The following is a 72,089-nucleotide window of genomic DNA, read 5'->3' on the forward strand; positions in this document are numbered from 1 at the left end:
AGTATGAAAAAAAAAATGCTATCGAAAACCTTCTTGAAAGGCATCAGGTTGATGGAAATTAATCCACAAATATTAATATATAATTTTACATATATCTTCAATGAACACGTTTTCCTGAATTTGATTATACTGTATTAGCTTGAAGCCCATTCAAAAACAGTAACCAGGAAGTAGTCAGGACTTTCATAGCATATTAGCAAATTCCGGTGTGTGATTTTGGGAACAACAGGTCAGGTAAGGGATATCGGAGAGTGCTTGATGACGAAATGTCCAACCTTATCGCTGCAGTGCAATAGATTACTCTTCTTTCTCTGGCTTAGAAGTGCAGCATTCAGTTGTTCGATCAATGAACAATAGATTGATAGATTGACGATTGTAGCTATAAGTAAGAGATTAATTTCTACTTTAAGGGATGTGTCAAATTTTGTATTTTGTATTGTGGAGTAGAAAGATAGTATTATATGCCTTCACTTTTTCAAATCAGAAATGAAAATAAGCTTGTGTAATTGATTCTACTACTGGCCCTCATCTTCACTGCTTAAGTGCAGCAGATCAGCTGCAATTCAACTCTAGACTTGTCTTGTATATGTGCTCTTTTGTTCATTTTTAGTTCCAAGTGTCCTAAATCTGATGAAGTTTGCTACTTTCAGTTTTATTTAAAACTTTTTGTCATTTGAAGGTTCTCCTGCAGTCATGGACCAGATGCTTGAACAGATGTCTCTCATTTGCTCATGTCCCTCTTGAGTCGGTAGCTTGTACCACTCTGTTGCTGTCACGAATTCAGCCGAGGCTGCCCCTCCTCTCCTTGCTCGGGCAGGTTTCGGCGTTCGTCGTCACCGGCTTACTAGGCACTACCGCACCATTTATCATCACTCTATTTGACTTGTCTTGTCTTGTCTTGTCTTGTCAATCACACACACCTGGTACTCATTCCCTCATTAGTCTGTGTATAAGTGTTCCCTCTGCCCCCTTGTCCTTTGTGAGTGATTGTTCATTGTGAGAGTGTGTAGCTCGGTTGTCAGGGATTCCTTCTCCAACTGGAGCTGTACTGCTCCAGTGTCAAGCCGGCGCCATCAGATCGAGAGCAGGTGTCCGTCCTCATTTCCTGCCTCTCAGGGAAAGCCCTGGAGTGGGCCAACGCGGTTTGGAGAGAAGGAGAAGCCGCGTTGGAGGATTACAGGGAGTTTGTCCGCCTATTTCAGGTGGTTTCCGATCACCCGCCCGAGGGTCGAGAGGCGGGTGAGCAGCTGGTCCACTTGAGGCAGGGGACGAGGACAGTACAGGAGTTCGCGCTGGAGTTCCGGATTCTGGCAGCAGGATCCGGGTGGAACGAGCGGGCCCTGGTCAACCAGGTCCAGTGCCATCTACGGGAGGACGTCCGACGGGAGCTAGCCTGCCGTGACACCAGGTTTCCTTTTACCGAACTGGTGGACATGGCCATTCGTCTGGATAACCTGCTGGCAACCAAGGACGTCCTGAAGGAGGTCTGCCCGTTCCCGCACCGACCAACGCGGATCCAGAGCTCATGGAGCTGGGTGGTACCGCACACCGAGAGAGCAAAAGATGACAGTGCCAGTGCCAATCGGATGGCATGAAGGGACATTCCACCACACGTTGTCGTCAGCGCTCTTTTGGGTCAGGAGGCGGCCGGCAGGGCACTCTCGCATCACCCCAGGTATTGAGCACCCACACTTGTTCAGAGCCCTCTGCTGCGCACTGTACCATACCCATATACTTCCCTGATTACATGAGAGTTCCCAAGTGTAAGGTGCTAGTAGATTCAGGCGCAGCTGGGAACTTTATGGATAATACTTTTGCACGCCGCCAGGGCATTTCATTAGTTCCCCTATCCATTCCACGCCCCATCAGAGCATTTGATAGTCGACCATTAGGGTCCGGGTTGATAAAGGAAGTCACGGTACCAGTCACCATGATCACACAGGAGACGCATTGTGAGCAGGTCACTTTTTCTATCATTGAGTCTCCTGCTTTCCATGTGGTGTTAGGTATTCCGTGGCTAGCACTCCACAACCCCACTTTCTCATGGCCGCAGAGGGTTCCCACGGGGTGGTCGCAAGAGTGTCAGGGTAGGTGTCTGGGTGTTTCCGTTGGTGCAACCACGGTGGAAAGTCCAGACGGTGTCTCCACCGTGCGCATTCCCCCCGAATACCATGATCTGGCACAAGTTTTCTCCAAGAATAAAGCAACTAAATTGCCACCTCATCGGGTGGGGGATTGCGCAATAAACATTCGGGTAGACGCTGTACTTCCCAGGAGTCATGTGTATCCCCTGTCGCAGGCTGAGACGGAGGCTATGGAGACATATGTCACCGAGTCCCTGCGCCAGGGGTACATACGTCCCTCCACTTCACCCGCCTCCTCAAGTTAATTTTTTTGTGAAGAAGAAAGACGGCGGTCTGCACCCGTGCATTGACTATTGACCACTGAACAAGGAGACGATTATATTTAGTTATCCTCTCCCTCTCATTCCGTCAGTGGTTGAGTCATTGCATGGAGCGCGCTTCTTCACTAAATTAGATCTCAGGAGTGCATACAACTTGGTGCGTATCCGAGAGGGAGATGAGTGGAAAACAGCATTCAGCACAACCACGGGGCATTATGAATACCTGGTGTTGCCCTATGTTTTGATGAATGCTCCCTCAGTCTTCCAGTCATTTGTAAATGAGGTGTTTCGGGACATGCTTGGTCGCGGTGTAGTGGTCTACATCGATGACATGTTGGTGTATTCAACTACGCGCGCTGAGCATGTGTCCCTGGTTCGCAAAGTACTGGCCCGACTGTTAGAAAATGACCTTTATGCTAAGGCAGAAAAGTGTATGTTTTTCCAGCAGTCCGTCTCCTTCCTTGGATACCGCATTTCTACCACAGGTGTGGAGATGGAGGGCGACCGCATTGCAGCCGTGCGTAATTGGCCGACTCCAACCACGGTAAAGGAGGTGCAGCGCTTCCTTGGCTTCGCCAACTATTATCTGAGGTTTATCCGGGGCTTTGGCAAGGTCGCAGCTCCCATTACATCTCTGTTGAAGGGTTGGCGGTCCCAGCTCCACTGGTCTGCTGAGGATGACAGGGCCTTCAGTAACCTGAGGGAACTGTTCACCTCGGCCCCGATACTGGCCCACCCCGATCCATCACTACTGTTCGTAGTGGAGCTGGATGCGTCCGAGGTTGGGATGGGAGCAGTCCTGTCTCAACGCTCGGGCACGCCACCCAAGCTCCGCCCCTGTGCGTTCTTCTCAAAGAAGCTCAGCCCGGCGGAGCAGAACTACGCCGTTGGTGATCGGGAGCTGTTGGCTGTTGTCCGAGCTCTGACCGCGTGGAGACATTTGCTCGAGGGGGCGAAACACCCATTCCTCGTCTGGACGGACCACCATAACCTGGAGTACATCTGAGCAGCGAGGAGGCTGAACCCTCGCCAGGCCAGGTGGGCCCTATTCTTCACCCGGTTTGATTTCACACTGTCATACATTCCGGGTACGAAGAACGTGAAGGCAGACACACTGTCCTGGCTGTATGATACAGAGGAGAGACCCAGAGACAATACCCCCATACTGCCAGACTCATGCATTGTGGCGCCGGTAGTATGGGCGATGGACGCGGATATAGCGCAGGCATTACGCACAGATCCATCTCCACAGCAGTGTCCAGCTGGGCAGCAGTACGTGCCTGCGCTTATCCGTGATCGTCTGATCTACTGGGCACACACGTCAACCAGGTATTGGTCGTACAGTGCGCTGCCTGACCGAGAAGAACTGGTGGCATACCTTTGCTAAGGACGTAAGGGTGTATGTTTCCTCCTGCACAGTGTGCACCCAGAGTAAGGCACCTAGGCACCTCCCAGTGGGTAAGTTAAAACCTTTACCAGTTCCACAACAACCATGGTCTCATTTGAGTGTTGATTTTTTAACTGATCTGCCTCTCTCTCAAGGTAACACCACCATCCTGGTCGTTGTGGACCGCTTTTCAAAGACCTGCCACCTCCTTCCTCTGCCCGGTCTCCCCACGGCTCTGCAAACTGCGGAGGCCCTGTTTACACACATCTTCTGGCACTACGGGGTACCAGAGGACATAGTGTCTGACCGAGGTCCCCAGTTCACGTCAAAAGTCTGGAAGGCGTTCATGGAACGTCTGGGAGTCTCGGTCAGCCTGACCTCTGGGTTCCACCCTGAGAGTAATGGGCAGGTGGAACGGGTAAATCAGGATGTGGGTAGGTTCCTGAGGTCCTAATGCCAGGACCGGCCGGGGGAGTGGTCGGTGTTCCTGCCATGGGCAGAATATGCCCAGAACTCTCTCCGCCACTCCTCTATGAACCTAACGCCATTTCAGTGTGTTTTCGGTTATCAACCGGTTCTGGCACCGTGGCACCAGAGCCAGACCGAAGCTCCTGCGGTGGAGGACTGGTTTTGGTGCGCGGAGGAGGCGTGGAATGCTGCCCATGTTCACCTCCAACGCGCCATGCTTCGTCAGAAGGCCAACGCTGACCGTCACCGCAGTGAGGCCCCCATCTTTGTACCGGGGGATCGGGTCTGGCTCTCGACCTGGAATCTGCCCCTCCGCCTGCCCTGCCGGAAGCTGAGCCCACGGTTTGTAGGGCCGTTCAAAGTCCTGAGGAGAATCAACGAGGTCACATATAGGTTATTACTCCTCCCTGATTACCGTATTAACCCCTCGTTTCATGTGTCTCTCCTCAGGCCGGTGGTGGCTGGTCCGCTCCAGGAGTCTGAGGTGCGGGAGGTCCCTCCACCTCCTTTGGACATCAAGGGGGCGCCGGCGTACTCTGTTCGTTCCATACTGGATTCGAGGCGGCGGGTGGGGGGCCTTCAGTACCTCGTTGAGTGGGAAGGGTACGGTCCGGAGGAACGGTGCTGTGTCCCGGTGAGGGATATCCTCGATCTTTCTCTGTTGAGGGACTTCCATCGTCGCCATCCGACTCGCCCTGCTCCGCGTCCTCCTGGCCGTCCCCGAGGCCGGTGTCGGCGCGCTGCTGGAGCTGCGGGGGGGTACTATCACGAATTCAGCCGAGGCTGCCCCTCCTCCTTGCTCGGGCAGGTTTCGGCGTTCGTCGTCACTGGCTTACTAGCCACTACCGCTCCATTTATCATCACTCTATTTGTCTTGTCTTGTCTTGTCAATCACACACACCTGGTACTCATTCCCTCATTAGTCTGTGCAAGTGTTCCCTCTGCCCCCTTGTCCTTTGTGAGTGATTGTTCATTGTGAGAGTGAGTAGCTCGGTTGAGCTACTCTTTCCTTGTATGTAGCCAAGGTGGATTTTTCCCTTGTGCTAGTTTCGTTTTGACGCTTGCTGCGCTTTATTCATGTACACTGAATAAACTCTAGATTTCTGTGTTTTACCTCATGCGCCTGACTCCGTCATTCACACCTCATTACAGTTGCTTGATGTGACTATTACACAGAAAGGAATGTCGGCCCCTATGATGGGAGCCAAATCGCAGGAGCTAGTGAGATGGGCTAGGCTGGGGCTAGGGTCTTTGGCAGGGGTCTGCAACGTGTGGCTCTGGAGCAGCATGTGGCTCTTTAACTGCTCGTTTGGGTTCCCAACCCCTGGACTAGTGGCTAGGAAACTGATGCTTACAATGCACAGCATCTCTCATCGTCACGCACTTTATCTCTGCAGTGAAAGCCTCTTTGTCTTGGTTTACCCAGCATTTTACCCTTCCAGCACTTTGTTAAGTCTTTTAGTGGCCCAATAATGGATTGATTATATTAACAAACTAAGTCTAAATACAGATGATTGAATGTGAAATAGATTAATCCAGTCTAGGCCCAGTGATGTGGAGAGAGCCATGTGTCTCTCACACTTTGGTGATGCAAAATTAATGCGGGAAATGTCTGGTCTGCTGGTGGCTGCCCATTTCACCTCCTCTGTGCCCATTTCACAGTTCCCAAAACCAGTGGAGCCATCACCACCACAGACATCAGCCATCTGTTTTGGATCTGCTCTCTGCCACACAAAATGGCAGCCTGGTATCAGCACAAAAGGTTAAATCTGGTACATTTTCCCAAAATATATACTTCAAGGAACATGAAGCTTATGTGAATACATGGCATTCAATGGGGGGAAGATTAGTGTCACAATATTGAGGCCTAGAGATAAGCCTCAGAGACATGATGACTAGGTGAATACATCACATTCAATGAGATTGAAGCATAGTTGTTGACACATAAGTCAAATGCATTCATGTCTGTCGATTTTTCTCTCTATCTCTCTATTCTCTAATCCAGGAATCAACAATTACATTCTGATGGTCCTGTTGGTCAATGCTAAATTTGGTCAATATCATTGCACTGCTTACCAAAGTTGTCCACCAAATTAGTAATCTAACCATCTAGAAAATATAATACATTATTAGAGTTACTATTAGAGATACTAGCTATATTATATAATATCAAAATGCAAATAGTCTGGGTAGCCATTTGATTAGATGTTCAGGAGTCTTATGAAATGGGGGGTAGAAGCTGTTTAGAAGCCTTTTAGACCTAGACTTGGCACTCCGGTACCGCTTGCCGTGCGGTAGCAAGAGAACAGACTATGACTAGGGTGTCTGGAGTCTTTGACAATTTTTAGGGCCTTCCTCTGACACCGCCTGGTATAGAGGTCCTGGATGGCAGGAAGCTTGACCCAAGTGATGTACTGGGCCGTACGCTCTACCCTCTGTAGTGCCTTGCGGTCGGAGGCCGAACAGTTGCCATACCAGGCAGTGATGCAACCAGTCAGGATGCTCTTGATGGTGCAGCTGTAGAACCTTTTGAGGATCTGAGATCCCATACCAAATCTTTTCAGTCTCCTTCGGGGGAATAGGTTTTGTCGTCCCCTCTTCACGACTGTCTTGGTGTGCTTGGACCATGTTAGTTTGTTGGTGATGTGGACACAAAGGAACTTGAAGCTCTCAACCTGCTCCACCACAGCCCCGTCAATGAGAATGGCTTGTATGATGTGATAAATGATAGCTAGTATTTATAAATACATTACGCATTAGGCTGATGAGATAATATATGCTTTAAAAAATGGCCTAAGCCTAAATAAAAACATTCACATGAACAATTATAGAACACAAATAGTATAGTAAAGTAATAAATCATTGACGTGAAAATAGGCAGTGAATGGATGTTGATTGATAATTAGATCTACAGTGCATTCGGAAAGTATTCAGACCCCTTCCCTTTATCCACATTTTGTAACATTATACCCTTATTCTAAAATGGATTAAATAAATACAAATCCTCATCAATATACACACAATACCCCATAAAGACTAAGTGAAAACAGGTTTTTAGAAATGTTTGCTAATTTGTTAAATATAAAAAACAGAAATACCTTATTTACATAAGTATTCAGACCCTTTCCTATGAGACTGGAAATTGAGCTCAGCTGCATTCTGTTTCCATTGATCATCCTTGAGATGTTTCTACAACTTAATTGGAGTCACCTGTGGTAAATCCAATTGATTGGACATGATTTGGAAAGGCACACACCTATCTATATAAGGTCCCACAGTTGACAGTGCATGTCAGAGCAAAAACCAAGCCATGAGGTTGAAGGAATTGTCCGTAGAGCTCCGAGACAGGATTGTGTCGAGGCACAAAAATGTCTGCAGCATTGAACGTCCCCCAGAACACAGTGGACTCCATCATTCTTAAATGGAAGAAGTTTGGCACCATCAACACTTTTCCTAGAGCTGGCCCCCGGCCAAACTGAGCAATCGGGGGAGAAGGGCCTTGGTCAGGGAGGTGACCAAGAACCCAATTGTCACTCTGACAGAGCTCCAGAGTTCCTATGTGGAGATGGGAGAACCTTCCAGAAGGACAACCATCTCTGCAGCACTCCACCAATCAGGCCATTATGGTAGAGTGGCCAGACAGAAGACACTCCTCAGCAAAAGGTACATGACAGCCTGCTTAGAGTTTGCCAAAAGGCACCTAAAGGACTCTCAGACCATGAGAAACAAGATTCTCTGGTCTGATGAAACCAAGATGTAACTTTTTCGCTTGAATGCCAAGCATCACATCTGGAGGAAACCTGGCACCATCCCTACAGTGAAGCATGGTGGTGGCAGCATCATGCTGTGGGGATGTTTTTCAGCGGCAGGGACTGGGAGACTAGTCAGGATCGAGGCAAAGATGAAAGGAGCAAAGTACAGAGAGATCCTTGATGAAAACCTGTTCCAGAGTGCTCAGGACCTCAGACTGGGGCGAAGGTTCACCTTCCAACAGGACAATAACCCTAAGCACACAGCCAAGACAACGCAGGAGTGGCTTCGGGACAACTCTCTCAATGTCCTTGAGTGGCCCAGCCAGAGCCCGGACTTGAACCAGATCGAACATCTCTGGAGAGACCTGAAAATAGCTGGGCAGCGACGCTCCCCATCCAACCTGACAAAGCTTGAGAGGATCTGCAGAGAAGAATGGGAGAAACTCCCCAAGTACAGGTGTGCCAAGCTTGAGGCGTCATACCCAAGAAGACTCGAGGCTGGAATCGCTGCCAAAGGTGCTTCATCAAAGTACTGAGTAAAGGGTCTGAATACTAATGTAAAGTGAGGGAAAAAAGTATTTGATCCCCTGCTGATTTTGTACATTTGCCCGCTGACAAAGAAATGATCAGTCTATAATTTTAATGGTATGTTTATTTGAACAGTGAGAGACAGAATAACAACAAAATAATCCAGAAAAACACATGTCAAAAATGTTATAAATTGATTTGCATTTTCATGAGGGAAATAAGTACTTGACCCCCTCTCAATCAGAAAGATTTCTGGCTCCCAGGTGTCTTTTATACAGGTAACGAGCTGAGATTAGGAGCACACTCTTAAAGGGAGTGCTCCTAATCTCAGTTTGTTACCTGTATAAAAGACACCTGTCCACAGAAGCAATCAATCAATCAGATTCCAAACTCTCCACCATGGCCAAGACCAAAGAGCTCTCCAAGGATGTCAGGGACAAGATTGTAGACCTACACAAAGCTGGAATGGGCTACAAGACCATCGCCAAGCAGCTTGGTGAGAAGGTGACAACAGTTGGTGCGATTATTCGCAAATGGAAGAAACACAAAATAACTGTCAATCTCCCTCGGCCTGGGGCTCCATGGAAGATCACAGCTCGTGGAGTTGCAATGATCATGAGAATGGTGAGGAATCAGCCCAGAACTACACGGGAGGATATTGTCAATGATCTCAAGGCAGCTGGGACCATAGTCTCCATGAAAACAATTGGTAACACACTACGCCGTGAAGGACTGAAATCCTGTAGCGCCCGCAAGGTCCCCCTGCTCAAGAAAGCACATATACAGGCCTGTCTAAAGTTTGCCAATGAACATCTGAATGATTCAGAGGATAACTAGGTGAAAGTGTTGTGGTCAGATGAGACCAAAATGGAGCTCTTTGGCATCAACTCAACTCGCCGTGTTTGGTGGAGGAGGAATGCTGCCTATGACCCCAAGAACACCATCCCCACCGTCAAACATGTAGGTGGAAACATTATGCTTTGGGGGTGTTTTTCTGCTAAGGGGACAGGACAACTTCACCACATCCAAGGGACGATGGACGGGGCCATGTACCGTCAAATCTTGGGTGAGAACCTTCTGCCCTCAGCCAGGGCATTGAAAATGGGTCGTGGATGGGTATTCCAGCATGACAATGACCCAAAACACACGGCCAAGGCAACAAAGGAGTGGCTCAAGAAGAAACACATTAAGGTCCTTGAGTGGCCTAGCCAGTCTCCAGACCTTAATCCCATAGAAAATCTGTGAAGGGAGCTGAAGGTTCGAGTTGCCAAACGTCAGCCTCGAAACCTTAATGACTTGGAGAAGATCCCTCCTGAGATGTGTGCAAACCTGGTGGCCAACTACAAGAAACGTCTGACCTCTGTGATTGCCAACAAGGGTTTTGCCACCAAGTACTAAGTCATGTTTTGCAGAGGGGTCAAATACTTATTTCCCTCATTAAAATGCAAATCAATTTATAACATTTTTGACATGCGTTTTTCTGGATTTTTGTTTTGTTATTCTGTATCTCACTGTCCAAATAAACCTACCATTAAAATTATAGACTGATCATGTCTTTATCAGTGGGCAAACGTACAAAATCAGCAGGGGATCAAATACTTTTTTCCCTCACTGTAAATGTGATATCTCTGTTTTTTATATTTTTATGAATTAGCTAACATTTGTATAAACCTGTTTTGCTTTGTCATTATGGGGTATTGTGTGTACATTGATGAGGGGGAAAAACGATTTAAATAAATTTTAGAATAAGGCTTTTAGAATAAAGCCTCCAAAACCAGCACCAAGTCTCATGTGGGCGCAATAGGTTTAGAGACCGGTCTGAGAATACATATACTTTTCAGGAACCGAATCTCCCTGTGATGTTCCGTCAATTCCCACATGACACGCTGAGACAGTGGCCATGTACACTTTTAATGTGGAGAATGCTTGAAAAGGAACAAGTCCTTTATCTTGGCACCAGAGCTCAAACGCTTGCCACTTATACGCATACAGCCATCTCATGGAGGGCGCCCTTGCAGACTGAAGCGTAGCAATAACATTCAGAGGTAAACCTCTAGCCATCAGATTGGCCCTCTTAGTGGCCAGGCCCATAGGAACCAAATCTCTGGCCTCGCTTGCCAAACCTGCCCGTGCGCCTGGGACAACAGGTCCCTGCTCAACGAGACCCCAACTAAAAGATGAATGATCTCTGCGAACGAAGGCTGCCTGGTCCAACGGGGAGCTACAAGAATCCATGGTATGCCCTCCCGGCGCACCCACTCCAATGTGGGCTGAATCAGAACCACTGGCGGAAACGCGTAAAGGAGGGCTGACAGGGAGACCGAAAGCAATCGGCTAATGCTGCGAGATGCGTCCAGGTGAGTGGCTAGCACTCAGCGCTGGAAGGGCCGCATCAACAATAGCCCCACGGGAACGATTTCCATCACAGAAGCTATCATCTCCAGTAGGCGTAGGCACTGGCGAAAACGCACTGTGTGACCCAGCCAATATTTGGTTAAACAGAGCCGGAACCCGGACACCCTCCCCATGGGGATAGGAAAGCGTGATACGTGAGTGAGTCTAGCTCGAGACCCAGAAACGGAATGCGTTGAGATGTATTCAGACATCTCTTTTTCTGGTTTCTTATGAAGCCTAGAGACTGAAAATGGGACAGTAGCGCATGGATGTGTGTAACACTGCTTGCCCCCTTGACTCCGCCGCCACCAGCCAATCACTGTAATAGCCGGCGGCTAATGAGCATTCGGAATTTGTAGACTCTGAGGTGCTTGCTGAGGGCACGTATGTCTAGAATGGGACGCAAATTCCCGTCCCTTTTCGTAACCAGTAATACCGGGCTGTACCAGCGGTCCCGGAGGGCACTAGGCCTCGGGAACAGTCGACATGATGACACTGCAGAAGCGTGGGGGATGCACAACAAATTGTAGCCTGTACCCTGACATCACTGGTGTAAAGTACTTAAATAGTACTTTAAAGTATTTTTACTTAAGTCGTTTTTGGGGAGTATCTGTACTTTACTATTTATATTTCGGACAACTTTTACTTCACTACATTCCTAAAGAAAATGATGTACTTTTAATCAATACATTTTCCCTGACACCCAAAAGTACTCATTACATTTTGAATGCTTAGCAGGACAGGAAAATAGTCAAATTCACACAATTATCAAGAGAACATCCCTGGTCAGCCCTACTGCCTCTGACCAATTTTGATACTTAAGTATATTTTACTTTTGATACTAAAACCAAATACTTTTAGACTTTTACTCAAGTAGTATTTTACTGGGTGACTTTCACTTTTACTTGAGGTCATTTTCTATTAAGGTATCTTTCCTTTTACTCAAGTATGACATTTGGGTACTTTTTCCACCACTGCTGTTTGCATGATCCAGGGCTATACTGAGCATGCGCGCCACCGAGACTCCCTTGAAATGCCATCTGAAGGGGCGGGATGCCACCTTGTGGACTGGGAGATTGGTTCTTCTTCCATTTTCACCACTCTTGAAAACCTTGTGTCTGAACATGGAGAAGGAACACTTTTTTAATCGAACTCATATGGGAGACAACACTTTTATCACCCATGAACACTGTGGAACTCGGTTGAAAAAACTGTGTTTATGTGCCAAGGTTTGCCTAAAGTCCGGCCCACTCTGGGAACACGGGATCCAGCGATCAGTGACGTACCCTGATTGGCCATGCCACTTGGGGGTGCTGTCATCACAACAAGCCTCACTGGGTTTAGGCGGTAAGATGATTTCCGGTAACCGGCTGGCACCCAGCGCTGGATCACACGCAATAAAAATAGACCCAGCGAAAAAACGTTATCATGGAGGTTACCCTACTGACCAGTCAAAGGTACTGGCGACAAAGCGCCTTGTAACCTAGCTAGGAATGGGACAGACAGCTCTGGAAAATGTTGTAACAGACAGGGTCAATTCGTAGTTGAAACTAATTCCCAGGAATGAAAAGAGTTGAGCTGGAGCCAGACAGCTCATTTGGGGGCCCATATGAACCACAGAGGCTGCGTGTAGGATAATGGCGTGATCGTGTCCAACCCTGCTCGTTCCCTTGACTACGCAACCAACAACTAATTGCCTATAGAGCCCATAACCTGTATCACTATACACCTCATAGGGACTAGTGAGCTACAGGCAGGAATTAGCAATGATTCCCATTAATGAGCCACCTATGGGGGAGGGGCGCCCCCTTGTGGACAGTGACCCAACTTGTCACTCTCACCCCGGGGAGATTGATATACCCATTGAACCCTGTGAACACCGTGGAACGCAGGGTAAACAGCCCCCGCTCCTCTCTGATTCAAAGGGGTTGGGTTAAATGTGGAAGACACGTTTGGGTTGAATGCATTCAGTTGTGCTACTGACTAGGTATCCCCTTTCCCTAAACATGGACAAGCTTCCAACAAACGTTGTGCTTCTGTGAGACTGTATAGCCTGCATGAAGCCCGGCCCCTTTACGGGCACAGGAGGCTCTGGCAATGGCTGACGTAGTACCACGTTTGTGAAAAATGTGGGGGCACTGTTGTCATAGTAACATTTTTGTGGAGAGGCGCACTGGTCACTCAGACCCGTGCCAAAGCCCTTCGCTCCGGGGGTTACCCCAGCCAAGTGCTCGGGGAGCTGTTTCTTCATCAGAGGTGCACACAAACCCAGTTTTCTTCACTCCCTCCAACTCCAGGAACTGAAAATAGAAATTAGGTTGTCATAACGCCGGGGGAAAGCTAGTAAGTTTCACTCGCCGGAAGTTAAGCATGCTAGCCGATGTTAGCCAGGAGGCTTTTTAGCATAAGCTAGGCTAGCTAGCCTTTTCGACCGCAGCACGGTGTGTTTAGAATAACCAAACGCCGTAATGCTATGTATACTAAACAAGAGGGCTACCCCAGCAACTCCATCATGGGGAGGCAGGAATGGCTTGTAATAGCAAACAAACTACACATAGATCGTGAATGTCTTTCAGAGAAATTCTATAATCGCATGACTGGGGGCATGACCCCCGAACCCGGCTTAGCCATTGTCATCTCGGTCGTTTCCTTAGTCATCTTACTCATTGCTCCAGCAAATTGAAGAATAACTAATTGTTTGTGATTAGGAAATGTATGAGAACAAGTTTTCCAGTTGTTTGTTTTACCAAGGTGAAGAGCGGAATAATTGAAGGAATGAATCTGAGCCTCACGCTTATAACCTGTGAAAGGTGGGGCTTCCAGCGAGGCACAGATTTGATTGGCCTTGTCAGGCATGATTGTAGATCCTTCAACCGAAGTCGCAAGAGTGCGACTCCCCATAGTATGTTGTACCAAAGTTGACTGACTGAAAGGGAACAGCTCTCAGCATCACTCAGATTTGCAGGTTGTGCAACCATGTGAGGGAATGGTTCAGCCAGCCTATGATCGGGAGGGTGCCAGCAGGCAATGATCTCCTTTCTGCTACCATTTTGGTGTCAGGTTGCTGACCATAGTCCTCTGAATGCTCAAATTAATGGAGTGGCCACCATTCACCACAGCACATTCTTCCGTCACCAGCATAACCACTTTGAGACAGCAGTCCTGAAGACATGGGATGTCGAGCAGAGTGGCACTGTCGAAACCCTCAAGGAAATGAGTGGTGATCTGGGGCCTCATTTAAGCTTTTTCAGGATTGCTTTAATTTTCTGTACTTTGTGCAAAAGACTGTCGGATTGTCTTTCTTCTTTGGTTTAGTTTTGAGCAGTTCCTCTCTTGGTTGTTGGGATATTTTCATCCATATACAGGCTAAATCAGCATCATTTTCTAAATGTGGTTTGGCCTTTAGGAATTTTCACTAACACTGGTATTGCAGAGGCACACTTTTGAGAACAGTCATAATGATGACACTATGCTGTCATTGTAATGATGCATCTATTAAGATACCTAAATATGTGACTCACCACCTGGATTTGGTCTTACAGTGAGGGAAAAAAGTATTTGATCCCCTGCTGATTTTGTACGTTTGCCCACTGACAAAGAAATGATCAGTCTATAATTTTAATGGTATGTTTATTTGAACAGTGAGAGACAGAATAACAACAACAAAATCCTGAAAAACGCATGTCAAAAATGTTATAAATTGATTTGCATTTTAATGAGGGAAATAAGTATTTGACCCCCTCTCAATCAGAAAGATTTCTGGCTCCCAAGTGTCTTTTATACAGGTAACGAGCTGAAATTAGGAGCACACTCTTAAAGGGAGTGCTCCTAATCTCAGTTTTTTACCTGTATAAAAGACACCTGTCCACAGAAGCAATCAATCAATCAGATTCCAAACTCTCCACCATGGCCAAGACCAAAGAGCTCTCCAAGGATGTCAATGACAAGATTGTAGACCTACACAAGGCTGGAATGGGCTACAAGACCATCGTCAAGCAGCTTGGTGAGAAGGTGACAACAGTTGGTGAGATTATTCGCAAATGGAAAAAACACAAAAGAACTGTCAAACTCCCTCGGCCTGGGGCTCCATGCAAGATCTCACCTCGTGGAGTTGCAATGATCATGAGAACGGTGTGGAATCAGCCCAGAACTACACGGGAGGATCTTGTCAATGATCTCAAGGCAGCTGGGACCATAGTCACCAAGAAAACAATTGGTAACACACTACGCCGTGAAGGACTGAAATCCTTTAGCGCCCGCAAGGTCCCCCTGCTCAAGAAAGCACATATACAGGCCCGTCTGAAGTTTGCCAATGAACATCTGAATGATTCAGAGGAGAACTGGGTGAAAGTGTTGTGGTCAGATGAGACCAAAATGGAGCTCTTTGGCATCAACTCAACTTGCCGTGTTTGGAGGAGGAGGAATGCTGCCTATGACCCCAAGAACACCATCCCCACCGTCAAACATGAAGGTGGAAACATTATGCTTTGGGGGAGTTTTTCTGCTAAGGGGACAGGACAACTTCACCGCATCAAAGGGACGATGGACGGGGCCATGTACCGTCAAATCTTGGGTGAGAACCTCCTTCCCTCAGCCAGGGCATTGAAAATGGGTCGTGGATGGGTATTCCAACATGACAATGACCCAAAACACATGGCCAAGGCAACAAAGGAGTGGCTCAAGAAGAAGCACATTAAGGTCATGGAGTGGCCTAGCCAGTCTCCAGACCTTAATCCCATAGAAAATCTGTGGAGGGAGCTGAAGGTTTGAGTTGCCAAACGTCAGTCTCGAAACCTTAATGACTTGGAGAAGATCTGCAAAGAGGAGTGGGACAAAATCCCTCCTGAGATGTGTGCAAACCTGGTGGCCAACTACAAGAAACGTCTGACCTCTGTGATTGCCAACAAGGGTTTTGCCACCAAGTACTAAGTCATGTTTTGCAGAGGGGTCAAATACTTATTTCCCTCATTAAAATGCAAATCAATTTATAACATTTTTGACATGCGTTTTTCTGAATTTTTTTGTTGTTGTTATTCTGTCTCTCACTGTTCAAATAACCTACCATTAAAATTATAGACTGATCATGTCTTTGTCAGTGGGCAAATGTGCAAAATCAGCAGGGGATCAAATACTTTTTTCCCTCACTGTATGTAGCAACATTTGAAATTGTGTTTTTTACATTGGATAGACTCAGAGCTACAAAATGGTATATCATACACTGCATTTTTTAGGGACAATTGGAAAGTAATTCTGCTTTGAATGTTGATAAACTTGTAAACTCACTTTTGAGAAAATGGCATTTGAATGTTTTGGCATCTAGTGAAGATCTCTTCTTTGTCTACACCCATTCAGCATCGTTCACACCCTCTTAAGCTTTAGCCCCACCCATCTTGTTTCGCTCTCGGAGCGTTCAGAGCGCACACTTGACGCTCTGGCCGATGATTTGTTTACCTCTGGATAACATGAAAACAGCCTAACCAGCTCTGCTGGCAACAATTTCATTAAGCTTTTTTACTGACACCGGCCATATTCAAAGGATGTTGTACACTTTAGCTTAAGACATGTAGCTAGCTAGGTAAACAATGAACCTAGCCAGGTAAACAACGTGTAAGATCACACACGTCACGTAATGTTAGCTAACAAGCCAGCTAATGTTAGCTAGTTAAACAACAATGAATAATAACGTCATACACGTAACGTTAGCTAGGGAGCCAGCCAGCTAACGTTAGCTAGCGTGTTAACAGTACACTTGAAATAGCTTGAAATTAAACCACTTTCTGTCAAAATTAGAAACGTGTAATATCTGAAAATGTAGCTAGCTAGACTATCTTACCCGTATACATCATCATGCATGATGGACGTGTCTCCCTCTCATGGATGCCATGCCATGGTTCCCCTTTGTTAATCCGGAGACAGGTGTTTTCGCCATCTCTTTAGCTATTATATCAGCTCTAATTACACTGATTTCAAAACTCAATCCTCCAGAAAGTGGAGAGCAACACTTACGCAGCTCCACTACACTTTAAAATTTGTTTAAAGCCGCGTTCGACAGGATTACCAACACAGACTGACCAGCTCAAATAGACAGAAGCATTCTATACGGCAGACCAATCCGAACTCCTCTCTCGGGATGTCCAGCCCACTCATTATCTCAGCCAATCATGGCTAGTGGGAAGGTTGCTGTCTTTTTCTGTTGCTTAACCAACAAGGCTCGTAATTTAACAATTGTATTCGTATTTACAGATGGCATTCAAGTTTGTTATTAAGGCACATGAAAGTTCACATCTTCCAGAAGGCATTTCTGCCAACAACAAAAAAAAACGCTCAAATGGCTCTCCTGTGAAGTCATGACTTGCCACATACGCCTAGTTTTCTGAAATGGGTCACATGATTGAGCTATAGATATGCAATGGATATATTGAATTAACCTTTAATAATGTGTTTGGGACCTGTCATAACACGTTCATGAAATGCTTATAGATGTGTAATGAATGCGTTATTGATATATGCATTATGGATATAAACGTAACCTTGTGCAATACCCTAGATGCGGTCACAACACTAAAACAAAACAAAATGTCACAAGAAACTAGTTCCCTGGTATACAGAAAATGACTGAGCCCTGAAGCAGGCTTCCAGAAAATGTTAATGTAAATGGAGCTCCACCAAATTTGAAGTCTTCAGACTAGCTTGGAAAGACTGTACCGTGCAATATTGAAAAGCCCTCACTGCTGCTCGATCAGCCTACTTTTCCAACCTGAATAAAAACAATCCAATATTTATTTTTGATACTGTTGCGAAGCTAACTAAAAAGCAGTGATCCCCAAGTGAAGATGGCCTTCACTTCAGAAGTGATGAATTCATTAACTTCGTTGACGAAAAGATTACAAACTATATTTCCAAAACTCAATTGTCCTGAGTCTCCACAGAACTGTCAGGACATCGGCTAACTGAAGACACTCAAGTTGTTTAATCCTGTATCTCTCGACACATTCACTAAAATAGTCATGGCCTCTAAACTTTCCAGCTGTCTACTGGACCCTATTCCAACTAAACTACTGAAAGAGCTGCTTCCTGTGCTTGGCCCTCCTATGTTGAATATAATAAATAAAATAAAATAAAATAAAATGTATTGGTCACATACATATGGTTAGCAGATGTTATTGTGAGTGTAGCGAAATGCTTGTGCTTCTAGTTCCGACAGTGCAGTAATATCTAGCAAGTAATATCTAACAGTTCCACAACAAATATCTAATACACACAAATCTAAGGAAAGGAATAAGAATATATAAATATATGGATGAGCAATGTCATTGTCAGAGCGGCATAGGTTAAGATGCAATAGATAGTATAGAATACAGTATGTACACATATGAGATGGGTAATGCATGATATGTAAACATTATTACGATAGTATAGAATACAGCATATACATATGAGATGAGTAATGCAAGATATGTAAACATGATTAAAGTGGCATTATTAAAGTGACTGGTGTTCCATTTATTAAAGTGGCCAGTGATTTTCAAGTCTGTGTGTAGGCAGCAGCGCCTCCGTGCTAGTGATGGCTCCCTATCCTCCGGATGTGTACCAAACTCGCTAAAAGTGGCAATAATAAAGCCTGTCCTGAAAAGGCCAAACCTTGACCCAATCATATTTTTTTTTATCTAACGGCCTCTATTGAATCTCCCATTCATCAAAAAAAGAAAACTGTTGCTCAGCAACTCACTGCCTTCCTGAAGAAAAATTATGTATACGAAACGCTCCAGTCTAGTTTTAGACCCCATCACACCTTTTAATGGTGTCAGACCAAGGCTCTGCATCTGTCCTCGTTCTCCTAGACCTTAGTGCCGCTTTCGACACCATCAATCACCAATTAGATTGAAAACCTTAATTGGTATCCGCGGACACGTTCTTGACTGGTTTAGATCTTATCTGTCAGAAAGATATCAATCCGTCTCTGTGGATGGTTTGTCCTCCGACAAATCAATGGTAAGTTTTGGTGTTCCTCAAGGTTCCATTCTAGGACCACTATTGTTTTCACTGTATGTGCTATATATAGCATTCGGAAACACAATTTCAACTTTCACTGTTATGCAGATGACACACAGCTGTACAATTATGGTGAAGCCCCACAATTGCCTACCCTGGAAGCCTGTGTTTCAGACATAAGGAAGTGGATGGCGGCAAATTGTTTACTTTTAATATCTGACCAAACAGAGATGCTAGTCCTAGGTCCCAAGAAACAAAGACCTGCTATCAGATCCGAAAATGAATCTCGATGGTTGTACAGTAGTCTCAAATAAAACGGTGAAGGACCTCTGCGTTACTCTGGACCCTGATCTGTCTTTTGCCGAAAATATAAAGAATATTTAAACAGCAGCTTTTCCTCATCTTCGTAACATTGCAAAAATCAAACGTTGTCAACAAAATTATGCAGAAAAGCTAATCCATGCGTTTGTCACTTCAAGATTAGACTACTGCAATGGTCTACTCTCCAGCTACCCGGATAATGCACTAAATAGACTTCAGTGCAAAATACTGCTGCTAGAATCTTTACTAGAACCCAAAAATCTGATCATATTACTCCAGTGCTAGCCTCTATGCTTCCTGTTAAGCCTAGGGCTGATTTAAAGGTTTTACTGTTAACCTACAAAGCATTAAATTGACTTTCTACTACTTACATTGCCTTCAGAAAGTATTCATACCCCTTATTCCACATTTTGTTGTTACAGCCTGAATTCAAAATGGAATAGATTTTTTTTATCTGACCATCTACACACAATATCCCATAGCAACAAAGTAAAATCATGTTTCTAGGAATCTTTGCAAATGTATTAAATTAAATACAGAAATATCTAATTTGCACAAGTATTCACACCCCTTAGTCAATACATGTTAGAATCACCTTTGGCAGCAATTACAGCTGTGAGTCTTTCTGGGTAAGTCTCTAAGAGCTTTGCACACCTGGATTGTACAATATTTGCACATTATTCTTTTTTTAAATTATTCGAGCTCTGTCAAGTTGGTTGTTGATCATTGCTAGACTGCCATTTTCAAATCTTACCATAGATTATCAAGCCAATTTAAGTCAAAACTGTAACTAGGAGCATTCAATGTCATCTTGGTAAGCAACTCCAGTGTATATTTGGCCTTGTGTTTTAGGTTATTGTCCTACTGAAGGGTGAATTTGTCTCCCAGTGTCTGTTGGAAAGCAGACTTAACCAGGTTTTCCTGTAGGATTTTGCCTGTGCTTAGCTCTATTTTGTTTCTTTTTATCCCCAAAAAACTCCCGTCCTTGCCGATGCCAAGCATACCCATAACATGATGCAGCCACCACCATGCTTGGAAATACGAAGAGTGGTACTCAGCGATGTGTTGTGTTGGATTTGCCCCAAACATAATGCTTTGTATTCAGGACATAAAGTTAATTTCTTTGCCACATTTTTTGTAGTTTTACTTTAGTGCCTAGAGTCCATGCAACGTATTATGTGACTTGTTAAGCCAATTTTTACTCCTGAACTTATTTAAGCTTGCCATAACAAAGGGGTTGACTACTTTTTGACCTCAGACATTTCAGCTTATCATTAGTAATACATTTTTTTATACGTAGCAAACTAAAAATATTCAATTTTGACATTATGGGGTATTGTGTGTGTAGGCCAGTCACACAAAATCTCAATGTAATCAATTTTAAATTCAGGCTGTAACAGAACAAAATGTGGAAAAAGTAAAGGGGTGTGAATACTTTCTGATTTGGTCCTGCCATACACACCTACCCATACGCTATGGTCACAAGACGCAGGCCTTCTTATTATTCCTAGAATTTCTAAGCAAACAGCTGGAGGCAGGGCCTTCTCCTACAGGGTCCTCCGATCCATGTGAGGGAAGCAGACTCGGTCTCAACCATGAAAGGGTAGGTAGCATAAACGCAACCACATGTAACATATGGATTTGCAGTAGTATACGCATCAAAAGTCCTAATGAAAAGTTACACCTCACTTTCCTATTTTTTTTGTTATAACATAAAACCGATCAGAATGCCGAAGTCATATCGGAAAATGTTTTTTCCAGAGGCTGATGTCTCCTACAGAAATAACTTCAAATGTACTTCAAATGCTAATTACACCAAATCGTTGGCACTCATGACTACTGGTTTCAATTTATTTTTCTGCCAACTTACAAGCAAATACTTTATGAATATATTGTTACAAATCAGCTTGCAAGATTGCTAGCCAAATAGCCTGCAAATGTTAGCCTTACCAGCGTGCTAACGTTACGCTGGCACTTCACCAGTCAGCCAGTTGCTATCAACACTTAGCTTATGACTACATTAAAGTAAACTAACATTTTTAAAATACATAAACACATCTAACCAGTTATTAAATAATGTTATATGCAGTTAACGTTATCTTAGCCAGCAAACTAACCAGCCAGTTAACGTTAGCTATTTTAGCCAGCTAGCTAACTTAGCCAGCTAACGTTACAACAATGAAGACTAGCTAGCACAGGCAGTAACCCACAGAACATAACTTAAACAAAATCCTCCAGCAGATAATAAAAAAAGCAGCGAGAGCAGAGACGTACATATTGACAGCTGGGCCCATCATGGTCAGGACTATAGGCTGAGTTGGCCGCCAAACAAAGCGAGAGACAGGGAGAGAGGCACTTCTGATTTGAGAAGCCTAGCTATTTTAGCCAGCTACTCTTGCTAGCTAGCATATCACTGCACAGGAAACTTTCACCAGATATGAAATGTCCGACAAAAGCAACAACTCCGAGCATAGCAGGAACTCTGTTTCCCCTGGGCCTGACATTTTTTGAGAATCTGATGAAGACAAAGTGGTGCTAGAGCAGGCAGTTGAGGCAGGGACACTTTCCCGTTTTGATTTGAGCCCAAAGCAAGGCACAGAGAGCGTGCTGGTGCTGAACGTGTAGTGCAGCATGCGACTCCATGTGTGGGGAATGTTATTGTTAATATGGCTAGCTAGGTTGCTACTGAGAATACGCCCTATGTCACTTCCTTCGCAACTACGACTGAACCACATAAAAATAACTTGTTGTAGGTGATCGTGCAGCAGGTGTATTCCCATGCCGACAGTCATGGAGTCTGTGTGCTGTCAGGAATACCGGTAGACAACATCCATGATGACAGAGGAAGGAGTGGGTTGTATAATGCAACATTCTGGCTTCCCCACGGTCTGCCTGGATGTCAATGTGTTCCGCACAGCCTCCATTACCTACCGGCAGGACTACGCCCAAGATGCTGAGTCCATACTCAACACGAGTTAGTTAATCTGTTAATAGAATCCTCACTAATCAAATGCAATAATGAAATCAAATAATGTTACACCACTCCCCCTACCAATAGTAATACACTTTTTCCCTTTCTATTTAGAAAGTTCAGACACGTTGCCTACAGGAAGTTAATCAGCTGGAATTGCGGCTATCTGGGGTGGTACAACAGTGTTCCAATTCCAGCGTGTGCATTCAATGGGATAAGAAATAGGTTCCCAAATTAGTTCACTCAAAAGTTCACTCAAAAAGGCAACAGTTCTGAACTGGGTTTGATTTAGTTTTTGTTCTTTTAATTATTAACATTTTGTTAATTATCTTTTAAACTTCCATTCATTAATCTATTGCTCAGTTATCACTTGGCTCATGTAAGTAATTCTGTAGTTGTCCCTTTAAACATCCTAAGGTCAACATCCCCATAGTGTTCACATTTTCGCTCATGTAAATGTTGTAGCTACATAAAAAGATTAACAATTTATTTGGGAAATACACATTCTTTGCTATTTTCTTCACTACCATGCTGATGATTTCAAGTTGCATTGGATTTATTATATCTGTTAAAGACATTGAATACATGTTGTTTAGTATATTTACTACATTTAGTATGTTTAGTATTGTTTTATCTGTGAAGTAGGTTCATTTAAAGTAATGTGATTTGGTTTATGTAGATACATTTCGATGTTTAACACACAGTAACAAAAAACCTGTTAAAATTTGCATATTCATACTGAGTTTTCAGCAAACAGAATGTTTGCCACAAGTTTCCCAGAATTGAATTGTTCACAAATTGTTGCAAATTTGCCAAAGGTTTGCCACAACTGTTTGCCAGAAGCCAGTTTTTTTCGGTAAGGGCGTCGATTTTGGTACGGTCCGTGTTTAATTTCAACGTCCACAGATGTAGATTTTTGTACCGGTCCGGCCTTGATTTGGCCCAGACAAAGATGTCGATGATTGGTTCAATTTAGAACCAGTTCTGACTGGCCCAAATCTGAACCAATCATAGACGTCTGTTCACAAGTTTGGATAGTACAGTACAGTAGAGCACAGTAGAGTACAGTAAAGTAAAGAAAAGGTTGAGCACAGTTCAGAACTGTACTGTACAGAAGAGTAGAATAGATTAGAGTACAGTACAGTACACAGTAGAGCACACTAGAGTTGAGTACACTATAATAATGTATTGTACTGAACTCTACTGTACTGTCTAGGCACTGTCATCTCCCGTCTGGAGTACTGCAACTCGCTGTTGGCTTGTGCCATCAAACCCCTGCAACTTATACATAACGCTGCAGGCCGCCTGGTATTCAACCTTCCCAAGTTCTCCCATGTCACCCCTCTCCTCCGCACACTCCACTGGCTTCCATTCAACGCTTGCATGCACTGCAAGACCATGGTACTTGCCTATGGAGTAGCAAGAGGAACTGCCCCTCCCTACATTCAGGCTATGCTCAAACCCTACACCCCAACCTCGAGCGCTCCGTTCTGCCACCTCAGGTCTCTTGGCCCTCCCACCCCTCCCGCTCAGCCCAATCCAAGCTCTTCTCTGTCCTAGCACCCCAATTGTGGAACCAGCTTCCGCCTGAAGCTAGGAAAGCAGAGTCCCTGCCTATCTTCTGAAAACATCTGAAACCCTACCTCTTCAAAGAGTATCTTAAATAATCCCACAGCCTTTCTGTCTATCCCTGTTCTCTCCTCTCTGCACAGGCCATACAAACGCTTCACACCGCGTTGCTGCTGCCACTCTAATCTGGTGGTCCCTGCGCACACGACCCACGTGGAGTTCCAGGTCTCCGGCAGCCTCTGGAACTGCCGTTCTGCGGTCAACAAGGCAGAGTTCATCTCAGCTTATGCTACCCTCCAGTCCCTCGACTTCTTGGCGCTGACGGAAACATGGATTACCACAGAAAACACTGCTATCCTACTGCTCTTTCCTCGTCTGATCATGTGTTCTCGGATACCCCGAGAGCATCTGGTCAGCGCGGCGGTGGCACAGGAATCCTCATCTCTCCCAAGTGGACATTCTCTCTTTTTCCACCGACCCATCTGTCTATCTCCTCATTTGAATTCCATGCTGTCACAGTCACTAGCCCATTCAAGCTTAAAATCCTTATCATTTATCGCCCTCCAGGTTCCCTTGGAGAGTTCATCAGTGAGCTTGACGCCTTGATAAGTTCCTTTCCTGAGGATGGCTCACCCCTCACAGTTCTGTGTGACTTTAACCTCCCTACGTCTGCCTTTCACTCATTTCTCTCTGCCTCCTTCTTTCCACTCCTTTCCTCTTTTGACCTCACCCTCTCACCGTCCCCCCCTATTCACAAGGCAGTCTCCAACCACTACTTTGTATCCTTTTCTCTCTCGCTCTCCTCCAACACTACTCACTCTGCCCCTACTCAGATGGTAATGTGCCATCGCAACCTTCGCTCTCTCTCTCCTGCTACTCTCCCCTCTTCCATCCTATCATCTCTTCCTTCTGCTAAATCCTTCTGCCTCCTCAACCCTCCTCTCCTCCCTTTCTGCATCTTTTGACTCTCTATGTCCCCTATCCTCCCGGCCGGCTCGGTCCTCCCCTCCTGCTCCGTGGCTTGACGACTCATTGCGAGCTCACAGAACAGGGCTCTGGGCAGCCGAGCGGAAATGGAGGAAAACTAGACTCCCTGCGGACCTGTCATCTTTTCACTCCCTCCTCTCTACATTTTCTTCCTCTGTTTCTGCTGCTAAAGCCACTTTCTACCACTCTAAATTGCAAGCCTCTACCTCTAACCATAGGAAGCTCTTTGCCACCTTCTCCTCCCTGCTGAATCCTCCTCTTCCTCCCCCTCCCTCCTCCCTCTCTTTGGATGACTTCATCAAAAATTTTGGAAAAGAAGGTTAATGACATCCGATCCTAATTTATTAAGTCAAATGACACAGCTGGCCCTGCTCACACTGCCCTACCCTATGCTTTGACTTCTTTCTCCCCTCTCTCTCCAGATGAAATCTTGCGACTTGTGACGGCCGGCCACCCAACAACCTGCCCGCTTGACCCTATCCCCTCCTCTCTTCTCCAGATCATTTCCGGAGACCTTCTCCCTTACCTCACCTCGCTCATCAACTCATCCTTGACCGCTGGCTATGTCCCTTCCGTCTTCCAGAGAGCGAGAGTTGCACCCCTCCTCAAAAAACCTACACTCGTTCCCTCCGATGTCAACAACTACAGACCAGTATCCCTTCATTCTTTTCTCTCCAAAACTCTTGAGCGTGCCGTCTCTAGCCAACTCTCCTGCTATCTCTCTCAGAATTACCTTCTTGATCCAAACCAGTCAGGTTTCAAGACAGGTCATTCAACTGAGACTACTCTTCTCTGTGTCACGGAGGCTCTCCGTACTGCTAAAGCTAACTCTCTCTCCTCTGCTCTCATCCTTCTAGACCTATCTGCTGCCTTTGATACTGTGAACCATCAGATCCTCCTCTCCACCCTCTCCAAGTTGGGCATCTCCGGCGCTGCTCACTCTTGGATTGCGTCCTACCTGACATGTCGCTCCTACCAGGTGCTGTGGCGAGAATCTGTCTCCGCACCATGTGCTCTCACCACTGGTGTCCCCCAGGGCTCAGTTCTAGGCCCTCTCCTATTCTCTCTATACACCAAGTCACTTGGCTCTGTCATATCCTCACATGGTCTCTCCTATCATTGCTACGCAGACGACACACAATTAATTTTCTCATTTCCCCCTTCTGATAACCAGGTGGCGAATCGCATCTCTGCATGTCTGGCAGACATATCAGTGTGGATGTCGGATCACCACCTCAAGCTGAACCTCGGCAAGACGGAGCTGCTCTTCCTCCCGGGGAAGGACTGCCCGCTCCATGATCTCGCCTTCACGGTTGACAACTCCATTGTGTCCTCCTCCTAAAGTGCAAAGAACCTTGGCGTGACCCTGGACAACACCCTGTCGTTCTCCGCTAACATCAAAGCGGTGACCCGATCCTGCAGGTTCATGCTCTACAACATTCGCAGAGTACAACCCTACCTTACACAGAAAGCGGCACAGGTCCTAATCCAGGCACTTGTCATCTCCCGTCTGGATTACTGCAACTCGCTGTTGGCTGGGCTCCCTGCCTGTGCCATTAAACCCTTACAACTTATCCGGAACGCTGCAGCCCGTCTGGTGTTCAACCTTCCCAAGTTCTCTCATGTCACCCCGCTCCTCTACACACTCCACTGGCTTCCAGTTGAAGCTCGCATCTACTACAAAACCATGGTGCTTGCCTACGGAGCTGTCAGGGGAACGGCACCTCCTTACCTTCAGGCTCTGATCAGAACCTACACCCAAACGAGGGCACCACGTTCATCCACCTCTGGCCTGCTAGCCAGGATTTTATTGTAATTTTTTTGTCAAAGATCTACACAAAATGCTTTGTAATGTGAAAGTGGAAGAACAATTCTAACATTTGTAAAACACTAATATACAGTATCTTGATTAAATAAGTATTCAACCTCATGAGTCAATACAATTTAGAATCACCTTTGGCAGCGATTACAGATTTGAGTCTTTCTGGGTAAGTCTCTAAGAGCTTTCCACACCTGGATTGTGCAACATTTGCCCATTATTATTTTCAAAATTCTTCAAACTCTGTCAAATTGTTAGTTGATCATTGCTAAACAACCATTTTCAGGTCTTGCCATAGATTTTTAAGCAGATTTAAATCAAAACTGTAACTCGGCCACTCGGGAACATTCATTCACTGTCTTCTTGGTAAGCAGAGCAGTGTATATTTGTCCTTGTGTTTTAGGTTATTGTCCTGCTGAAAGGTGAATTAATCTCCCTGTGTCTGGTGGAATGCAGACTGAACCAGGTTTTCCTCTAGCATTTTGCCTGTGCTTAGCTCCATTCCATTTCTTTTTTATCCTGAAAAACTCTCCAGTCCTTATCGATTACAAGCATAAGCATAGCATGATGCAGCCACCACTATGTTTGAAAGTATGGAGAGTGGTATTCAGTAATGTGTTGTATTAGAGTTGCCCCAAACATAACACTTTGTATTGTATTTTAAAGTCACCACTGGCCTCATGGTGAAATCCCTGAGTGGTTTCCTTCCTCTCCGGCAACTGAGTTAGGGAGGACGCCTGTATCTTTGTAGTGACTAGGTGTATGAATACACCATCCAAAGTGTAATAACTTCACCATACTCAAAGGGATATTTAATGTCTGCTTTTTTTTTTTTTGCCCATCTACCAATAGGTGCCCTTCTTTGCGAGGCATTGGAAAACCTCCCTTGTCTTTGTGGTTCAATCTGTCTTTGAAATTCACTGCTCGACTGAGGGACCTTACAGATAATTGTATGTGTGGGGTACAGAGATGAGGTAGTCATTCAAAAACCATGTTAAACACTATTATTGCACACAGAGTGAGTCCATGCAACTTATTATGTGAATTGTTAAGCAAATATTTACTCCTGAACTTATTTAGGCTTGCCATAACTAAAGGGTTGAATATTTATTTACCTTTCAGCTTTTCATTTTTTATTAATTTGTAAAAATGTCTAAATACAAAATTCCACTTTGACATTAAGGGATAATTTTAAATTAATCAATTTTAAATTCAGGCTGTAACACAACAACAAGTCAAGGGGTGTGAATACTTTCTGAAGGCACTGTATCTTAAGATTAATGCATTAACTGTAATTCACTCTGGACACGAGTGTCTGCTAAATTATTAAAATGTAAATGTGAAATGTACTGAACTCTACTGTACTGTTCGGCTACTGTCCTGTACTCTACTGATTGGTCCAGATTTGGTCCGGTCCTGTTTGTGTGTAGAATAATACCCAAATATGCAAAGGAGGATATTGCTACCTACACTGATGTTGTCCGTAGCATATGCCTGCTCATACCATAACCCCACCACCACCATGAGGCACTCTGTTCACAACGCTGACATCAGTAAACTGCTCGCCCACATGACGCCATCTGCTCGGTACAGTTGAAACCCAGGATTCATCTGTGAAGAGCACACTTCTCCAGAGTGCCAGTGGCCATCGAGCACACAGATGAGCTTCCCTGAGACGGTTTCTGACAGTTTGTGCAGAAGTTCTTCAGTTGTGCAAACCCAGTTTCATCAGCTGTCTGGGTGGCTATTCTCAGACGATCCTGCAGGTGAAGAACTGGTCCTGGGCTTTTGTGGTTACACGTGGTCTGCGGTTGTGAGGCCGGTTGGATGTACATGCCAATTGCACACTGACAAAACTGCACATTTTAGAGTGGCCTTTTTTGCCTGAGTAGTGATCATGCTGTTTAATCAGATTATTGATATGCCACAGCTGTCAGGTGGATGGATTATATTGGCAAAGGAGAAATGCTCACTAACAGGATGTAAACAAATTTGTGCACAACATTTTAGAGAAATATGTTTTTTGTGCGTTTGGAACATTTCTGGGATCTTTTATTTCAGCTCATGAAACTTGGGACCAACACTTTACATGTTGCATTTATATTTTTGCTCAGTATATTTAGGATACATCCCCATGAAGAGCATGACATTCATATCCATAATTATGCATTTCTGTGTAGTACCAGATGTAAACCCATTTCACTTACTGTAGTTCAATAACCCAAAAAGATTAGGGTTAGGGTTAGGATGTCATAGATCAAAGTCAAGGTGTCATGTCATAGCTGACACCCTATTCTTTCTGCAGACATCTTAGAATTTTTCATTCGGAGCAGAAACAGTATTTAACCGTTTTTGGAAAGCATGGTCACATAAGACTGAGGGAGATTTTTTACAGTCTTCTGTTACCGAACTTTGCATCTGCACAGTTCTTCCAGTAAATCTGTTTTTGTAAAATGTTCAGTGTAAACTGTTATACTTAGTAATTGTGCATTGAGTTGTATGCTTTGTTCAACTTTGAAATCAATGTTTTTTGTTTGGCATATATTTTAAAGTGAAAAATCAGAGTCAGCACATTTTCATTACTGTGGAATTGCCCTTTTCCAGGCGGGGTTGTAGTGCTCTTTCACGAGCGCACAAATATAGTATGGCTCTGATTTATCAATGAAAACATGCGTATAGGTTTCGTGCGACAGTTTGATAAATTCCAATCATTTGTTGCGCACGCATATCCTGGAATCTCCACATACGCCAGAATTTAGTAAGAAATGTACACATGGCTGATAAATGAGGCCTCTGGGGTGCAGCTCAAACGCTGCATTTACATAGGAAGCTCATTTCCTATTTTCATATCCTATTTTCTATATGATCTTTCCCTAATGTGTAAACAGCAAAAAAACACATGGAATCTGATATTTTTACCACCTCAACATGTGGATCTGAATCCTGATACAAACCCGATCCTCCATATGTGACCTCTGTCTGGACGCTAAGTTCTTTTTTTGTTGTTGCTCTGATCAGATTTTTTTTTACCATGACAACCACCCAAATGTAAAGGAACACTGACAGGAAATGAGCATTGCATCTGGGTTATTCTTGAATGGTGGTGGTAAATGCAGTCCATTGACTTTGGCACCATGTAAAAACACTTCAAAATAACAAAAACATGACAAATAATACAATTTCTGTTTTATTTAACTGTTATTTAATAAGAAAACATACACTGAGTGTACAAAACATTAAGAACACCTGCTCTTTCCATGACATAGACTGACCAGGGGAATCCAGGTGACAGCTACGATCCCTTATTGATGTCACTTGTTAAATCCATTTCAATCAGTTTAGATGAAGGGGAGGAGACAGGTTAAATAATGATTTTAAAGCCTTAAGACAATTGAGACATGGATTGTGTATGTGTGCCATTCAGAGGGTGAATGGGCAAAACAAAAAAGTGCCTTTGAACAGGGTATGGTTGTAGCTAGGAGCCAGACGCACCAGTTTGGTGTCAACCAACAACACCCTACCAACAGGTTTTCACCCTGACTCTTTGCTGTCTCTATGTACAGTAGGCTACAGCCAGCTGTAGCACGAAAGAGCAGGCTGCTCAGAGGACAGACAGGCTTGTAGCTTGTGAGAATACTCTAGTAATATGGTTCAGTGGTGTTCTCAGGCTAGCACCTAACGCAGTGAAAACTCAAACACTGTTCTGACCAACAAGTTCTGAGCTAACAGCTTGTTAGCAAGTTTGTTCTAGGCTAAGTTTCTCCGCTTACCCTATATAAATCTAGCTACTGTGACAATCTCAAAAGGACGTGATTAGGAGAAGGCAACCGTATTCTCTATTCTCTGTGTAGAGCCAACATGGTGTTTGTGTGATCAGCGTTATTTTCAAAAGATGACTGATGTCCACACTGAGATTCACCCGGTCCATCTATGCACCTGTCAGCGTTTGGACTAAATGAGAGTACAGTGTTTTGTTTTGCTGAATCATTGACCGTATATGTACATGGCTGACAAAAGAAACACACATAGATATCAACAGTATTGTTGACGAACCCACCTCTGTCTGTCTAGATCATGTTGTAGCTATTGCTAACCCCATTTGTCTCAGTACAAAGTGTAAGGGACTATAGTAGTAGAAACAGAATCAAATCAGTGTCTAATGTAATGGTGTGGTCAATCATGCCTCAGTATGTATTGACGTTATTGTTCTCTAACATCACTTATTGATCTACTGTATCAGTGTATGTCACCTCCTGCCACTACACAGCTTCTGTCATCTGACCTAGAAAAGTGTCCTAATGTTAAATGTCTTTCTGAAAGCAACATTTGTCCAAGCAGTTGTGTTGAATGAATCACTTCTAAGTAATGGCTAGCATTCATTCTCACTCTAAATCAATAATAGTTGCTGTGGCCTGAGGACTAGTAATACTGTTTGCAGTATTTTTGTGGGGAGTTTACACTCCATTTGATCCCACACGCGTTGCTGTGTTTCTGGAGAACAGCAGTGGGGAGGTGAGAGAGAGACCATGTCCCGTTGAACCGCTGGCAGAGATTGAAAGTGACATGTTGACCATGGCAGTCTGGCTCCCCTCCCCTCTGGTCCACAGAAACTTCTGAGAGGTAAGAGCTGAGAGGGAGACATGGTGCAGGAGTGAAGGGGAGGAGAGGAGGGATTGAAAGTCTCACTCTGTCTCACTCTCTCTGTCTCTGTCTCTCTCTCATTGTCTCTATCTCTCTCTCTACCCCTCTCTCTCTACCCTTTCAGTGAATCTAATTCATCGAGGTCTAATGTGACCCAGGTGTCCTTGATGGCTATACAGGCCAATTACATCCAAAGCAATTTGTCCAGAGTGTCAAGTTAAAGCATAAATACAATATGGCGTAGGGGACATGCTCTGCAATATCGTCATAATGAAGGAGGTAATGGGACCTTGCGACATCCCATACTGTCCATAATAGCTGGTTCAATGCAACCTGGGCTAATAGGGATGGGATTGGCTCACAGAGACAACAACCATGAAGAAATAAATTGGCACAAACAAAGATTGAAAATTGATTGTGATAGTGTATGGAATAAGAAAGAATAGAAACCTTAGAACTGCTTTTCTCTGAGAATGAAAAATTGAGACGGGATTAAGACCCTAGACCTTGGTAGAAATCTTATCTAATGTTTTCCTTGTAATATCTGTGGATGGACTATGTTGTATGTGCTTTCTGTGTTTCTCCTGCTTTACAATGGTATTGTTCACATTGATTCAGAAACCCAGAAAATAGAATAACTCCTTTAAAAATATATTATCTCATTAATCAACTGTTTTCCTTGTATTGTCTGTGGATGTACTATGTTATGTCATTTTACAGATGCTAATGCGTGCTGAGTTTGCCCTGTTCTCCAATGGTATTGTGTATAATGAGTCAGAACCCCAGACAGAAGCACAACCAATAATTGCTTTTAAAAATATATTTTAATCCACTACAGACATTATTTTTTCTAACATCTAGCATGCATGACCTGTAACTCAAGACAAAATAGTTACACTAAAACCATAGCAGAACAATTCTCAACATGCCACTGTAAGTACAATACAACAAACACTGTTGGTGGAGCATGATAGTCAGGGCAAAAATGAGAAACAAAATAACAATGATACTTATCTGTACACATTTGAACTGCTTCCTCAACTTATCAGTATCCTATACAGTCTGTGATTCCTGTCCAAATCTCTGGTGTGTTCTTTACATTTTTCCTCTCCCTGTATTCTCCAAGGTGAGGTTACCACCCCTACTACCTACTCATGTATCCTCAAAAACGGAACATTGTCATATTGCTTTTGTGTGTGGAATGTGTATTAGGCCTACAGTTTGTGTGTGCATTTGTGCTTGCGTGTGTGTGTGTTTTTTTGGTTTTACTATCCTTGTGGAAACCAGACGGGTTGTAATACTTGTATCGACCCTTATTTATACAAAACTTCCATTTCCGGCTTTGTTACATTCGTTCCAATAGCCCAGTGAACAAGACTATGAAGTGTGGCAATGCGAGAATAATTTGTACATTATGTATTTGTGGAGACTGACTCATGCAATATGATCAGGGTCTCTGTTGTACCCGTCAAATGGACATGATCACATATTATTGTGGATATTATCAAATTATCGTTACTGTTCATCTTATTCAATGATAGTGCAGCACAGAATGGTGAACAAGAGACGGTGTCCTGTGGAGTAGATTTAGTTCAAGAGAAATTAACACAAGTTCAAATACACCTGAAACTCATTACTACATCTACTGTAACCAGTTCTAAAGTCAACACAGTGTTATAGTATCTTGTGCTACAATATTGCTGACTGTAGACCCATGCTTTGTGATGCGATCCTCATTGTACAATGATTTTGTGTACATTGCTATGGTATTTATCTACGCTAATGATGAGCAGAGCTACTCGGATTCACGGCACCCATTCACAGTGTCCATATACATTATTTCTCGACATACAACGTACAGTCACAGTGTGTTGAAGAAAGAAAGGATTGTTTGTGGACTCATCATAAATATACAGTCCCTCAGTGTCCCAGCAGAGCCAGCAGGGTGCCAGCTGCACCAAGTCTCATTGACTGTCTTTGCTTTGAATGGAAACAAAGAATCTGCTCAAGAAGAGAAAGAAAAATGTACAGAAACAGCATAGAAAAACAATACCCTCTCAGCAGTTGCCATCACAGGGGCTTCAAAGGGGAAAAGAGCTAAAGATGAAAGCATTCTGATGGTAGCCAGCTCTCATCTACTGAGTCTGGCTTTTCTGGGTAAGAGTAGGACTCGACACATGCCCGCTCTGACAACCTTGATAATGCAGGTGGTGGAGTCAAAGGCCCCGTACACACTCAAGTTGTGCAACTGATGTGCTGCGCATTTGGCACAACATTTGTGATACAATAAAGAGTACATCAGTTGTACAAGCTGAGTGTGTACGGCCCCCTCTAATACAACAAACTGTTAGGTAGCTGATGACAATAGGCCTACCAGAACAAAAATTACTCACAACTCAAGTAATGTGGGAGGAAATCAGACAAGCAAATAGTCAATTTACAGCCATGATTTCTAGCTTGTTGAATTGCTAATATTGAATCACTGTCAACAAACATTTAATGTTCTTGTCATAATAATGATAAGTAATGATTTAAAGAATAGCTCTGTCGTAGCCGGCCGCGACCGGGAGACCCATGGGGCGGCGCACAATTGGCCCAGCGTAGTCTAGGGTAGGGGAGGGAATGGCCGGCAGGGGATGTAGCTCAGTTGGTAGAGCATGGCGTTTGCAACGCCAGGGTTGTGGGTTCGATTCCCACGGGGGGGTATAAAAAAAAAAAAGTAACAATAAGTCGCTCTGGATAAGAGCGTCTGCTAAATGACGTAAATGTAAATGTAAATAGCGGTTTTCGTGCTGAAAGAATCTTGTATTGTAGTGGGGAGGGGGCTAACAGGGGAGGATTAGGTGGCCATGATTGTATGAGAGTCAGGACCTTGTTTTAAGGGCACCCTTTGGATGGCAGTGTCCCCATTACAGCCCTAAGGTATTGAGGCGGGAAGAATGCCCTCTAACACCACTTCCAACAGCATCTGGTCTCCTACCCAGACATCAACCAGGTCTGACCCTGCTTAGCCTCAGATGAAAGCCAGCAGAGAGAGGCAGGCAGGGTATTCTGTCTGCTTGCCATAGATTAAAGTATTACGTCCCTCTTTTGTGCTTGTTTCAGACAAGTTCCCTCTATTTTTACTAATACATAAGAAGTTAACCAGAGAACCCTTGTGGTTACACCTGGCATCTTTAAACTAACAAATATCACAAGAAGTTGGTGGGTTAGAGAAGATGCATCTGTATAAGAATGGAAGGGGAGGATGGAAAGGCAGTGAGGACTGGAGGTGGGAGTCTTCTGTTGGCCTACATGGGGCAGACTTTGTTCTCTGGGATCGGCAGCTGGGCGAAGGAACTGCACTCGCTGGGGGACGCCTCCTCATTCTTAGGCTGAGCGTTGCCGCAGACCGGGATGCGGGCAGCAATGGCTGACATCTCGCCCCCCGTGCAGCTCTCCCCCGTCATTCCCGGTCGCTGCGATGTCGTGTTCATGTTCTCTGGCACAGGCTTGCCGGTAAAGAGCTGGATCAGGCACTTCCTGAACTGGACAAAGGTCAAAGGGCATTAGAACAGCCCATCAAAAAGAAAATGTCAGACAGCCAGTGAAGGCAGTGTTCATTCAGTACGAAGGGGGAAAAACATTTTTAAACAGAAATTAAATAAATGTTATTTTTGGACAAGTTCAAAAAGCACATTCATTGTTTCTTAACATGTATGCTTCTGATTGGTGCCTTATGAACAGGACCCAGGTGATAAGGTGATATCACACTGCAAGGCAATAAGTGGCGATCTGAACTGTCAGGATACTGTAGCTCCTCTTAAAAAGAAGCAGATAAGCGGTAGACAGTTACATGGCTGTGCGGGTAGGAGATATGTATCATACTTATCAAGAGATGCTCAGCACATATTGCAACAATCCCATTGTTTTTTGCTATTTGTTTAAAAGGCAGATAGGATGGAGTACTGACCACAACCCTACTGCTGAAGGGTACACATCAATGGCCTGTCAATGCTGTCCTTGATAAAAGAACACAAGCTTCAAAGCCAATTTTGTCTAAAAGGGTGGGAGAAAAAACTATAAAAAGCTCTGAATCATTACTTGTTTCCACATTACCTTACATGACTGACCTTTTTGTGAGCTTTTTCTGGCCCAAAAGCAGATTCCAGGAAAACCCTCAATGCATCACCCCCAGCAAATTCAAGCATGACCCGTGCCACTATTGAAGTTTCCATTTCAACATCAAGTCCAAGCTAATGCTTCTCACATCTTTACTTTCCAAAGGCTGCTGAAAATAAACACTATGGCCGGGATTCAATTAAATCGCAGGTAGACAATGCTGTTTTTAAAGGGAATTTCAGATTGAGACGACATATCCCACTAGGAACCGACATCAGTTTAATTTCTAGTTTTGATTTAGATTTGGTTGAGTTTTCAGCTGATGTGAATTCAATGTGAAATAAATACAAAGATTCAACATGTCATTGGAATTATGTTAAAAGTTGGGTGAAAAAAGACAAAATGCCCTTATGTTGAGTACTTTTCCATGTTGATTCAACGTCATCACATTGATTATTTTAGTTGAAATGACGTGGAAACATCATTGATTCAACTAATTTTTGCCCAGTGGGATACTGCATTTGCCGTGAAAGCAATCTCCCCGAACGTGGGAAGATTGCCTTTAAAAGTTGCATTGTCTACAACCCATGATCGGATTGAATCCCGGCCTATTCTCAAATGGATTTTCACTTCAGATTCACAGTGTTTTGTCCACTGACCTTGACATCTTTAAGGCTTTAGCAGAGAATCCATTTAAGTGTTTGTTTGACAAATGTGTTCGCTTGATGTTCCAAAAGACAACAAGAAAGCAACTATGGCACTAAGCTACAGAATGTGTCATACCAAGTATAAGGTCATAAAGTGTCACCTTAATGGAATTATGAATGGCTTGAGCAAAATAACGTCAACAACACTTTTTCTGTCCCATTAAAAGGCTATTCTGGAGGCTAGATGATTTTCCAAAATGAAGAAGGCAAACATCATAAACCTTTCACACTTCTCAGCTAAATGGAGGACACATTTGAATTCCCATATTTCTGTGCACTGGACATAGACAGCAGGATTGTGTGTCAGAAGAGCTTTGGTGAGTGGTACAGTGGTCCTGTATAGCTCAGTTGGTAGTGCATATCACTTGCAATGCCAGAATAGTGGGTTCGATTCTCGGGACCACCCATACGTAAAACTGTCGTTTTGGTTAAAAGCTTCTGCTAAATGGCATATAATAATAATATTATTATTATTATTATTAGTAGTAGTAGTAGTAGTAGTAGTAGTAGTAGTAGTAGTAGTAGTAGTAGTAGTAGTAGTAGTAGTAGTAGTAGTAGTAGTAGTAGTAGTAGTAGTAGTAGTAGTATGGTACAGAGCAGGATGTACTTGCATTCTCCTAACAAATTGTCTTTCATCTTGCCAAGGACATGAGTACACATTATGTAACGCTAGCAGGGTGTACTGTGTCAAGCATACCTCTGCAACGATCCCTTTCTCAATGCAGTAGCTGCTTCTGTGCAGTGAAAGTTGTGCTTGGATCAAAGAAAGATCTTTATGTCTCTGGCTGGGATTGCACTGTAGCCAACTTTCTCTAATAGCCTTCACAACAAGGCTCATGGGCCTTTGTGCAACAGTCAGAAGTACCCCTCCAAACCCGCAGAGCCAGGGCTGAACAAAGCACATCCCAATCAGCTTAGAGAGAGAGAGATGGAGGAGTGAGGAGAGAGGAGGAAGGGAAGGAGATGCTCCTTGATAATGCACTAAAGTAGGAGTCCTGTCAATCAAGTCATTCCCAAATGTTCATTCTCTTCAGGCTTCACAATGTTTCAATCATGTGTCTGTGCCCCTCTATGGGACTGGGCAGAGTACAGTCCCAAGATGCCATCTGGCACAATAGAGAGACTATGGCATGCCAACCATATTTACATTACACAGCCACAGACAATACTTAATTTGCTCAATTATTAATCAACAACTTCTGCCTGACAACTGTGATCTTTGGGGACAGTGGTTCTTCATTTGTATTTTGAGGGACTGGCCTTGTAAGATCAAAGCCCTTTCTTTTAAGAAATATCAAAGGATAATGGTAGAATGTTCCTCCTTGACCTTGCTGTGACCTGTGTATGATATACTTTGAACCTGTCTATGGTATGAATCTGCTTTACTGTATAGAAGTCATCCTAAGCCTCCTAAGTCTCTCTAACACTATTATGTAACTTCCACACAGACCACCCCATTGCTTGAGGTCAGTTGACTTTTACAACTGTCCTACCTCTGAGATATGTTGAAATCAGGATCTGCCTGCTAGCTGTCCTTATTTACATTTATTCACATCTCCTGCTCTTTTATAAATACAGTGACCTATTTACAGGACAGATCTAAAGTGGAGCAGCCAGTCAGATGGACAGGCAGAATTCATGCAGACTCCCACCGGGTGACCAAAATCTCCCTGACCAATACAGTATACTATACAGGACAGTTAACCAAGTATTTACTTACGTTCAGGTTTTTTTAAACCAAATCTAAATTTTTATGTAAATAGCATGCTATTGAAGTTTTTAGACACTGTTTTTGTGATTTTACTTGGTTTTAAAAAACATACCCCACCACAGTGATAGACCGCAGGCTCATTTGGCAGTATGAGGGCATGCAGAAAACATGAATAAATGTTTTAAAAACACCCAAATACCACCTTTTAGAAACGGCAAAGATCCCAGTATAGTGATGCAGGTCTTTAGATGTTGTAAACATGAAATTGTGTCATTTCAAACTTTATCCGCAATGTTCTATTCTATTTGGTTGGAATCAAGTGAAAGGTTTCTCGTTCCCATTCCTCTCGCTACTTGCGCATATACATGCAGCCTGGAAGTGAAAGTTGACACCTGTCTGTCTGTTTTGTGCTGAATGTAAAGATTTTTGATGTCCTAAATGGGCCATATATCAGAGAGAATACTATTTATTTGGCTCTATTTGGTCGCCATAGAAGCCATCAGTCCCGAGAAACCATCAGTATCACCACAATGGGAACGAGAAAGCACGCGCATGAGGCTTTGTATTTGAATGTTTATCACTGACCAAATTCATTGTGGCTTTGCGTAAATCTAAATCTACAGTGCATTCGGAAAGTATTCAGACCCCTTTACTTTTTCCACATTTTGTTACGTTACAGCCTTATTCTAAAATTGATTAAACTGTTTTTTCCCCTCATCAATCTACACAAAATACCCCATAATACATAAATATTCAGACCCTTTGCTATGAGACTTGAAATTGAGCACAGGTGCATCATGTTTCGATTGATCATCCTTGAGATGTTCCTACAACTTGAGTGGAGTCCACATGTGGTAAATTCAATTGATTGGACATGATTTGGAAAGGCACACATCTGTCTATATAAGGTCTCACAGTTGACAGAGCATGTCAGAGCAAAAACCAAGCCGTGAGGTCGAATGACTTGTCCGTAGAGCTCCTAGACAGGATTATGTTGAGGCACAGATCTGGAGAAGGGCACCAAAAATATTCTGCAGCATTGAAGATCCACAAGAACACAGTGGCCTCCATCATTCTTAAATAGAAGAAGTTTGGAACCACCAAGACTCTTCCTAGAGCTGGCCGCCCAGCCAAACTGAGCAATCGGGGGAGAAGGGCCTTGGTCAGGGAGGTGGCCAAGAACCCGATGGTCACTCTGACAGAGCTCCAGAGTTCCTCTGTGGAGATGGGAGAACCTTCCAGAAGGACAACCATCTCTGCAGCACTCTACCAATCAGGCCTTTATGGTAGAGTGGCCAGATGGAAGCCACTCCTCAGTAAAAGGCACATGACAGCCTAAAGGACTCTCAGACCATGAGAAAAAAGATTATCTGGTCTGATGAAACCAAGATTGAACTCTTTGACCTGAATGCCAAGCGTAACGTCTGGAGGAAACCTTGCACCATCCCTACAGTGAAGCATGGTGGTGGCAGCAACATGCTTTGGGGATGTTTTTCAGCGACAGGGACTGTGAGACTAGTCAGGATAGAGGGAAAGATGAACAGAGCAAATTACAGAGAGATCCTTGATGAAAACCTGCTTCAGAGTGCTCAGGCGAAGGTCCACCTTCCAACAGGACAACGACCCTAAGCACACAGCCAAGACAACGAAGGAGAAGCTTCGGGACAAGTCTCGGAATGTCCTTGAGTGGCCCAGCCAGAGCCTGGACTTGAACCCGATCAAACATCTCTGGAGAGACCTGGAAATAGCTGTGCAGCGACGCTCCCCATCCACCCTGACAGAGCTTGAGAGGAATTGCAGAAAATAATGGGAGAAAATCCCCAAATACAGGTGTGCCAAGCTTGTAACGTCATACCCAAGAAGACTCAAGGCTGTACGCACAGGTGCTTCAACAAAGTACTGAGTAAAGGGTCAGAATAATTATGTAAATGTTATATTTCAGTTTCTTATTTTTAATACATTTGCCAACATTTCTAAAAACCTGTTTTTGTTTTATCATTATGGGGTATTGTGTGTAGATTGATGAGGATTTTTAGTTTTAAATCCATTTTGGAATAAGGCTGTAACGTAACAAAATGTGGAAAAAGTCAAGGGGTCTGAATACTTTCCGAATGCACTGTAAATCTCCCTTTTAATGAGCAGAGGAGCAAGAGAAATCAAGAACCGCTGATAATAACAATAATACATTTGTATAGCGCATTTCCCATGCTCAATGTGCAGAATACCTTTTTATAATTGCAAAACAAACTGGTACTTGCCTGCGGATCGAGGAACCGATGCATTTTTAAAGCAGCCATCCAGCATGGACAGTTCTACAATCTGGATTTCACATGTAATTTATTCATACACCATACATTATTTAAGGACAAGCTAACACCCAACAACAACAAGCTGAAAAAGAACTGTCAGCTGAGTTTTCCTCAAAGGCTTTCATCCCAGGACTAACGATTGATGATGCCTCTCAGCTCTGTGTCAGTTGAGTGAGACTTGCCACAACCTGTCAGAGAACTGGTGAGCATGTTTTCTCCTGAAAACGGCCGAATTGTATTTCCATTCATATTGCAGAATTTAGAGAATTCATAAGAAATTTAGGCCAGGATTAAATCAGATCAGCAGTAACCCAAGTTAGCCGACAAACACATAATTTATCATTGCTTTTGTTTAGGCGGTGTCAGCGGTGTAATTGCGTTAGAGCTGTCAAATCGGTAAGTGGCTGCTCTTGTGGTAATTGTCATGAAACCACACCTGTCCTTAAATCCGACCCGCGTTAGAAGTTCAGAACGAGAAAGTGTATGCTATATAGAAATAATGACACTCAAATGTAAAATCATTAAACCAATAATAGGGATTTATAGAAGCCTAACCGAGGTGTAGATTATCTAACACATTCCAGTGTTAAAATGTTGTAATGTAGCTGCATGGGATTTCTACTAATGCAATTCAGTGCATCCAATGGCATGTCCGCGATCGGTAACGCCAGCAGCCGCTTGTGGATTTGACAGCTCTAACATAGTTACACCTCCGACACCGCCAAAACAAAAGCAATCACAAACTATGTGTTTAACAGACGGATAACGCGTGTTACTGTTGATCTGATTGTATCCTGGCCTTATTCCCAGTACACCTGGGAATGGTTGTCTAAACCCTTGGACAACAATAATAACAGCAATATCACAGATCCATAATGAGTTAGCTTCCAATGAAATGAACAAGCCAGAGAATATCATAAGTAGCCATGCGTTCAGGAGGAAAAGAGTGAGATACCTGTTTGTTCATGAAGACGTAGATGACTGGGTTGTAGACTGCAGCCGTCTTGGAGAAGAAAGCGGGTGCGGCAGCCAGTCTCGGGTCCAGGTAGATGGTGGGACAGGCTGTGACAATGATGGAAAAGGCTGCGTAGGGTGTCCAGCCCACCAGGTAAGCAACGATCATCACCACCACCATGCGGCTCACCTGACGCTCCGGTTTCTTGGCGTTACCCAGCCTGCCACGGGACACCTGAGGATTGACGTGGCAACAAACAGCTTTGGTTATTGAGCTATAAAGTCTGTTGTTTGAGTTCATTTAAAGACTTTAACATTTTAGTTATTTAGCAGACGCTCTTATCCAGAGCGACTTACAGTTATTGAGTGCATACATTTTCATACTGGTCCCCCGTGGGAATCAAACCCACAACCCTGGCGTTGCAAGCGCCATGCTCTACCAACTGAGCTACACTGGACTTTAAGAACTGACCTGAAAGGCTTGAATACACAAGGACATAATGGCTAAACAATTCCTAGAACAAAACATATGCCCAAGCATGTGCTTGCTAGTCAGCCAAGGACTACTTTGGTTCAGTTGCATCCTCTCCCAGTAGTTCCAGTAGTCTATACATGGGAACTGACCTTCCTCAGCTTCTGTAGGAGCTTCCCATAGCAGTAGATGATCACCCCCAAGGGCATTATGAAGCAGGTCACAAAGAAGGTGATGATGTAGGTGTGATTCCAAATGTTGTTGGAGTACCTGAGGACAGAGGAAAGTAGACCATAAACATTTGAATGACATTACCACCATTTTCTACATGGCCCAGTCATTTTATGACAATGTTAACTACTCCTTTAAAGGGGCTATCTGTAGTTCATACAACCATTTTTGCCATGCCCAAATGTCACTGCAATTAGAAAATGCCACTGCTATTCAATAATGACCTGTGTGTACCTACGTGCATGTATGATACAAACAAGAGGTTTATGTTGCTGTATGTTTACTATAGGATGTGTGCTCTCTGCTCTCAGTTGCCTCTCACCAGTTGGGCTCGCAGGTGGTGCCAATCTTGCTGACAGTGTAGCTGCACCAGCCGAACACAGGAGGGATAGTCCAGATGAAGGAGAAGGTCCAGACGAACAGCAGGCCCAGTGCTGCATGCTTCCCCCTCAGACGGACGTTCCCTAGAGGCCGGCAGATCACAAAGTAGCGCTCGAAGGACAGGACCGCCAGGGACCACATAGCCACAATCCCTGAAAGAAGACACAGTCACAGGGCATTATGTAAGACCCAGAAGCCACATCACTACTTAACCCATTTACCTGTTATTCATTACAAAGGACTGACTTGCGTGCCTTATTGCTATTAATAAAACGATTACTAACATTAAAATAACAATAAACTACATATTTTCATTAAAAACTTTATTTTGAGAAGAAGATACAGTGGGGAAAAAAAGTATTTAGTCAGCCACCAATTGTGCAAGTTCTCCCACTTAAAAAGATGAGAGACGCCTGTAATTTTCATCATAGGTACACGTCAATTATGACAGACAAAATGAGAAAAGAAAATCCAGAAAATCACATTGTAGGATTTGTAATGAATTTATTTGCAAATTATGGTGGAAAATAAGTATTTGGTCAATAACAAAAGTTTCTCAATACTTTGTTATATACCCTTTGTTGGCAATGACACAGGTCAAACGTTTTCTGTAAGTCTTCACAAGGTTTTCACACACTGTTGCTGGTATTTTGGCCCATTCCTCCATGCAGATCTCCTCTAGACCAGTGATGTTTGGGGGCTGTCGCTGGGCAACACAGACTTTCAACTCACTCCAAAGATATTCTATGGGGTTGAGATCTGGAGACTGGCTAGGCCACTCCAGGACCTTGAAATGCTTCTTACGAAGCCACACCTTCGTTGCCCGGGTGGTGTGTTTGGGATCATTGTCATGCTGAAAGACCCAGCCACGTTTCATCTTCAATGCCCTTGCTGATGGAAGGAGGTTTTCACTCAAAATCTCACGATACATGGCCCCATTCATTCTTTCCTTTACACGGATCAGTCGTCCTGGTCCCTTTGCAGAAAAACAGCCCCAAAGCATGATGTTTCCACCCCCATGCGTCACAGTAGGTATGGTGTTCTTTGGATGCAACTCAGCATTCTTTGTCCTCCAAACACGACGAGTTGAGTTTTTACCAAAAAGTTATATTTTGGATTCATCTGACCATATGACATTCTCCCAATCCTCTTCTGGATCATCCAAATGCACACTAGCAAACTTCAGACGGGCCTGGACATGTACTGGCTTAAGCAGGGGGACACGTCTGGCACTGCAGTATTTGAGTCCCTGGCGGCGTAGTGTGTTACTGATGGTAGGCTTTGTTACTTTGGTCCCAGCTCTCTGCAGGTCATTCACTAGGTCCCCCCGTGTGGTTCTGGGAGTTTTGCTCACCGTTCTTGTGATCATTTTGACCCCACGGGGTGAGATCTTGCGTGGAGCCCCAGATCGAGGGAGATTATCAATGGTCTTGTATGTCTTCCATTTCCTAATAATTGCTCCCACAGTTGATTTTTTCAAACCAAGCTGCTTACCTATTGTAGATTCAGTCTTCCCAGCCTCGTGCAGGTCTACAATTTTGTTTCTGGTGTCCTTTGACAGCTCTTTGGTCTTGGCCATAGTGGAGTTTGGAGTGTGACTGTTTGAGGTTGTGGACAGGTGTCTTTTATACTGATAACAAGTTCAAACAGGTGCCATTAATACAGGTAACGAGTGGAGGACAGAGGAGCCTCTTAAAGAAGAAGTTACAGGTCTGTGAGAGCCAGAAATCTTGCTTGTTTGTAGGTGACCAAATACTTATTTTCCACCATAATTTGCAAATAAATTCATAAAAAATCCTACAATGTGATTTTCTGGATTTTTTTTCTTCTCAATTTGTCTGTCATAGTTGACGTTTACCTATGATGAATATTACAGGCCTCTCTCATCTTTTTAAGTGGGAGAACATGCACAATTGGTGGCTGACTAAAAACTTTTTTTCCCCACTGCATAGTCTGTCTAGTTATTTTGGTAATGTTGCTATGTAAAAGGACTGGTTGTCCGTTCTAAGCTACAGTGAGGGAAAAAAGTATTTGATCCCCTGCTGATTTTTCACGTTTGCCCACTGACAAAGACATAATCAGTCTATAATTTTAATGGTAGGTTTATTTGAACAGTGAGAGACAGAATAACAACAACAAAAAAATCCAGAAAAAACGCATGTCAAAAATGTTATAAATTTATTTGCATTTTAATGAGGGAAATAAGTATTTGACCCCTCTGCAAAACATGACTTAGTACTTGGTGGCAAAACCCTTGTTGGCAATCACAGAGGTCAGACGTTTCTTGTAGCTGGCCACCAGGTTTGCACACATCTCAGGAGGGATTTTGTCCCACTCCTCTTTGCAGATCTTCTCCAAGTCATTAAGGTTTCGAGACTGACGTTTGGCAACTCAAACCTTCAGCTCCCTCCACAGATTTTCTATGGGATTAAGGTCTGGAGACTGGCTAGGCCACTCCATGACCTTAATGTGCTTCTTCTTGAGCCACTCCTTTGTTGCCTTGGCCGTGTGTTTTGGGTCATTGTCATGCTGGAATACCCATCCACGACCCATTTTCAATGCCCTGGCTGAGGGAAGGAGGTTCTCACCCAAGATTTGACGGTACATGGCCCCGTCCATCGTCCCTTTGATGCGGTGAAGTTGTCCTGTCTCCTTAGCAGAAAAACACCCCCAAAGCATAATGTTTCCACCTCCATGTTTGACGGTGGGGATGGTGTTCTTGGGGTCATAGGCAGCATTCCTCCTCCTCCAAACACGGCGAGTTAAGTTGATGCCAAAGAGCTCGATTTTGGTCTCATCTGACCACAACACTTTCACCCAGTTCTCCTCTGAATCATTCAGATGTTCATTGGCAAACTTCAGACGGGCCTGTATATGTGCTTTCTTGAGCAGGGGGACCTTGCGGGCGCTACAGGATTTCAGTCCTTCACGGCGTAGTGTGTTACCAATTGTTTTCTTGGTGACTATGGTCCCAGCTGCCTTGAGATCATTGACAAGATCCTCCCGTGTAGTTCTGGGCTGATTCCTCACCGTTCTCATGATCATTGCAACTCCACGAGGTGAGATCTTACATGGAGCCACAGGCCGAGGGAGATTGACAGTTATTTTGTGTTTCTTCCATTTGTGAATAATCACACCAACTGTTGTCTCCTTCTCACCAAGCTGCTTTGCAATGGTCTTGTAGCCCATTCCAGCCTTGTGTAGGTTTACAATATTGTCCCTGACATCCTTGGAGAGCTCTTTGGTCTTGGCCATGGTGGAGAGTTTGGAATCTGATTGATTGATTGCTTCTGTGGACAGGTGTCTTTTATACAGGTAACAAGCTGAGATTAGGAGCACTCCCTTTAAGAGTGTGCTCCTAATCTCAGCTCGTTACCTGTATAAAAGACACCTAGGAGCCAGAAATCTTTCTGATTGAGAGGGGGTCAAATACTTATTTCCTTCATTAAAATGCAAATCAATTTATAACATTTTTGACATGCGTTTTTCTGGATTTTTATGTTGTTATTCTGTCTCTGACTGTTCAAATAAACCTACCATTAAAATTATAGACTGATCATTTCTTTGTCAGTGGGCAAACGTACAAAATCAGCAGGGGATCAAATACTTTTTTCCCTCACTGTAGCTAGTCAACTTCAGCTAACTCAGTCACGCTTATTTTAACCCCCACTTTACCAAACTAAATACTGGTTCAAATATGTTTTACTGTGGAGCATAGAGTCAAATGTACAAGTTTATAAACAGGATTGAGGGCTCCCTTTTAACACTTTTAAATATAGAAGATAACAGTGAAAGGCATTAAGAGAAAATGGATAAACAAAAAAAGGAGGCTACATCAAATCAGTATGAAAAATGAATGGAAAATGAAATTTTTTTTTTTTTCTACACCTAACAAGATAAATAGAGAGACAGAGAAAATAAAAAAAACTCCTGGGTTCACCCCAGAAGACCCCTCATCCACCCTCATCCACTCTACATAAAAGGGGCTAACTAGAACCCTAAAATGATCTTCGGCTGTTCCTGATTCCAGGTAGAGCACTTTTTTGTTCCAGGTAGAACCCTCAAATAATCCTTTGGTGAAAAGGTTATACTTGGAACCAAAAAGTGTTCAGTTCTACCACAGGGACAGCGGAAGAACACTTTATGGTTCTAGGTAGCTCCTTTTTCAAAGAATGTATATGATATTCTAATACCATTGTGACAGTCAGTGAAAAGGCAGAGCACTATGATTCCAACCACACTAGGATTTTGAGTTACATTCTTGAGTTATCTCAATTCAAATGTGACAGCACTTAGGGTATAGCTACAGCTACAGTAATTAGCAGGATATCTATAATCCATGTAAGAGGTAAATATTGAGGTACACTTACCTAAAATAGGCTAATGGCGCAGTAAAGGTACATTAGGCTGCTTCCTAATGGAGTGAAAAAGCTGTGCTTAAGCTCCCCCACAACGCCAGGACAGCGGAGTCACTGACCACCTTCCGGAGACAATTGAAACCCTACCTCTTTAAGGAATCCCTGGAATAGTATAAAAGTGCTATTTGGGTCCCACGTGAAATAAGGAGCAGCCCCCATTCCTTTTGTGTACTCATAAAAACTGCTCAACTCCATTGCAATACTAATAATATGCTCATGTTTTATGTTAATACAATGCTGTTACTAATGTAATGACAGTGTTATTACACAGGTATACTTATTGTAAAGTGTTACCCTACTGCCTTTTGGTTCAAATAATTGTCTGAGAATGCTACAAAGTTATCTACAATCACTTAGATTTATAAGAAAATTGGATACAACTATGTTAACAATACATACAGCTGTGTGCATTTAAGGAACCTTCTTTGACCTAAAGAATGAACAGAGGGGATTTTCTCAATGAGGAATGACCATTTATCCTGTGGGATCAGAACAGCAACTTGTGTATAGTCTATCTTGATTCTATTCCATCATGATCAACTAATACACACTAATCCCCAAAGACATATGAGACTGGGCAACATGTTCTCTGAAGTCTAAATACTTCCCTGAAAGCTTTTGAAACTCAAACCTTTATTGAATGTCATACTCCCTAACCTAGACTGCCGATGCATATCCCTCAGACCAGCAGGGAAATAACCCACTACTGCGTTTGTGGCATACTCTCTCCAGGGGCTGCACCTCTCTCAGCATGCCTTACATACAAACCAGCTCAAAAACAAATGGATTAAGTTGTCATAATATACAGATTACTGCCTTCTGATGTAATGAGATTTTGCCAGGGACAACTATTTCTACATAGCTACTGTAGCCTACTTAAGCCTACTTTCCCAGCAACAAATAAACCGTTTTCACTGTTGACACTGTTGCCTATAAGGCTATGTTGTGGAACAACAATGTATGTGTTTCCTAAATTAGATAATTTATTCACATTTTAAAAAATTTTTATCACACGATCATATCTGTCTGTGTGTCATTTTACCATCAGTTTTAGGTTCATTTTTCACCGCAACAAAATGCTTTAAAAGAACTGCACTACAAAAAATTGATGGCTTCTATTGGGCTGTCTTTAAAAAACAGTCTAAGAAACCAATCAAACAAACAAACAAATAAACAGTCAATCAAACAATCAATCAGTCTTTGACTTTCAAATTATATATTTTTGGCTACATTTTGGAATCTAAACAGCTCCAACACTGACACCTGCAGCAAGTGTGCCATTACACCAGCAGCCAATTTATTCAAATACATAACCACAATCCATGCTGAACTTACCGAAATAGGTGACAGCAAAACCTTCCAAAACGCAAGCCCAATTTCCAAGGAAAAAATACCCTTTGGCGTTTGTTAGAAAACTTATTGTTCCACCGGTGAGTGACACAAGGAAATCAGCGAGAGATAAATTAACTATGATATAATTTAAGGGCTGTCTCAGCTGTTTGAACTTGTATGTGGCCAACATAACAGTGAAATTTTCAAAGAGAGACAGAGATGTTATAACAAACATCAAGGTAGCCAAAACTGCGAAATTCCAAGGTGCAAGATTTGTTATTGGACCAGTGAACGGATCAGCATGTGGTTTGTAGATCTCTGCTGCCTCGGTATAAGAAACACCATTTACTGCAATTCTTAAAGTATCCATTGTCCCATGTCCAAATAATTGCACGCGATTAAGAGAGTAAAATTAATATTGCACTAGGGGGTTATGTAAAGGGTCTGAGATCTTAAGGTCCATATGTCTCATTTTCACAACTTAATTTGGACTCTCTTCCTCGGAGTCGCGCGTAAAAAACATTAGTTTGAAATAATGACTGGATCAACAGCCATCATTTGAAACGTTTAGACTACTTTTCTTAGAGTAGGTTGAACTTCAGATCTTGATATCCGCATTTTGCATTAAATAACCTATTTTGGACCAAAGCGACGAATCCACAGTTATTAAAAGTTCAAGGATAATCAAAGAGTGAGCTTGCATCTCGAAAAACAGCAACCGTAAACCAAAAGGGCAAAAGCAGTGTTGCAAATAAACGAACACTTTCTTAATTAATGTGTGGGGGCAAAATCGGAGTCTTGAGAAGGAATACCAGCAACTAAATAGGTGACTGATGAGCTGCATCTTGTATGCGCTTATATAGCGGGTAGTCGACTCGCTCGCAACAACTCCTGCCCTCTAGGATACGCAGCTACTTGTCAGATGTGCGCGGAGGTCTGTATGCGCCAGTCATGAATCGCGACGAATCCGCTGCCTTTCACTTTCATATTTTGGATATTTTGGGTGATTTTACAAAAAACGTTTATCAGTAGATTTCCTTTACTCATTTTGTCAGGAACCATAAACTGGTATTGGCTGTGACTATTTTATTCGACAATACATTTTACTCCGTTTTCAAAACACTTTTCTGCAGATTTCATTACCATGGCATCATAAAACATTCAATTTTAGTTTAAAACTGAATGACAAACAGAATGGGGTTGTGGATTATTTGGTTTATCTGTCTATAGTATTTGTTACTACCACATTAAGAAATCATTATTTTAATTCCTTAACATGAATATGGGCCTGCGCTGGCTGTGCTTGTATATCTGCACGGAGGCTACCATCAACAATGCAATTTCTTGTTGAAATAGTTATATATTTATCATTTTGACAGTAGTTACACTGTAAAGAGGTTACCTTGAATTTGACAGTAGTTTACAGGCAGCTTGTGGCAAGTAAAATTCTGTTTTTAATATTTCAGGACACCTACTGTAATATAAAGATGGTATCAAAGCAAGTACTGTGTAATGACACACAGTACAAGACCGTAAAATGTACTATATTATTTTTTTACATTTGAGTCATTTAGCAGAAGCTCTGGAGCGATTTACAGTTTGTGAGTGCATACATTTTTCATACTGGCCCCCAGTGGGAATCGAACCCACAACCCTGGCGTTGCAAGCGCCATGCTCTACCAACTGAGCTACAGGAGGCATATCATACTGTAAAAAAGTAAATGCTACCATAATCGGAATGGATTAATGAAATTCATTGTGGGGAGGGGCTTGTATTTCACTGTATTTTACTGTAATTACAAGGGATTGGTTCAAGTAGGTTGGCTGCTAGGTAAAGTGTTTACACATTACAGCATATTAATGAATATTTGGTGTTTTATATCACTTGCACTTCTAGAGGCCTTAACAAAGGCTTCCAAACGGGCAGTGACTACAGGGCAAAACAGACCAAAAGGACATGGCAAAATGCTAGCTGCAACTCCAATCATGCCTCATAAACAACAGGTGTAGACTAACAGTGAAATGTTTACTTACAGGCCCACATTTTTAAAATAATATAGAAATAGTAACACAAGGAATAAATACACAATGAGTAACGATAACTTGGCTATATACTCAACTATCTAATCTGTCCCCTATACATTTTAAATTGATGGGGCACTATAACCACATAGGAGTTAAATTGTTACAGCATTCCCCCTCACAGGTGCAACAAATATAGCCTCTTACAAGGCATGCTTCAAAATGTGTTAATATGCCAGAAACAACAAAACCAAATCAAATCAAATGTATTTGTCACATGTGCCAAAGGTCAAATGGGTTTTGGCACTCCAAAGAGACTATATGATACTGTATTCTGTGGAGTGGAATTACAATACCATTCGAAATACAGCAATTTTCCCACAATGCACCATCATTTACGGCAGAGGTGTGGACTCAAGTCACATGGCTTGGACTCCAGTCACAAATTTGATGACTTGATTGGACTGGATAGAAAATAAAATAACTTGAGGCTTGACTTGCACTTGGAGCCTCAAGACTCTGGACTCGACTTTGACTTGAGACTGATGACTTGAAGTTATCTGGCCAGGTTTTCTAACGTTTTGTCACTCACTTTGTAGCACAGATTCTTAGTGGATTAGCCTACTCTCCACGCAGCCAGTGACTGTAGCTGCAGGCAGCGTCGCACATGCAACAGATTGGCTAGTAAAACGCACACTCGGCCCTCTGATTGGACCAGCAAACGGTCAATCAACACAGGTCGGGTGAGCTAGCGCAGTCGATCTCAAAGTGGAGAAGGTTCTGAGGGGTCGCAAGTATGAAACGGAAAGGTAAAAATACATATTTGTAATACATATTTTAATTGACTACATATACATACCATTTGTATTTTATATTTATATCTTTGCCTATTCGATTTTGTTTCAAACATAGGACTACGGTATTGCACCCAAATGATAAAAAAATTAATTAATCTAATCTGTGCGTAAGAACCCCAAAATTGTCCATCTTGATTGTTGACCAATGACCAGTCATAAACAGTAGCGCGCAAAGCGGGCGCGCATATCCAGATTAGTCTCAAGGAAGCACTTGTTTAATTTTCTCCGGTTTTTCCTGGTTAAAACAGAATAGGCCTACGTTTATATTATCCTAATAGCGATCTACCACGGACGCATCTTTGCCAGAACAATAAAGGTTGGCTACCTGGCTAGCAATTTCAAGTAGTCCTAGTTTCGGTGGCTACTGGCTGTCTGAAGATAGCTGTAACATCGCACTGCCTCCAAAATCGTGGGATGAAGATTTATTACGATATTTGTGAGGAAGAAACGGGCTACAGACATCAGTCTCCTTCACCTACAGGTAGGTATGCGCATTATCATTTTAGTCACTTATCCAGAGCGACTTACAGTTAGTGAGTGCATACATTATTTTTTTATTTTTTCATACTGCCCCCCCGTGGGAATCGAACCCACAACCTTGGCATTGCAAATGCCATGCTCTACCAACTGAGTTACATCCCTGCTTGCTCTGGACTCCAGAGAAGTGACATGATATCCCTAGTTGATATTGGCTGCTAGCATGAATTACTTTCATCTCAAAATGCAGGTGTAAAACGCAGTTTATTTATGTCTTGCGTTTTCAAAATGTATCACCGTTTAGTGATATGTCGTTCGCGAACGAACGGCTCCTTTTGAACGGTTCTTTTTGGTGAACATTGGGAACCGAATTGCATTGGTGAAAGAGTCGTTAATTTGGCTGATTTGCATACTGCTACTACTGCTTTTTGAGCTCAAAAAGGGTTTTTCTGCAGATAAGTTACAAAATAAATATCTAAAGATATTGAATCCTCACTGTAGAAACAATAAATAGTGGGGAGAGTGTGCCACTCTGGTTCACGCAGATTATTTTCAGTGTGTAAAAAAAACGACATTTTTTGCAGGCCATCTAATAATTTGGCCAGGTAAAATTGTATTTGAACGTGCATTTCATGATCTGACATAATGGTGGACTACCTTTTGGGCTGTAAATTGGAGATTTGCTATTTTCTCTTGGTACTAGGTCGATTTTTAAGCATTTTGAACGAAGAGCCGTTTGGGAGCCAAATGAGCCGTCTCTTTTACATGAACAGAGCCAAATGAACCGGCTCACCGAAAAGACTCGGAATGCCCAGCACCATCATCATTTATGGCTGTAATGACAGGCTACATTTGCGCAGCGATTGGGGTGTCGCGGGTCAAAACGTTTAATATCCACTGAGCTAGCGAACAGATTGCTGATTTGCTCTACAGCTATATAAGATTGGGTGTAGCGCAAATCTCAAATTGTAGGTAGAGAGGATTGCCATAAATAAATATGCAGTTCCAAAAAGTGTTTGGTGATCAAGAATATGAAAGCTCACCAACAATGGGGCATCACGCAACAATTATTAGCATAGACCTACTGGTCTTTCAGTATGAAATTGCTTGAAATTTATAATTTACTTATGAAGCTTGTATTTGGAATTTGTTGATAAAATTAATTATTTCATAGGCCTAATCAAAATATGTTGTAGACAAAATAATGAAAAGGGCTGGTAGCCTCAATAAATAGACAAAGATCTGTAGTTGAACAAGTCAATGCATGTATAGATTTATTTTTCTTGACTTAAGACTTGACTTGAAAAAGCTTGTGACTCGACTTGACTTGCTCTTAGAATGCACAACTTGGACTTGACTCGAGACTCGACCTGTTCTACTTGGGACTCGACTTTAGACTTGGATCTTGTGACTTATGACTTGCTTGTGACTTGATTTATAGTGACTTGGTCCCACCTCTGATTTACAGAATGCTGCAGTAAAACGAGTTTCTTTACTTATAATATTACCTAAAATTACCATATAAATTACTGTTTTCCATTACAGTGTAAATTGGAAACAAGTAATTACACTTGAAGTAGACAAAAGTGTGATATTGAATGTGCAAATATACACATCAAGAAATATGTGTACATTGTGGTGGTAATGACTGTGTGATGTAATGACAGGGTCATGGTAAATTGTATTAGTTGTTAAATATAAGTGGGTGGAAATGGATATCTACAATATCATTGATTGCTATGAAGACATTAATATGCTGATAAGCACTACATTTGATAAGCACTATTGAGCAGGGGTATACCCATTTTATACAAAATGTATAACCTGGAAAGTCATAACCTGGAAATCGTTATTACTGACACATTTTGTAGTGGTAATGATAGTGTTGGTAATGACAATTTGCTACATTTTGGGATCTAACTGCCAGGCCATAAGGTTTACTTTGTTAATATGATCAGCTATCATTTAATAAATTCCAACCACAACATAATGAGATGTATTCTTTCAAATAGGGGACAATCTAGATGTGTTATAGCCGTTGCGGTAATGACGCAGAATTAAAATATGATCTTATCTTGACATATTCAGTGACTTTTCTTGAAGGTGGAGATACAATGCCTTCAGAAACGATTCATACTCCTTGACTTATTATATAACTTGGAACTGGACTCAGTGTCCACTGTTCTTTTCCCTGAGGGATTGGGAGGCACCGATGGGAGTGGACGCGTTGGCACACGAGTGGCCACGCATCCTCCTGTATGCACTGGCCCTGATTTCCCCCACTCTAGCCAGGGTGCTGGAGAAGGATGTATCTCTCATCCTAATAGCGCCACATTGGCCAGGGAAACACTGGCTAGCGGAGATCACTCAACTGCTATGCGGCCATCCATGGCCCCTTCCCTTGCGTCGGGATCGACCGTACCAGGCGCGAGGGGAGATTTTTCATCCTCACCCGGAACGGTTGGCACTCTGGGCCTGGCCCATGAATGGTTCAACTTGAACACTGCCGGGCTTCCTCAAAATGTCATTTAGACTATTCAGAGCGCTAGAGCCTCATCCATCAGGTCCCTTTATAATTGTAAATGGCGAGTGTTTGAGGAATGTTGCACTGAATCACAGGCAGTGCCATTCCAGTGCTCTGTCCCGGTAATCCTGTCGTTTCTACAGGAATTATTAGAAAAAATAAAGGCTTTTTCTACTATTAAGGTATATCTAGCAGTTATTTCAGCTTGTCATGTGGGTTTTGGGAGCATGACAGTGGGGCAACACCCCCTTGTCACCCGTTTTATGAAGGGTGTACGTCGCCTGCGTCCGGTGTCCAAACAGCTTGCCCCGTTATGGGATTTATCAATTGTTTTGGATGCTCTATGCCAACAGCCTTTTGAGCCCCTGGATCAGGTGGAGCTGAAGATGCTTTCATTTAAGACCGCGCTATTACTAGCATTGGCCTCCGCCAAGCATGTACACTACCGGTCAAAAGTTTTAGAACACCAACTCATTCAAGGGTTTTTCTTTATTTTTACTATTTCCTACATTGTAGAATAAAAGTGAAGACATCAAAACTATGAAAGGACACATAAGGAATAATGTAGTAACCAAAAAAGTGTTAAACAAATCAAAATATATTTTATATTTGAGATTCTTCAAATAGCCACCCTTTGCCTTGATGACAGCTTTGCAGGAACATTTCAAGAACTTTTAAAGTTTCTTCAAGTGCAGTCGCAAAAACCATCAAGCGCTATGATGAAACTGGCTATCATGAGAACCGCCACAGGAATGGAAGACCCAGAGTTACCTCTGCTGCAGAGGGTAAGTTCATTAGAGTTACCAGCCTCAGAAATTGCAGCCCAAATAAATGCTTCACAGAGTTCAAGTAACAGACACATCTCAACATCAACTGTTCAGAGGAGACTGTGTGAATCAGGCCTTCATGGTCGAATTGCTGTAAAGAAACCACTACTAAAGGACACCAATAAGAAGAAGAGACTTGCTTGGGCCAAGAAACATGAGCAATGGACATTAGACCAGTGGAAATTTGTCCTTTGGTCTGGAGTCAAAATGGAAGACTTTTGGTTCCAACCGCCGTGTCTTTGTGAGACGCGGTGTGGGTGAATGGATGATCTCTGCATGTGTATTTCCCACCGTAAAGCATGGAGGAGGAGGTGTTATTGTGTGGGGGTGCTTTGCTGGTGACATTGTCTGTGATTTATTTAGAATTCAAGGCACACTTAACCAGCATGGCTACCACAGCATTCTGCAGCGATACACCATCCCATCTGGTTTGGGCTTAGTGGGACTATCATTTGTTGTTCAACAGGACAATGACCCAACACACCTCCAGGCTGTGTAAGGGCTTTTTTTACCAAGAAGGAGAGTGATGGAGTGCTGCATCAGATGACCTGGCCACAATCCCTCGACCTCAACCAAATTGAGATGGTTTGGGATGAGTCGGACTGCAGAGTGAAGGAAAAGCAGCCAACAAGTGCTCAGCATATGTGGGAACTCCTTCAAGACTGTTGGAAAATAATTCCAGGTGAAGCTGGTTGAGAGAATGCCAAGACTGTGCAAAGCTGTCATGAAGGCAAAGGGTGGCTATTTGAAGAATCTCAAATAGAAAATATATTTTGATTTGTTTAACACTTTTTTGGTTACTACATGATTCCATGTGTGTTATTTCGTAGTTTTGATATCTTCACTATTATTCTATAATGTAGAAAATAGTAAAAATTAAGAAAAACTCTTGAATGAGTAGGTGTTCTAAAACTTTTGACCGGTAGTGTACATATCAATACATACACACAAACTTTCTAGGTCAAATAGGGGAGAGGCGTTGTGCCGTGAGGTGTCACTTTATCTGTTTTTTGAAACCAGGTTTGCTGTTCATTTGAGCAATATGAAATGGAAGGGAGTTCCATGCAATAATGGCTCTATATAATACTCTACGCTGTCTTTAATTTGTTCTGGTTTTGAGGACTGTGAAAACACCCCTGGTGGCATGTCTGGTGGGGTAAGTGTGTGTGTCAGAGCTGTGTGCAATAATAGTGGTTAACATGATTTGTTTATGACTACCTCATCTCTGTACCCCACACATATAATTATCTGTAAGGTCCCCAGTTGAGCAGTACATTTCAAACACATTCAATCACAAAGACCAGGGAGGTTTTCCAATGCCTCGCAAAGAAGGGCACCTATTGGTAGATGGGTAAAAAAAGAAGAAGAATACATTTAATATCCCTTTGAACATGGTGTAGTTATTAATTACACTTTGGGTGGTGTATCAATACACCCAGTCACTACAAATATGCAGGCATCCTTCCTAACTCAGTTGCCTGAGAGGAAGGAAACCGCTCAGGGATTTCACAATGAGGCCAACGGTGACTTTTTAAAACAGTTACAGCGTTTAATGGCTTTGATAGGAGACAACTGAGGAAGGATCAACAACATTGTAATTACTCCACAATACTAACCTCAGTGAAAATAATGTAGTCTGTACAGAATAAAACTATTCCAAAACATGCATCCTGTTTGCAGTAAGGCACTAAAGTAAAACTGCTAAAAATGTGGCAAAGAAATCTACTTTATGTCCTGAATACAAAATGTTATGTCTGGGGCAAATCCAACACATCACTGAGTACCACTCTTCATATTTTCAAGCATGGTGGTGGCTGCATCATGTTATGGGTATGCTTGTCATCGGCAAGGACTAGGGAGTTTTTTTTTTGTTGATAAAAAGAAACAGAATAGAGCTAAGCACAGGCAAAATCCTTGAGGAAAACCTGGTTCAGTCTGCTTTCTAACAGACAATGGGAGACACATTTACCATTCAGCAGGACAATAACCTAAAACACAAGGCAAAATTTACACTGGATTTGCTTACCAAGACGACATTGAATGTACCTGAGTGGCCTAGTTACAGTTTTGACTTAAATCGGCTTGAAAATGGCAAGACTTGAAAATGGCTGTCTAGCAATGATCAACAACCAACTTGACAGAGCTTGAAGATTTTTAAAAATAAATAATTAGCAAATATTGTACAATCCAGATGTGCAAAGCTCTTAGAGACTTACCCAGAAAGACTCACAGCTATAATCGCTGCCAAAGGTGATTCTAAAATGTATTGACTCATGGGTTGAATACTTACAGTTGAAGTCGGAAGTTTACATACACTTAGGTTGGAGTCATTAAAACTCGTTCTTCAACCACTCCACAAATTTCTTGTTAACAAACTAGTTTTGGCAAAAAGTGCAAATCAATCCCAGAAAAACAGCAAAGGACCTTGTGAAGATGCTGGAGGAAACAGGTACAAAAGTATCTATATCCACAGTAAAACGAGTCCTATATCGACATAACCTGAAAGGCCGCTCAGCAAGGAAGAAGCCACTGCTCCAAAATCCAACTCCACAAATTTCTTGTTAAACTATAGTTTTGGCAAGTCGGTTAGGACATCTACTTTGTGCATGACACTGTATCACAATTCCAGTGGGTTAGAAGTTTACATACACTAAGTTGACTGTGCCTTTAAACAGCTTGGAAAATTCCAGAAAATTATGTCATAGCTTTAGAAGCTTCTGATAGGCTAATTGACATCATTTGAGTCAATTGGAGGTGTACCTGTGAATGTATTTCAAGGCCTACCTTCAAACTCAGTGGCTCTTTGCTTGACATCATGGGAAAATCAAAAGAAATCAGCCAAGACCTCAGAAAAATAATTGTAGACCTCCACAAGTCTGGTTCATCCTTGGGAGCAATTTCCAAATGCCTGAAGGTACCACGTTCATCTATACAAACAATAGTACGCAAGTATAAACACCATGGGACCACGCAGCCGTCATACCGCTCAGGAAGGAGACGCATTCTGTCTCCTAGAGATGAACGTACTTTGGTGCGAAAAGTGCAAATCAATCCCAGAACAACAGCAAAGGACCTTGTGAAGATGCTGGAGGAAACCGGTACAAAAGTATCTATATCCACAGTAAAACAAGCCCTATATCGACATAACCTGAAAGGCCGCTCAGCAAGGAAGAAGCCACTGCTCCAAAACCGCCATAAAAAAGCCAGACTACGGTTTGCAACTGCACATGGGGACAAAGATCGTACTTTTTGGAGAAATGTCCTCTGGTCTGATGAAACAAAAATAGAACTGTTTGGCCATAATGACCATCGTCATGTTTGGAGGAAAAAGGGGGTTGCTTGCAAGCCGAAGAACACCATCCCAACCGTGAAGCACGGGGGTGGCAGCATCATGCTGTGGGGGTGCTTTGCTGCAGGAGGGACTGGTGCATTTCACAAAATAGATGGCATCATGAGGAAGGAAAATGATGTGGATATATTGAAGCAACATCTCAAGACATCAGTCAGGAAGTTAAAGCTTGGTCGCAAATTTGTCTTCCAAATGGACAATGACCCCAAGCATACTTCCAAAGTTGTGGCAAAATGGCTTAAGGACAACAAAGTCAAGGTATTTGAGTGGCCATCACAAAGCCCTGACCTCAATCCTATAGAAAATGTGTGGGCAGAACTGAAAAGGCGTGTGCGAGCAAGGAGGCCTACAAACCTGACTCAGTTACATGTCAGGAGTTGTGAAAAACGTAGTTTAAATGTATTCGTTTTTTATTTTCCATAATTTTTTACAAATATTATAATTGTCTTCCACTTTGACATTACAGAGTATTTTGTGTAGATCGTTGACAAAAATTACAATTAAATCAATTTTCATCCCACCTTGTAGGAAAAAGTCAAGGGGTGTGAATACTTTCTGAAAGGCACTGTATTGATTCTTTAGACTAGGGGTTCGTAGACTTTTTTTTTCAGTGTTTTCCTGGCACCCAAGCTCATGAAAACATGCCCCCTTCTGGGGGTCCTAAGCAAGATTTGGTTGGAGGAAACATTTTAGTAGCCCCCTCTTCATGCCGGAGAGAAATTGATTTCCTGCAATTCAACACGTTGACATGGGGAGAGAAAATGCTGCAGTTTTAAAGCAAGTTTTCTGCAATTTTACACATTTTCTCCATGGGGTGGAGAGACATTTTTGAAATATAATACATTTCATGCAAATCTACAAATTTTGCCATGGGGAAGAGATAAGAATATTGCAGTTTTAAAGCTAATTTCCTGCAATTCTACCCATTTTGGTATGGGATGGAGAGATCTTTGCAGTTTTAATGCTAATTCCTGCAATTTTACACATTTGGCCATGACTTATGCCATGTTAATATGATATCCAAGTTAGAGTGACTAACAAAATCAATGGGGGGGCACCTGGAGGTCAGGGCCCCTGGGCACGTGCCCTGCTTGCCAGGTTGGTATTCAACCATGATTAGTACAAGTTTAGATAGTTGGCTAAACTAACTTACCAATCAAAAAATTGTTAGCTGACATAGCTAATTGAATGACTCAGTGACTGACATAAGAGAGAAACTGCTGGTGCACAACCAAATTTCGAAATTGCACCTTGTGTATTCTACTATTGTACATGAAATTGGTGGTCCTTTGTAGCTAGTTGGTAGAGCATGGCGGTTGTAACACCAGGGTAATGAGTTCGATTTCCGGGACCACCCATACATAAAATGAATGCATGCATGACTGTGAGTCGCTTTGGATAAAAGCATCTGCTAAATGGCATATATTATATATTCTAACTCTCAACAGTAAGTTGAGACCAACAAAAAACATCAGCAACCCAGTTTGGGTTACGACCCATACTTTCAGAAAGACTGCTTTAGACATTCAGAATGGTGTAAGAATGCATGCTAAGGGCAGATAGAGAGCCACTACAAATTATACAAAATATGTTACAACTTCCCCCGGTCTCACCTTACTAATAGTGAGCATGCAACTTCCAATCATTTCCCCCACTCTCCCTACCTGCGAATTAAGGAAGTTCTGAAAAGCGTGACAAAGTTTTAGGATATTTTTCAATGAACGTAAAGGACATTATTGTTACGAGTGAAGTAGGAAGCCCATGATTTGATAGGCGATAATATGTCATGGCAGGAGTGTGGATATTTGGCCTGGCAAATCGGTTTTATGTGCTGACTGAATTGACATTAATGTAAAGGACATTAATGTTACGAGTGAAGTAGGAAGCCCATGATTTGAGGTTTTTACTCGACTGGTCTCAGCTGGTTTTCGGAAGAAATGACGTGTCCTCATTGTCCGAGACCGAGTCAAGACGAAGGAAAATTGTATCCGTCATCGAGACAAGATCGAGACACTCAATGTGGTCTCAAGACAGGTCTTGAGTACTACAACACTGTCTTGTGTTAAACCCAGATATATTTTGTTTGACTACAGGTAGCATGTTTTATCTATCTGTGATCACCAGTGATCATTGCTCCTTGTTCTATCTGTGCCGGTACACTACAATTCAGCCATATTTGAGACATGACCCAGGATTAATGATAGTAACTTCAACCCGGGGGAGGGACTTTGAGGCTAGGCAGCTGGTCTGGGTCTACAGCCCCCTGAGAAAGAAAGGGCGCTGTCCCAAGATGGACAGTCACTGTGTGGGTCTCTGCAGGGTCTTGGAGAGGATGAGGGAGGAGGTGTACCCAGTCCAGCCGTCTCCCAGGGGGAGAAAGGTGGCACTGCACCGGGACAGGTTAGCCCCATACAGAGGGGCCGCTTTTCCTCCACAAACCCCAGAGACCCCCACAACCCCTCCCCTGGCAATGATATTCCCCACACACCCACACTCAGGCCTCGCAGACAGTTCTCCAGACCGCCCACTCACCCAGTCTCTCCTGTACCACTGCATGGTTCCCCAGACCCACGGACTGTCCCTCCTGTGTCACTGAATGGTTCCCCGGAGCCAAGGACTGTATCCCCTGTTCCTTCTTCCTTTTCCCCAGTATCCCCTGCCCAGTATCGTCACGGCCACATAAAGGAGACCTCCGGGTCGCTTCCGAGACTTTGTGTGTTTCCTCGAGGACAAGGAACTTTTTTTTATTGAAGCAGGGAGTCACCATTGAGATAAGGGTCTTTTTCACAAGGGAGCCCTGGATATACAATTTCATAAGACAAAATCAAAAATCAAATACAATATAAAACAAGTTAAATACTGCACAACACAAATATTCAAGAAAAACAAATACATTCTCAGTAAGATGGGGACCTACCGGTAGTCCAAAAAACATCCAGTTGTAGATGGGGACCTACCGGTAGTCAAACAAACATCCAATTGTACTGTATTTTGTAGTTGGTTCCAGCAATGAGGTGCTTTCAAACTAAAAGCAGATTTACCTAGTTCGGTGGAGTCCCGAGGAACCTCAAGAGTTAACCAACTTTGTGAACGGGTTTTGTATCTCATGTTTTTATATTTTAACAGCGAAGTTATTAGGTAAGTTGGAAAGTTGTGTAGTAGAGCTTTGTAAACAAAAAGGGAATAATTAAGTGATCTACAGGACTTTAATGAGGACCAGCCAACCTTTTGATACAGGATGCAGTGGTGAGTATTAAAACTTTCACCTGTGATAAAGTGAAGGGCGCTATGGTAGACGGCATCCAAAGGTTTAAGAGTAGTACGAGGCTGCTGCAATCTGGGAAATGGTGTCACCATATTCAAGAACTGGCAGGAAAGTTGCCTGTACAATCTGCTTCCTGCTATTTAAGGAGAGGCAAGATCTATTTCTAAAAAAGAAGCCCACTTTAAATCGTAGCTTTTTAACTAGCTCATCCGTATGTTTTTTAAACATTCAATCTTTGTCAATCCAAATGCCCAGATATTTATAGGCAGGAACCCGATCGATGGGAGAACCATCCAATGAATGAATATGTAGTCCATCTGAAAACGTTTTGAGAGAATTTGAGAACAACTTACTGTATATTTAGTATTGCCCGCATTACCAGTTTTAAACCAGGCAACAAAGTCAGATTGCAGCTCTAACATACCTGGTCAACAGTTGGGGCAATGGCATACATAACAGTGTTATCTGCATACAGATGAATATTACAAGTTTTAAAAGATAGACCAATAGTGTTTATATACAGTAAGTAGTAAAGGGACAGGTCCCAATACAGACCCCGGCGGTACACCTTTTTTAATATCAAGGAAACTAGACTTGACACTATCAGAAATCACGCATTGTGTCCTATCTGACAGATAATTATCAAACCACTTGCAAGAAGCCTGATGCAGGCGTATTTCAGTCAACCTTTGAATGAGAATGCGGTGGTCAACATTGTCGAAGGCCTTGGAAAGGTCTATAAATAAGGCAGCACAATGGCTCTTACGATCAAAGCAATTTAAAAGCCCCCTTGCAGTCTTTTTAATTTAATTGTAATCTTTATGTTTAATAAATCACTGTGTTGATTTTTTAAATATAACTCCAAAATATATTTTTAACAATTTATTTCCCTGAGCCTATTTCCCTGAGCCACTAAAATGCTCAGCCTGATCGTGTGGGTGTTAGGAAACCAAATTGAATATGAAATTACATATTTACATACACAGCCTGATAGGATGGTCTCGAGCCCACCCCCTTACCCCTTCAAAAAAAAATAACAAAGGCACATGGTATTCAACCTGTCAGTTGGAGCTGGAGTTGGACCCTGAAAGCAACCAACTTCTACAGGTGTGTATGCTACTTTGTTTTGTCATCAAAACAAAAGGCATACATAATGCATCAGAATTTTCTATGTCATTGTTGTACTGTTTTCAATAGGTCACCAGAAGATGCAGGACCTGTCTGCCGTCTATTCATTGCAGAATGCCATGATTATCTACAGGGCAGACAATAGGCCCTCAGCATCTGAGGTCAAACACAGTAAGCAATACTAAGTACTGTATACTTAGTATTGATTGCTGTGTTAGGCATCTGAGACACAATGGCCCATGGTATAATCTTCAGTATCATCACAAAGTCTATTTAATCATTTTGCAAAATAGACTTTGTGACGATACTGGAGATTATAACTTATTTACATTTTTCTAATAAGTTAACACTCTTGAATTATGTTGTTGAAAGTAAATAAAGAAACCAGACTGCAATGAAAGGTTGTCATTCTTCATAAATTCTCTTGTCAGTTATTTACATAACTGAATTGCAGCGCATCTGTTTATTATGTTTTCTTTATTGTAAACTGCCAAAGTGCTACATTCTGGCACATGCATGTGTAAATTAAACCTATCTTCATGTATCTCAGATCGTAAACAAGTTTATAATGAAAGTCAAAATCATGGCATGTAAGTATCTTTTCAAGTTATTGTTTTACAACTCAAGCTCTGGAAGGTATAACTCGTTCACAGTAAAAGGTATTTCTATTTTGATCCTTACAAAATAAGGAACACCTGTTTTAGTGACTGATGGTACTTCTCAAAAATTCTATGGAATTTTCCATGATCAGACACTTTCTTATACCAGTCAAAAGTTTGGACACACCTACTCATTCAAGGGTTTTTCTTTATTTTTACTATTCTTTACATTGTAGACTAATAGTGAAGACATCAAAACTATGAAATAATACATATGGAATCATGTAGTAACCAAAAAAGTGTTAAACAAATCAAAATATATTTGAGATTTGAGATTCTTCAAATATCCACACTTTGCCTTGATGACAGCTTTGCACACGCTTGGCATTCTCTCAACCAGCTTCAACTGGAATGCTTTTCCAACAGTCTTGAAGGAGTTCCCACATATGCTGAGCACTTGTTGGCTGCTTTTCCTTCACTCTGCCGTCCGACTCATCCCAAACCATCTCAATTGGGTTGAGGTCGGGGGATTGTGGATGCCAGGTCATCTGATGCAGCACTCCATCACTCTCCTTGGTAAAATAGCCCTTACACAGCCTGGAGGTGTGTTGTGTCCTTGTCCTGTTGAAAAACAAATGATAGTCCCACTAAGCGCAAACCAGATGGGATGGCATATCGCTGCAGAATGCTGTGGTAGCCATGCTGGTTAAGTGTATCTTGAATTCAAAATAAATCACTGACAGTGTCACCAGCAAAGCACCCCCACACCATCACACCTCCTCCTCCATGCTTCACAGTGGGAAATACACATGCGGAGATCATCCGTTCACCTACTCTGCATGTCTACCGGTCTAATGTCTATTGCTCGTGTTTCTTGGCCCAAGCAAGTCTCTTCATCTTATTGGTGTCCTTTAGTAGTGGTTTCTTTGCAGCAATTCGACCATGAAGGCCTGATTCACGCAGTCTCCTCTGAACAGTTGATGTTGAGATGTGTCTGTTACTTGAACTCTGTGAAGCATTTATTTAGGCTGCAATCTGAGGTGCAGTTATTCTAATGAATTTATCCTATACAGCAGAGGTAACTCTGGGTCTTCCTTTCATGTGGCAGTCCTCATGAGAGACAGTTTCATCAAATATAAAATATATATTTTGATTTGTTTAACACTTTCTTGTTTACTACATGATTCCATATGTGTTATTTCATAGTTTTGATGTCTTCACTATTATTCTACAACTTAGAAAATTGTAAAAATTAAGAAAAATGAGTAGGTGTGTCCAAACTGGTACTGTCCATTTTTTGCAAGGCACTTGTTTCAGAGATTAGACTATTTTCCAGAAGTTCGCTGGATTCCCACCATTCTCAGGTACACATTAGAAACCATTATTAAATGGGTTATAACAAATGAGTCAAAATAGTGTGATAGCCAGTCAGTGCTTTACAAATAGTGAGCGACTATTTACCTCCAGCTATTAACCATTTATAAATGCATATAATATTGAACCCTTATGTATCATCATGCAACCTTATTTTCAATGGTTGCACAGTTAAACAATATTTATTTTCTCACTTTTGGGTGTGACGCATTGTGCTCCGGGAGAAATTCCCCCGACTTTGTGAGATCTGCCCATCTGTGAATCGCGCTTGAAATAAAGACGACCTGGAAAGTGCTCAGAATTTTGTGTTGACACTGACATCATGTGACAGTGCGTCATGAAGAATCAGGATTGACGTGGCTAAGAGAAGTGTGCAAAGGCCAAATAGAAGAGAGGGTAAATTGTTCACAAGATAAAAATGTTAAGAGAAGAGAGAGGGTAAATTCTCTGCAATTTGTTTCACTTTTGGATACAGACATTCTGCTGGATGATTTAGCAAGCTGCTCAGCTAGCTAGCTAATTAACGTATGCTACCACATCTGTCCTACCTAGCTAGCTAGGAAACGTTAGCTAGCTACCTAGATAGCATTAGGTAAAACCTAAAACTAATTTTTTAATATAGAAATTCTGCTAGATGATTTAGCACAAGATAATCTTTGGTATGATATAGTTAGTTAGCTAAGTAGATCACGTTTGCTGGCTATTTAGCTTCACTAGCTAGCTAGCAAACGTTACCTGCCAGCTAGCTAGATAACATTGACATTACAGAATTTCCATGCAATTTGTTTAGCTAGCTTTTTTGGATTAGCATGCTAGGTAGCTAGTTATCCAACCTTTGAACTCAGGTACTGTCTCTAGCTAGGTAGCTGGTAAGTTATCTAGCTAGCATCCTTTGTCAGCACACTAGTGGTTCCAATTTTAAGACTCATTTACTATCTAGGTAGCTAGTGTATTAGCAAAACATTTTGATAACTAGCTAACCCCTTTAATTTATGGTAGCTAGCTATTAGTGTTAGCAAGTAATGTTAAACACTAGCTATTATCATTATTAGCTAGCAGTGGATAACATAACTAGCTAAGCCTAAATGGTATAAATGATGATAATGATGATTGTAGAGTTACAGTTGAAGTTGGAAGTTTACATATACTTAGGTTGGAGTCATTAAAACTTGTTTTTCAACCACTCCACAATTGTATTGTTAACAAACTATAGTTTTGGCAAGTCGGTTAGAACATCTACTTTGTGCATGACACAAGTAATTCTTCCAACAATTGTTTACAGACAGATTATTTCACTTATAATTCACTGTATCACAATTCCAGTGGGTCAGAAGTTTACATACACTAAGTTGACTGTGCCTTTAAACAGCTTGGAAATTTCCAGAAAATGATGTCATGGCTTTAGAAGCTTCTGATAGGCTCATTGACATCATTTGAGTCAATTGGAGGTGTACCTGTGGATGTATTTCAAGGCCTACCTTCAAACCCAGTGCCTCTTTGCTTGACATCTTGGTAAAATCAAAACACCTCAGAAAAAAATTTGTAGACCTCCACAATTCATCCTTGGGAGCAATTTCCAAATGCCTGAAGGTACCACGTTCATCTGTACAAACAATAGTACACCAGTATAAATACCATGGGACCACGCAGCCGTCTTACCGCTCAGGAAGAAGACGCGTTCTGTCTCCTAGAGATGAACGTACTTTGATGCGAAAAGTGCAAATCAATCCCAGAACAACAGCAAAGCACCTTGTGAAGATGCTGGAGGAAACAGGTACAAAAGTATCTATATCCACAGTAAAACGAGTCCTATATTGACATAACCTGAAAGGCCGCTCAGCAAGGAAGAAGCCACTACTCCAAAACCGCCATAAAAAAGCCAGACTACGGTTTGCAACTGCACATGGAGAAATGTCCTCTGGTCTGATGAAACAAGCGTCTGCTAAATGACTAAAATTTAAATGTAAATAATGACCATTGTTATGTTTGGAGGAAAAAGGGGTGCTTGCAAGCCGAAGAACACCATCCCAACCGTGAAGCACGGGGGTGGTAGCATCATGCTGTGGGGGTGCTTTGCTGCAGGAGGGACTGGTGCACTTCACAAAATAGATGGCATTATGAGGAAGGAAAATTATATGGATATATTGAAGCAACATCTCAAGACATTAGTCAGGAAGTTAAAGCTTGGTCGCAAATGGGTCTTCCAAATGGACAATGACCCCAAGCATACTTCCAAAGTTGTGACAAAATGGCTTAAGGACAACAAAGTCAAGGTATTGGAGTGGCCATCACAAAGCCCTGACCTCAATCCTATAGAACATTTGTGGGCAGAACTGAAAAAGCGTGTGCGAGCAAGGAGGCCTACAAACCTGACTCAGTTACAACAGCTCTGTCAGGAGGAATGGGCCAAAATGTACCCAACTTATTGTGGGAAGCTTTTGGAAGGCTAACCTAAACGTTTGACCCAAGTTAAACAATTTAAAGGCAATGCTACCAAATACTAATTGAGTGTATGTACACTTCTGACCCACTGGGAATGTGATGAAAGAAATAAAAGCTGAAATAAATAATTCTCTCTACTTTTATTCTGACATTTCACATTCTTAAAATAAAGTGGTGATCCTAACTGACCTAAGACAGGGAATTTTTACTAGGATTAAATGCCAGGAATTGTGAAAAACTGAGTTTAAATGTATTTGGCTAAGGTGTATGTAAACTTCCGACTTCAACTGTATGTGTGGCGCCATGTTTGTTGACATCATACAATGCATTCTGATTGTCACGTAAGCGTCTGTCAGACCAAAGATGTTATAACAAAACGAGGTGAAGGGATAGTTCACTTGACTGACTTATTGTGCTTTCAAGACAACTGGCAACTCTGAAAAATATGAGGTCAAATCATGACCAGTGATTTTCAGGTTCGGAAAGTCGGAGCTCTAGAAAGAGGCCCGAGTTCCCGAGTTGGAATTCCAAGGTGGTTGACCGTTCAAAACAATAGGTTTTTTTTTCAGAGTTTCGCGTTGTCTTGAATGCACTGAAGTTGGAAGTCGGAGATTTCTGAGTTCCAATTTCACAGTTGTTTTGAACGCGGCATCAGATTGTAACTATGGTACCACAGGGTTGCCAGCTCAGACCAGCTCAGACAGCTCAGGCTTTATTTAGCTTATACACTTCTCCTTTGTTTGCCCCCCCCACCACCATTTATTGATAAATCCCTCATCATAGTAATATTTCCTGCATCATATCCCCCCACGATACCTTCCCCCATTTCTACCCCCCATGGAATTGAAAACCCACCACCATCCCTGTTTAGCTTTCGCACTACGGTTAGGCTAGGCAGTAGGCTTGTATTTGGGGTAATGATCTGTGAGGTGATAACATTTTATTTGCTTTGTGATATGTCGAAAACTGTAAATGACTTGTAAAGTCATGTGCTCTGGTTCTTGTATACACTGTAACAAGTACATCAAAGATTTGTAATAGGCTGAAAAGTAGCCAAACTAAGTTCATATCTTTCAGGCAATGGGCGCAGCCATCTTTGACTATGACTTTGTTTATTTGCGTCTTATAGTGAATGCCATTCTGGGATTAGGGAGTTTTTGCTTGTCAAACATAAACAAACATGGGTACCATCATGATGAATTTAGCTGCTGTTAGCTTAGCTGACACGCATCTCTTTTCTAAACAATATAACATTTCTCGCTTGTACTCACCAGAGATGTGGTACATTGTAAAGAAGTCTAGCTGTTAGGTTGCTAACTTATGTTTAGTTTTTTTGTCAGCGCAACCGGTTATTTAGACTGGTTTATGGAATGAGTTTGGCTGTGGATGTGTTCCGTGTGATGCTTGGATGATGAAGATCTCATTTATCTTTTACAATAAAAGGTGAAATTGAGGAATAAAGTTGTGAAAACATTTATTTTCCATCAGTACATACTTTTTTTAATATACGCGTTTGTTGCATCAAACGTTCTGTTGCTACAGTTCCAATCACATATTTGTGATGGTACGCTGCAGGGACCACTCAACAATTATCACAAATATGTAATCGCACGCGTCAAAGGGTTAAAATAAGGTATACTTTTAGCAGTTATAAATGCTGATAACGCAGTTATAAATGTTCATAGATCTGTCACTTTAAAATAAGGTATACTTTTCGCAGTTATACATGTGGGTAAATCATTTATAGATGATTTGAGAGTTTACTCAGCGTTTAGACATACTTATAGGCAGTATTGGGTACCCATCACTACATACAGTGCCTTCGGAAAGTATTCAGACCCCTTGACTTTTTCCACATTTTGTTAGGGTACAGCCTTATTCTAAAATTGATGAGGGAAAAAAACAATGTAATTAATCTACACACAATACCCCATAATGACAAAGCAAAAACTGGATTTTATAGATTTTTGCAAATTTATAAAAACTAAAAACTGAAATATCACATTTATATAAGTATTCAGACCCTTTACTCAGTACTTTGTTGAAGCACCTTTGGCAGTGATTACAGCCTTGAGTCTTCTTGGGTATGACACTATAAGCTTGGCACACCTGTATTTAGGGAGTTTCTCCCATTCTTCTCTGCAGATCCTCTCAAGCTCTGTCAGGTTGGATGGGGAGCGTTGCTGCATAGCTATTTTCAGGTCTTTCCAGAGATGTTCAATCGGGTTCAAGTCCGGGCTCTGGCTGGGCCACTCAAGGAAATTCAGAGACTTGTCCCGAAGCCACTCCTGCATTGTCTTGGCTGTGTGCTTAGGGTCGTTGTCCTGTTGGAAGGGTAACCTTCGCCCCAGTCTAAGGTTCTGAGCACTCTGGAGCAGGTTTTCATCAAGGATCTCTCTGTACTTTGTTCTGTTCATCTTTACCTCGATCCTGACTAGTCTCCCAGTCTCTGCTGCTGAAAAACATCCCTACAGCATGATGCTGCCACCACCATGCTTCACCGTAGGGATGGTGACAAGTTTCCTCCAGAAGTGACGCTTGGCATTCAGGCCAAAGAGTTCAATCTTGGTTTCATCAGACCAGAGAATAATGTTTCTCATGGTCTGAGAGTCTTTATGTGCCTTTTCGCAAACTCCAAGCAGGCTGTCATGTGTCTTTTACTGAGGAGTGGCTTTCGTCTGGCCAATCTACCATAAAGGACTGATTGGTGGAGTGCTGCAGAGATGGTTGTCCTTCTGGAAGGTTATCTCATCTCCACATAGGAACTCTTTCAGAGTGACCATCGGGTTCTTGGTCACCTCCCTGACCAAGGCCCTTCTCCCCCGATTGCTCAGTTTGGCCGGGCGGCCAGCTCTAGGAAGAGTCTTGGTGGTTCCAAACTTCTTCTATTTAATAATGATGGAGGCCACTGTGTTCTTGGGGACTTTCAATGCTACAGATGTTTTTTGGTACCCTACACCAGATCTGTGCCGCGACACAATCCTGTCTCGAAGCTCTACGGACAATTCCTTCCACCTCATGGCTTGGTTTTTGTTCTGACATGCACTTTCAACTGTGGGACCTTATATAGACAGGTGTGTGCCTTTCCAAATCATGTCCAATCAATTGAATTTACCACAGGTGGACTCCAATCAAGTTGTAGAAACATCTCAAGGATGATCATTGGAAACAGGATGTACCTGAGCTCAATTTCGTGTCTCATAGCAAAGGGTCTGAATACTTATGTAAATAAGGTATTTCTCTTTTTTATTTTTAATACATTTGCAAAAACTTCATTGTCATTATGGGGTATTGTGTGTAGATTGCTGAGGATTTAATCAATTTTAGAATAAGGCTGTAACGTAACAAAATGTGGAAAAAGTCAAGGGGTCTGAATACTTTCCGAAGGCACTGTACATGAGAAGATTCAACACTTTGTTAAACATGTTCAGTCAATGAATAGTGGGTAGGAAGACCAAAACATTCAATGTTGTGAGAGGATACCCCCTCCACTCTTTCACCAACCAAAGCTATTATGGTTACCATTTCACACCAGAGCGTTCACCATACTTGGACTATCACAGAGAAGTGTGTTAGGAATGATGATTGACTAATGTCCTGGATGTAAATTTGGCCAGGGCATCAGGGTTTCAAAGGTGGGTAAAGACACATCATGAAAACCAACCTCTTCTGTTCCTGGGACAGAGCACCAATGCGTCACACCCAAAACTGTGCAACTATTGAAAATAAGGTTGCATGACGATACATAAGGGTTAATCTTATAAGCATTTGTAAGTGCATTTATAAATGGTTAATAACTTGAGGTAAATATTGGCTCACTATTTGGCAAACACTGACCAGTTATTAATGGTTTATAATGCATTTACAAATGATTAAATAATCATTAATAACGTAATTATAACCCCTTTATAAACCCTTTACAAATGGAACCTTATTGTAAAGTGTTACCCATTATCTTGCATTACTCATCAAGAGAAGGAAAGGAGGTAGGAAAGAGGGAGTTTCTTCAACCAAACCCATCTAAACCCATCCATCCACTGTCTCGTCCCACGCCCACATCTGTTAACTTTAAGTAAAAACCACACTTGAGGGGGATAAAGTACTTCATTTTGTCTTAGTTGGCAGAATGGCATTTGTGCCAAAAGCAAAACAATTTCCTCTAATGTATCACAGAGAGAAAGAGAGAGAGCATAGCACAGTTGAGGGATCATTCAAATTATGCGAGAGGGACGCAGTATTTAAAGACACAGGTAACAAGTAAATAGCCTGATGTGGACAACCATTCACAGGCAAACAATTTGAAAGTGTCTAGGGGTCATCTAGGTAATACCACACAACATGAGAGAGATGGAGAGACACCTTGAGAGCATCAGAAGGATGGGTAAGGACAGGAGGGTCTCAGCTGAGGTCCAAGCATTCTGATATATTATGTCCAGTTGTCCCTCAAACAGGCCTGCAGGTACCATCAAGCAGCCTACATACCATCTGAGTGAGTGAACTGTGAATATGGTCACGCTAGAGAGAGAGAAAGATCCATAATCACTACTGAGCATTTAATTTAAATAGTGTCAAGCTGTTCTAGTCATATTGTCTCAGCACAGTAGGGTTCAGCAGGGTTAGAGAGATAAGCAGAGTTACAGTCATGGGGCCAGGTGTATTGCTTTTCATCAGGGTGTTGTAGGAGATGGTAGTGCAGGACCTTAAGAGCATCATGTCCACACTGGAGAGGGCTGAGTGACTGAACGGTCCTTTGGGTGTCTGTGTGAGAAAAAGAAAGAGAGCGGGAGAGAGGAGAGGAAAGGGAAAGAGAGAGAGAGAGTGGGGGGAATCAGTAATCAAGTAATATCAGACCGTTTCATTGATAATCAGCCCCCCGACAGGGGTTATGTATACATTCAAAGAATTAGGCCAATTGTTGTATCAACAGTCATGTTCACAATTGAAGAGTATGGCCTACATCTGCCTTTCAGTGAGCAGGAAAGGATGTTGGTGAAGTATACCCATACCAATAAAAAGGCTTATTTTAACTTACTTTATTGGCTGGTGTAACTACATGAAGTCCATGATGATGTGGTCAGATGCCATAATGGGCCCTTCTCCTTTCATCCCTGATGGCAGAAAGACAGTGATGGTCGAAACTTGGTATTGGGCAGCAGGTAGCCTAGCAGTTAAGAGCATTGGGCCAGTAACCAAAACTTCACTGGTTCGAATCCCTGAGCCGACTAGGTGGAAAGAAATCTGTTGATGTGCCCTTGAGCAAGGCAATTAACTCTGATTGCTACTGTAAATTGCTCTGGATAAGAGCATCAGCTAAATGACTAAAATGTTAAATGTAAAAAATACAAAAATAAAATGTCAAGCCATGTTAGCTGGGTC

At 42.6% G+C, this 72,089-nt stretch overlaps 1 protein-coding gene across 1 annotated transcript; it reads right to left on the reverse strand.

The window, feature by feature from the left end:
- Positions 1-33,942: 33,942 nt before the first annotated feature.
- On the reverse strand, positions 33,943-48,651 carry LOC121553619 (vertebrate ancient opsin). The gene is made up of 5 exons (XM_041866876.1): positions 47,853-48,651; positions 42,041-42,251; positions 41,640-41,757; positions 41,017-41,250; positions 33,943-34,760 (listed from the first exon to the last, which is right to left on the reverse strand). The coding sequence occupies exons 1-5, from the start codon at positions 48,217-48,219 to the stop codon at positions 34,524-34,526; spliced, it is 1,167 nt and encodes a 388-aa protein (XP_041722810.1). The 5' UTR covers positions 48,220-48,651; the 3' UTR covers positions 33,943-34,523.
- Positions 48,652-72,089: the final 23,438 nt, after the last annotated feature.

Source organism: Coregonus clupeaformis, chromosome 26 (genome assembly GCF_020615455.1).
Source record: "Coregonus clupeaformis isolate EN_2021a chromosome 26, ASM2061545v1, whole genome shotgun sequence".
In the NCBI taxonomy this organism is placed as follows: Eukaryota; Metazoa; Chordata; class Actinopteri; order Salmoniformes; family Salmonidae; genus Coregonus; species Coregonus clupeaformis.

Coding starts and splice junctions, on each gene's coding strand:
- LOC121553619 (XM_041866876.1), bottom strand. CDS start 48,219: ATGGATACTTTAAGAATTGCAGTAAATGGTGTTTCTTATACCGAGGCA. Junction 42,252..47,852: donor TTTTGCTGTCACCTATTTCG/GTAAGTTCAGCA, acceptor GTCTTCTTTCAG/GGATTGTGGCTATGTGGTCC. Junction 34,761..41,016: donor ACGTCTTCATGAACAAACAG/GTATCTCACTCT, acceptor ACCTTTGTCCAG/TTCAGGAAGTGCCTGATCCA.